General features: G+C 43.2%; 3 protein-coding genes across 25 annotated transcripts; 1 reads left to right on the top strand and 2 right to left on the bottom strand.

Annotated features, from left to right (window-relative positions):
- The first annotated feature begins 28,158 nt into the window (after positions 1–28,158).
- On the top strand, positions 28,159–30,499 carry LOC127296595 (probable E3 ubiquitin-protein ligase RHY1A). The gene is made up of 2 exons (XM_051326755.2): positions 28,159–28,714; positions 29,691–30,499. The coding sequence occupies exons 1-2, from the start codon at positions 28,484–28,486 to the stop codon at positions 30,273–30,275; spliced, it is 816 nt and encodes a 271-aa protein (XP_051182715.1). The 5' UTR covers positions 28,159–28,483; the 3' UTR covers positions 30,276–30,499.
- A 20,367-nt stretch (positions 30,500–50,866) lies between these two features.
- Positions 50,867–54,016, bottom strand: LOC127296594 (uncharacterized). Its single transcript, XM_051326754.2, has 5 exons — positions 53,660–54,016; positions 53,433–53,562; positions 52,183–52,827; positions 51,896–52,079; positions 50,867–51,493 (listed from the first exon to the last, which is right to left on the bottom strand). Exons 1-5 carry the CDS (start codon positions 53,734–53,736, stop codon positions 51,465–51,467), a joined length of 1,065 nt encoding a protein of 354 aa, XP_051182714.1. The 5' UTR covers positions 53,737–54,016; the 3' UTR covers positions 50,867–51,464.
- A 4,711-nt stretch (positions 54,017–58,727) lies between these two features.
- LOC127296591 (F-box/FBD/LRR-repeat protein At4g26340) lies at positions 58,728–70,444 on the bottom strand. 23 transcript variants are annotated; one of them, XM_051326751.2, is made up of 11 exons: positions 70,158–70,444; positions 67,509–67,578; positions 67,316–67,407; positions 64,872–65,789; positions 64,566–64,715; positions 62,677–64,413; positions 61,584–61,670; positions 61,348–61,404; positions 60,622–60,681; positions 59,811–59,870; positions 58,728–59,134 (listed from the first exon to the last, which is right to left on the bottom strand). In XM_051326751.2, exons 2-6 carry the CDS (start codon positions 67,525–67,527, stop codon positions 64,135–64,137), a joined length of 1,458 nt encoding a protein of 485 aa, XP_051182711.1. In that variant the 5' UTR covers positions 67,528–67,578; positions 70,158–70,444; the 3' UTR covers positions 58,728–59,134; positions 59,811–59,870; positions 60,622–60,681; positions 61,348–61,404; positions 61,584–61,670; positions 62,677–64,134. The 23 variants fall into 23 exon arrangements, with proteins under 23 accessions (XP_051182711.1, XP_071675509.1, XP_071675503.1 ...); XM_071819408.1 differs by lacking the exon at positions 60,622–60,681 and adding an exon at positions 61,502–61,525 and having other exon boundaries at positions 61,616–61,670; XM_071819402.1 differs by having other exon boundaries at positions 61,348–61,670.
- Positions 70,445–72,089: the final 1,645 nt, after the last annotated feature.

The following is a 72,089-nucleotide window of genomic DNA, read 5'->3' as shown; positions in this document are numbered from 1 at the left end:
CCAGGAAGAATCTGGACAAGGGATATATTCAATTATATCCAGTGAGATCACTACGGAGTTCTAGAAAAGTTTAAGTCTGCATAAGTCAGAACCACACTTCGGAAACGTGAGAGAGTTCAAACTTCGAGGACGAAGTTTAGTTTAAGGGGTAGAGACTGTAATATCCCAGGTGTTGGGGTTACAAAAATAGAGGAAACATATGTGTGCATTGCATTCATGCATAGAAAATCTGGGGAATTTTCGCGCTTTAAAGTAAAACAGTCACAGTAACTGAAGTTTCACTTGACCTTGGTGGAATTGAAGTAGCTCATCAAGTCAAGCGCTATAAACCTCAATGTGACTTTGCAAAAACCTTGTTTTGGGAAGAGATGATTTGATCTAAGGGGTTAGATCAAATGGAACTAATAATCAACACACCAACACTTTACTCAATGATCAACTACTTGATCTTATAAAAGATCACAATATGGCAATCCTTGTCATAGCATCTGAACATCAATTCAATTACAAACCAAGTAACAATAAAATGGGGAAACCATTCTTGACTTATCTTTTCCATGTCTTAAACTAATCCATGATCCTACCATGAACCTCATGGTATTTATTTCACTTCATTCTTGGAAACATGACATGGAGATTAACTCTAGAAATATATATTCTTCTCTATTCCAAATTATTTAGTATCAAACCTAGAGAGGTGAGCGTTATATTATAATTATTAGAGAAGCAATAACAAACCTTGAGCTAAACCTTGGATATACATCCAAGTATTCAAATCATCAGCTTTAAGAGGAACCCTAGGATATTATTCAAGACATTCCTAGAGAGAGAAACCATTTCTGTTAAACATAGATATTGAAGATCATATCAATCCCTATGGAGCCTAACCTTAAGTTAGTATTAAAGTCCTTTCTAAAATAAGAGAGACCAATCATACAAAACATAGTTTTATCTATTTAAGAATAAAGGACAACAATTGAACTAGAGTATTAGGAGTACACCATAACCTAGAATAATCCATTCTTATATAAGAGAGATCAATTATGGTGTTACACTCAAGTTAGTTGAGGCAACACTTGAGTTTGAGGGAGAGAACTACCCATATACCCAGATGATATTATCAACCTTATTTAAGTGGAACCCTAACAAAATATCTCAGGCAGTTTTCCTGGGATATAACATATAGAGACAACCATAGCCATGTCCACCCAAGAAACTATAAGGGAGATATTATGTTTAGTTAATCAAGACAACACTTGATCATGGAAGTGAAACCCTTCCATTAGAAATACTTTAGGAAGCCCAACCTTGAACATTATAAATTGAATGATGATCATAAAACCTAAGAACTTGAGGAAATGATGTCAAGAACAAGTTGAACATGTCTAACCATGATCATGCTCTTGAGATATGTGAGGATAAGATAAACCCTAATAGGATAAGTAGATATCATTCACCACATGAAATCATGGGGAAATCATTAGTAAGCAACCCTAGACTTATATCCCAACCTTTACTTGTGAACCACTTGGTGCTCACAATTAGAACCCCACCATATCTATATTTCCTAAATTAAGGAACCCAAGAGAACCTTAGAGTTAAACACTATACTTTATGTAGTGAGAAACCATACATCCATGTGACCAAAGTTAACTATAAAAAGAACTTAAATCAATGTAGTTACTTAAATGATAAGTTGGGAGTAATAAAAGAAGTTAATTGGTAGAAGATAAAACCACTTCCCAGATCCTTAGTAACTAAAGAAGCACAGGAAATATTAAGCAAGTAACCATTTATTATGCATTGGGGAGAGCAAACCTAGCCAATGCAACATGGTGTCATCTCATATCTACAACCTAGTATTATATCTCAACCCTAGTTTGTGCATCACATGGGGATTGCTAGTATAATCCTAAAACCATGCTTAAACTCAAATATGAGCAAGGGAACTATTTAACCAACTCTGAAATGAAACAAGATAGCAATTTAACATATCTCACAAGCCATGCCTATGTGGGTGCAACTAACTAGTGTTTCCATATAAATAAAAGTCTCATGAGAGAGATGAGATCCACCTTAACCATATTAAACTAAGGGTTTAAAGGATGACAATAATACTTTAAAATAACCTTAAACAATTCTCCAAATCAATAACCACCATGAGCACACGAAATAATGTTATGAGATCATATGCTCAAATAAGAAACTAGATATTAAGCTATGCCTTGTATATTGTTTAGTGCAATGTAACAAAAGATAAATATAAAAACTTAACTATCAATAGGTACTTAGAAGAACCTCTTGAGAAATAGTTTGGATCATCTAAATTGATGTTGGCAATTAGGACTATATAATTACCATTTTCAATCTCTATTAACATTTAATAAACAAGGGTGTCACTACACATATGAAATATTTTAAAGCTCTTATATTTACAATAGTATCTTTGTAAACTCCAAAGGGATTCACACATTTAAAATCCTGCAAAACAAAAGGGAAATGCAAACCAGAATTAAATAGAAAATACAAAACAGAAAATAAATAAACAGAAAATAAGAGAGAAAAGAGGCTTACCTGCCAGGCCACCGCAGCCCAGCACCACAGTCCACCAGAAGCCCACCTTCTCAGCCCAGCACGGCCCAACCAGCCCACCATACCCCTTCGGCAGAAAAATAAAACGGAGGAACTCGTCCTCATCCTCTTCACGTCTGGAGGCCAGCGAGACGCCGTGGCCAGCTTCTCCCTCGCGCTGGCGTCTTCTCCTCAACCGAAGCCATGACGAGGCACGCGTCTGGGCGCCATATAAAGCTCTGGACGAACCTAGTCGCCCTCTTCTTCCTCCCCTGTCCCAATTTCTCTCCACACCGCAACCTGGACCTCACCGGTGATCTCTATCGCCGGCGATGGAAGCCTCCCCGAGCACTGCCGTGGTCACCATCGTCACCAGCACCCTCCTCTTGCTCAACCCACGCAACGAATCGAGCCATAACCTTCTGCAGCATCCTCACCGAGCTCGCCCCTTCCGACGGTCGGAGCTCGCAATTCCGGCGATGCCGACCTCCTCTTGCCTCGCCACCAAGCTCATAGTGCTCCTGGTGAGTCACTGAACCTCTCAGCATCCGTAGTTTGCTCGATTCATCGCCGTAGTGTCGCCGCCTCATCTAGCCCGTACCGCCGCCGTCGCACCTCACCGCCGACCGAGTTCCGGTGACCAGTAAATGGCGGCGCCACCACCAAACTGTTCCTCTCGGTGCACTGAGTCTAGTGGTGCAAGCATATCATCCGCGCGAGCCCGGGATCGACGGCGATCGTCGAATTCCGCCGGCCACTGTGAGTCTCTGGACATGAATTTAATTTGGACCCAGTCAAGCCCACGTGGCAGCCAACGTGGCCATAGGCCCACCAGTCAGCCTCCCTGTATAGATTCAACTGTGTAGCTTTAGCAGTTTGTTCCATTTTAATTTCAATTCAATAAATTGCTGCAACTTTAGATAATTATAGGAAACTCATAAAAGCTCAGAAAAATACAAATGAGATATCAAAATTCCTATAAAAGAAAAATCTACCCAATAAAAATATAAAATGAAATTTTTATTTTTAATAAAAATTTAATTATTTAGTACTTATTAAATAAGCCTTTTCTTTAATTCTAAATTGAATTAAAATTCAATAATTAGGAAAACTATCCAGATTAAATAAAAACCAATAAATAAATAAAGAAAAACATGAAATCTAATTTTCTTTATTTATTATTTGTTAAACCTTTATTAGAAAGATTTAAACCCTAATTAATAATTACCAAATTATTAATTGTTTAAAAAGAATAAACTGCCAATTTCAATATTATTTTTATTTCCAAGTTACTAATAACTTCAACTTTACCATGAAGTTATTAATCATTGAACCATAGGGTAAATAGCAAACCCTAATTCATTATGAAATGATGTTACAACCTTATCATTTCATGTGAAACCTAAAACCCTAATTCAACTTGAAACCCTAGTTCCATTATTACATGTGAACCCTAAATTGCTTCTCAACCTAAAAACCAGGTTGGAGCATGTGATCATAATAGTCCCTTTCAATCATAGAACCATAATAGCTACTAAATGTTTACCATGATCACATAAAATGTAGAAGACCTATCACTAATATATGGGTATCCCATATGTCCATCTTCATCAGACCTAAATAATCAAGTGGGATCAACCAAGTGTAAACCCTAGATCCTATTACCCAAAGACCACCATCCTTAGTTATCCATAATTAGCATCACACCATTGTGATGAACCCTAATAGCAACTACACCTACTATTTTGTATTACATATCCTTGTTCCACTAAACCCTACTAGTGTTGGATACTTATGAACCATCCTATTTAGGAACCAACCAATCTTTACTTAGGGAACTAAATATCAAACCTAAACAACCCCAACCTAATTATTATTCTTCTTATTATTTAAGGAGTATGTTCTTCAAAAGTTATTCTTTTGAAGAAAATAGAGAGTAACCTCAACCCTAATTGATATACTTCTTATTACTTAAGAAGTATGTTCTTCAAAAGTTATTCTTTTGAAGAAAATAAGAAATTCTCATCAACCCTGCTTATAAGGACCTATAAACCCTAGCCAGCTATCACTAGCAAGATAAACCAACCTTGACAACAACCTGTATAATGAATTGCTTAGGATACCTAGGCTTATCTTAACCTTACAAGCCCTAGGTGTTGATGAATCCAACTTTGTTGGGATCCATCTAATATTTACTCCAAGACTACACCAAACCATAGTCAACCATAGAAACCCAACCTAATTATCATACTTGTTCTTTATTAAAGAACATGTTCTTCAAAAGTTATTCTTTTAAAGTATATGATAATTAAACATTAACCATGCCATATAGTATTAAAACTGACAACTGTTCTTTACATATTAACATAATGCCAACTATCATTCCTTGTGTGTGCTAAATTGATTACCATGCTTTATTATATGACTTGTACCTGATACCAAGTAATCCATCATTAATAAGAACCTTGTTTGTGAATCACTCTAAAAGTGCAACACACCCTGAATTAATCATCACAACTCACTAATCCTAAATCATCGGGGTTAGGCCACGCTTAGAGCGACTGCATCTCATAATTATGCATTATCGCATCATTGCCAATCTTTTAAACATCGTCCTTACCGGACGATGATGCTATTTCAGAATTTGGAGTTATTGCGTATCGAAGACCTTGCCTGCATAATCTTGCAGTCAAGAAAGGCAAGTTCATCACTTGCTCATGTCATTTGAGTATTTTTATCAAATTACTTGCAAAGTATTATGGTTATCACTATTGCATAAAAATCAAAACCACTACTTTCATAACTATGAATATGACTATGTGGTGGGCAATGGAACCATGGATTGTGTTGATATGGTGGAGGTTCCATTGCACGGGCTTATATCCATCTAGGATTAAACAACAAATGTCGCCAGTGATTCTTGTGCCGTAATACCCGTGTTAACCATAAGATCCGGAGTGGGACGGAGTAGTCAAAAGTGTTTCCACCTCTCGTTCATCAACGGATGCGCTTTACCGTAGACACTTGTATCTGTCAGGGCAAGCGGTTGGCTGGGGAAGCCTTAAGTCCCCACGGCATGGTCCGTAGACACTTGTCGCTCGAAGTGCAAGCGGTTGGCTGGGGAAGCCTTAAGTCCCCACGGTATTGCGGTCTATGATGGGTTGCAGCTACCGGCGAAGGAGTTTGGTTCGATCCCAAACTGTCGTCGTGGTCGGGGTCCACCCGTGAGTGGGAATAATGGGACCGGCGAGGACCCAGGGTCGGGGCATGCAACAAAGGGTGGGTGTTCGAGGTAGCGGAGGAACATGATTGGCTAGACCTTATACCGGGCCTCACACCAAAGGAAGTGTGGACGAGAACATGACTCGGTTGGCACCAAGGTTAAGATCTCTTATGGGTAAAGCAACACACCTCTGCAGAGTGTAAAGAACCGTGACCTGTCACTCCCTGTTCCGGGATATGGAACTGCGAACGCGGCCGGAAAGGAGCTCCATGAAGTTCTAGTAAACCGGTGAAGGCTGACGGACATAGTTCTTCTGAATAAAAGCAACCCTTTGAAGAAATGGTTATGAAAACTCGCATTGGTATTAGACTTTCTGGTCTAATGCTGTAGCTAGTGCATTAAACACCTCTTTCCTATAATGAACTTGTTGAGTACGCTTGTACTCATCCCACTCTTAAATCCCCTGCTTAGATATGGAGGCATCGAAGGAGGATCTACAGTGCAACTCGAAGGCCGAGGAGTCAACAACTACTTCAAGAGACAGGACCCTGTCAGAGGAGTCAGATACCACATCCAACAAGGAGAAAGCCTAGTTTAGCCATAGAAGGGAACTAGCTTCCTAAACTTAGCTCCTATTTAGCTACAATCTATTCATAGCCTCTATAGATAGTTAAATACTCTACAAATGGAGTTCGTGATAGGATTAGACTACGAGTCGTTCTTCTGGAGTTTATTTGCAGATTTACCTCATTGTAAAGTAGGAGGCTGTGATGATCTTATGTAACAGAGTCAATGTTGTAATTCTATAGACATGCCTTGGACCCGCATATGTTTCTGTTGTACCACTCTGAGCGATATAATACTAGTGGAACAGTGTTTCATTGGTGTTATATCAGACTTGCATACTACACCATGCAGTGGTATGCCGGGTCACCACAGGAAGTGTTCCATACCTTTCTTGAGAGGAAATTGATATTTAATATTACCTTCCTTCATATCAATGGTAGCACCAACAGTTCGAAGAAAAGGTCTTCCCAATATAATGGGACAAGATGCATTGCATTCAATATCCAAGACAACAAAATCAACGGGGACAAGGTTATTATTAACGGTAATGCGAACATTATCAACTTTACCCAAAGGTTTCTTTGTAGAATGATCAGCAAGATTAACATCCAAATAACAATTTTTCAGCGGTGGCAAGTCAAGCATATTATAAATTTTCTTAGGCATAACAGAAATACTTGCACCAAGATCACATAAAGCATTACAATCAAAATCTTTAACCTTCATCTTAATGATGGGCTCCCAACCATCCTCTAACTTTTTAGGAATAGAGGCTTCGCGCTCTAGTTTCTCTTCTCTAGCTTTTATGAGAGCATTTGTAATATGTTGTGTGAAAGCCAAATTTATAGCACTAGCATTAGGATTTTTAGCAAGTTTTTGCAAGAAATTTATAACTTCAGAGATGTGGCAATCATCAAAATTCAAACCATTATAATCTAAAGCAATGAGATCATCATCCCCAATGTTGGAAAAAAATTCAGCAGCTTTATCACAGGCAGTTTCAGCAGTTTTAGCAGTTTCAGGCAGTTTCTCGCGCTTTGCATTAGAAGTGGAAACATTGCTAACACCAATTCTTTTATTAGTATTAGTAGGAGGTGCAGCAACATGTGTAGCATTAGCATTACTAGTGGTGGTAATAGTCCAAACTTTAGCTACATTCTTCTCTTTAGCTAGTTTTTCATTTTCTTCTCTATCCCACCTAGCACGCAGTTCAGCCATTAATCTTATATTCTCATTAATTCTAACTTGAATGGAATTTGCTGTAGTAACAATTTTATTATGATGATTCTCATTAGGCATAACTTTCGATTTCAAAAGATCAACATCAGCAGCAAGACTATCGACTTTAGAAGCAAGTATATCAATTTTCCCAAGCTTTTCTTCAACAGATTTGTTAAAAGCAGTTTGTGTACTAATAAATTCTTTAAGCATGGCTTCAAGTCCAGGGGGTGAATTCCTATTATTGTTGTAAGAATTCCCATAAGAATTAGCATAGCCGTTGCCATTATTATAAGGATATGGCCTATAGTTGTTACTAGAATTGTTCCGGTAAGCATTGTTGTTGAAATTATTATTTTTAATGAAGTTTACATCAACATGTTCTTCTTGTGCAACCAATGAAGCTAACGGAACATTATTAGGATCAATATTAGTCCTATCATTCACAAGCATAGACATAATAGCATCAATCTTATCACTCAAGGAAGAGGTTTCTTCGACAGAATTTACCTTCTTACCTTGTGGAGCTCTTTCCGTGTGCCATTCAGAGTAGTTGATCATCATATTATCAAGAAACTTTGTTGCTTCACCAAGAGTGATGGACATAAAGGTACCTCCAGCAGCTGAATCCAATAAATTCCGCGAAGAAAAATTTAGTCCTGCATAGAAGGTTTGGATGATCATCCAAGTAGTCAGTCCATGGGTTGGGCAATTTTTAACCAGAGATTTCATTCTTTCCCAAGCTTGAGCAACATGTTCAGTATCTAATTGTTTAAAATTTATTATGCTACTCCTCAAAGATATAATTTTAGCAGGGGGATAATATCTACCAATAAAAGCATCCTTGCATTTAGTCCATGAATCAATACTATTCTTAGGCAGAGATAGCAACCAATCTTTAGCTCTTCCTCTTAATGAGAAAGGGAACAATTTTAGTTTAATAATATCACCATCTACATCTTTATACTTTTGCATTTCACAAAATTCAACAAAATTATTGAGATGGGCAGCAGCATCATCAGAACTAACACCAGAAAATTGCTCTCGCATAACAAGATTTAGTAAAGCAAGTTTAATTTCAAAGAATTCTGCTGTAGTAGCAGGTGGAGCAATAGGTGATTCATTATTATTTGTGGTTGTGAAGTCACACAACTTAGTATTTTCAGGGGTAGCCATTTTAGCAACAGTAAATAAAGCAAACTAGATAAAGTAAATGCAAGTAAACTAATTTTTTTTGTGTTTTTGATATAGCAAACAAGATAGCAAATAAAGTAAAACTAGCAACTAATTTTTTTGTATTTTGATTTAGTGCAGCAAACAAAGTAGTAAATAAAACTAAGCAAGACAAAAACAAAGTAAAGAGATTGAGAAGTGGAGACTCCCCTTGCAGCGTGTCTTGATCTCCCCGGCAACGGCGCCAGAAAAAGCTGCTTGATACGCGTTCAACACGCGTCCGTTGGGAACCCCAAGAGGAAGGTGTGATGCGTACAGCGGCAAGTTTCCCTCAGTATGAAACCAAGGTTATCGAACCAGTAGGAGCCAAGAAGCACGTTGAAGGTTGATGGCGGCGGGATGTAGTGCGGCGCAACACCAGGGATTCTGGCGCCAACGTGGAACCTGCACAACACAACCAAAGTACTTTGCCCCAACGAAACAGTGAGGTTGTCAATCTCACCGGCTTGCTGTAACAAAGGATTAACCGTATTGTGTGGAAGATGATTGTTTGCAGAAAACAGTAGAACAAGTATTGCAGTAGATTGTATTTCAGTAAAGAGAATTGGACCGGGGTCCACAGTTCACTAGAGGTGTCTCTCCCATAAGATAAACAGCATGTTGGGTGAACAAATTACAGTTGGGCAATTGACAAATAAAGAGGGCATGACCATGCACATACATATCATGATGAGTATAGTGAGATTTAATTGGGCATTACGACAAAGTACATAGACCGCCATCCAACTGCATCTATGCCTAAAAAGTCCACCTTCAGGTTATCATCCGAACCCCCTCCATTATTAAGTTGCAAAGCAACAGACAATTGCATTAAGTATGGTGCGTAATGTAATCAACAACTACATCCTTAGACATAGCATCAATGTTTTATCCCTAGTGGCAACAGCACAACACAACCTTAGAACTTTCTCACATCGTCCCTGTGTCAATGCAGGCATGAACCCACTATCGAGCATAAATACTCCCTCTTGGAGTTACAAGCATCTACTTGGCCAGAGCATCTACTAGTAACAGAGAGCATGCAAGATCATAAACAACACATAGATATAACTTTGATAATCAACATAACAAGTATTCTCTATTCATCGGATCCCAACAAACGCAACATATAGAATTACAGATAGATGATCTTGATCATGTTAGGCAGCTCACAAGATCCGACAATGAAGCACAATGGGGAGAAGACAACCATCTAGCTACTGCTATGGACCCATAGTCCAGGGGTAGACTACTCACACATCACTCCGGAGGCGACCATGGCGGCGTAGAGTCCTCCGGGAGATGATTCCCCTCTCCGGCAGGGTGCCGGAGGCGATCTCCTGGATCCCCCGAGATGGGATCGGCGGCGGCGGCGTCTCTGGAAGGTTTTCCGTATCGTGGCTCTCGGTACTGGGGTTTTCGCAACGGAGGCTATTTGTAGGCGGAAGGGCAGGTCAAGAGGCGGCACGGGGGCCCCACACCACAGGGCCGCGCGGCCAAGGGGGGGGCCGCGCCGCCCTAGGGTGTGGCCCCCTCGTGGCCCCTCTTCGTCTCCTCTTCGGACTTCTGGAAGCTTCGTGGCAAAATAGGACCCTGGGCGTTGATTTCGTCCAATTCCGAGAATATTTCGTTACTAGGATTTCTGAAACCAAAAACAGCAGAAAACAGCAACTGGCACTTCGGCATCTTGTTAATAGGTTAGTTCCAGAAAATGCACGAATATGACATAAAGTGTGCATAAAACATGTAGATAACATCAATAATGTGGCATGGAACATAAGAAATTATCGATACGTTGGAGACGTATCAATGCTCCACAAAACACTTGGCAATTCCTCTGGCCAAGTATGTCGAGCTTTTTCAAGCGGTCCTAGCAGGCGCTTTTTGAGGCCGTTGCAGATGATACCATTGGCTTTCTCGACTTGTCCGTTAGTTTGCGGGTGCCCAACTAACGCAAAGTGCAATTTAATGCCTACTTCTGCGCAGTATTCCTTAAATTCCTTGGATGTGAAGTTTGAACCATTATCTGTAACAATGCTATGAGGCACCCCAAACCGAAAAACGAGGCCTTTCACAAACTTTATTGCCGACGCTGCATCTGGTGAATTTATTGGCTTCGCTTCTACCCACTTGGTGAATTTGTCGACAGCGACCAGCAAGTACTCATATCCTCCTGGCGAAGCTTTGTGCAACTTGCCCACCATATCAAGTCCCCATTGGGCAAAGGGCCACGACAATGGTATTGGTGTTAATTCCGCCGCTGGGGAGTGAGGTTTTGCGGCAAATCTTTGACACGCGTCGCAAGTTCTTACTATTTCCTTGGCATCCTCGATTGCTGTCAACCAATAGAATCCTGCCCGAAAAACTTTGGCTGCAATAGCTCGACTACTTGCGTGGTGGCCACATATTCCTTCGTGTACATCCTTCAGAATTATTCTTCCTTCCTCGGGTGTGACACACCTTTGCAGAACGCCTGAAATACTTCGCTTGTATAACTCCCCTTTGATCACTGTGAAAGCTTTGGATCGTCGAATAATTCGCCTGGCCTCAACTAGATCGTCGGGTATTTCTTTCCTGAGGATATATGATATATACGCTTGCATCCAAGGAACTTCTACCATCATCACAAGTTCTTGGTCCTCTTCATCCTCCGTGGTTTCTTTGAGGGGCGCCGAAGTTTTTCCTTCCTTTGCTTTTTTCTGCACCTTTTTTGGCTTCGTGGATCTCTCCGCTATTTCTTCCCAAAATACTCCTGGTGGGATTGGGAGGCACTGCGACCCGATGTTTGCGAGAACGTCGGCTTCATCATTGCTCAATCTACTGATGTGATTTACCTCGCATCCATCAAACAGCTTCTCTAGCTCATTGTACACCTCCTTGTATACCATCATGCTATCGTTGACTGCATCACATTGGTTCATAACCTGCTGAGCCACCAATTGTGAGTCGCCAAAGATTTTTAGTCGAGTTGCACCGCAAGCTTTTGCCATCTTCATCCCGTGTATGAGGGCTTCATATTCTGCTTCATTGTTGGATGCGTTAGGGAATGTCATCCGAAGGACGTATTTCAATTTGTCGCCTTCAGGTGATATAAGTACTACTCCTGCGCCAGCTCCTTCTGCTCTCTTGGACCCATCGAAGTTCATGGTCCAAGTTCTCGACAAATCTGGGGGTCCCGTGTTTTGTAGCTCCATCCATTCTGCAATGAAATCTGGCAGAACTTGCGACTTGATTGCCTTTCTTTTTTCATACGTGATGTCCCGAGGGGAAAGTTCTATTCCCAAAGGGAGACACGCCCTGTAGCTTCTGGATTGTTTAGTATATTTGAAAGAGGTGCTTCGTTGACTACTATTATCGGGTGTGCCGAAAAATAGTGGCGCAACTTCCTTGCCGTTGCAATTACTCCATATGCTAATTTCTGGTACTGCGGGTACCGCTGTTTGGAAGGCGATAAAACTTCACTGATGAAATATACTGGCCTTTGCACTCCATGGAGTTTTCCTTCTTCTTCTCTTTCAACAACTAGCACCGTGCTAACCACTTGGGGCGTGGCTGCAATATACAGCAGGAGAGGTTCCTTTTCCTTCGGCGCCACCAAGATTGGTGGTGTCGAGATTGTGCGCTTCAAATCCTCGAAAGCTCTGTCGGCCTCTTCGTTCCACTGGAATTTCTCTCCTTGCTTTATCAGAGCGTAAAATGGTAACGCTTTTTCTCCCAGCCTGGCGATGAATCTGCTCAAAGCTGCGACTCGCCCAGTTAGCTGTTGTATTTCTTTCAACTTTGTTGGCTTCCTCATTGTTACGATAGCTTGTATTTTGTCGGGATTTGCTTCAATTCCTCTTGCTGAAACTAGAAACCCCAGAAGTTCTCCTGCTGGAACGCCAAAAGAACACTTCGTCGGGTTCAGCTTGAGACAGAATTTGTCGAGGTTGTCAAAGGTTTCCTTGAGATCCTCGATCAGCGTTGCCCCCTTTTTTGACGTTATGACGACATCGTCGATGTATACTTGCACGTTTTTCCCAATCTATGTCACCAAACACTTCTGCATCATCCTCTGATATGCTGCTCCCGCGTTTTTTAGACCAAAGGGCATTGTTCTGTAGCAAAACACGCCGTAAGGTGTTATGAACGCTGTTTTGGCCTCATCATCTTCTTTTAGTCTGATCTGGTTATAACCAGAGTATGCATCCAAGAAGGAAAGACGTTCACATCCTGCCGTGGAGTCGATGATTTGATCGATCCTTGGGAGGGGAAAGTGATCCTTAGGACAATGTTTATTGAGACACGTAAAGTCGACGCACATGCGAAGGACTTTCGTGTGTTTCTTCGGCACCATCACTGGGTTAGCTACCCATGTGGCTTCTGTAGATATCTCTTTGATAAAACCAGCATCCTTAAGTCGATCTATTTCTGATAGCATAGCTTTGCGGTTTGGTTCCGAAAAACGCCGCAAGGGTTGTTTGATTGGTCTCGCGAGAGGATCCAAGTTGAGGTGGTGCTCGGCAAGTTCCCTGGGTACTCCTGGCATGTCAGCTGGACACCATGCGAAGATTTTCCAGTGCTCACGGAGGAACTTGACGAGCGCGCTTTCCTATGCGAGATCCATATTTGTTGCAATGGACGTCGTCTTTTTCGGGTCTGTCGGGTGAATCTGTACCTCCTTAGAATTTTTCTCGGTATTGAAAGTTGATTCTTTATTTGGCCTTCCAACGTCTGGCAGCACGTCGTAGTCGGTCATACTTCTTGACGCCAAATACTCAGCTTGCATCCCGAAAGTTTCTGATATCCGATGAAAATCCTTATCGCACTTATCGGCTAAGGCGAAGCTTCCTTTTACTGTGATTGGTCCCTTCGGTCCAGGCATCCTCCACAACAGGTATGTATAGTGTGGCACCGCCATAAATCTAGCATATGCTGGTCGTCCCAACAGAGCGTGGTACTGCGATGGAAAATCCACAACTTCAAATTCCAGCCTCTCGATTCTATAATTCTCTCGGGTTCCAAACTGAACGTCGAGATTGATCTTCCCCAATGGATAACTTGGTTTCTCCGGTGTGATACCATGGAACCTCGTGTCTGTTGGCTTCAAGTTTGCTAGGGATATGTTCATCTTCCTCAATGTATCTGCATACATAAGGTTTAAGCTGCTGCCGCCGTCTATGAACACTCGAGAGACATCAAATCCCGCAATAACTGCTGGTAAGATAAGTGCTGACTGCCCTGGTCGAGGAACTAGCTGCGGATGATCTGCTATGGTGAAGCCAATATCTTGCCCTGACCAATTAAGATACTCGACTGTTGGTGGAGGCATTTTTTCTGCCATGAACACCTGTCGTGAGATTACTTTCTGAGCTCTGTTGGATGGCCTTCCCTTCTGAATCATCGACACCGCTCCGTTGGAGTTAGGATCAACGTAAGGTGGTGGTGGAGGTGCTGCCGCTATTCTGAGCTGATGTCGATTGTCTTCTGTAATCGCGGGGTGAGGTGGCAAGTGAATCTCGCTCCTGGGTTCTCGAGGGTTTCTCTGTGCTGCCCGAGCGTTAGCGTGCTCTGCCCACCTTAACATTGCCTGAAAATTGCGACAATCTTTCTGCAGATGTCCTGACTGTCTTTTTCCGTTGCTGTCGAGGAAAAAGTGCATCTGACACGGCCCATTCATCATTTCTTCAGGAGACACGAAAGGCCTCGGGAACCTAGGCCCGCTATTTTGCCTGTTGTTTCGAGAATCGTCTCTATTATCGCTTCGCTGCTCATTGCTTCTCTGATAATCATCTCTGTTGTTTCCTCCTGTATTTGCCCGAAAACCTGCCGAAATTTGTCCTGGAGCATCATAGTTCGGGTATTGCCGAGGAAATCGTCGTCTCGGTTGATAGTTTCGACCACGGTCCTCCTCTGGCGACCTGTGCCGTTTGTTGTGGACAGCATCTTCTCCATCTGCCCACCTGTTTGCTATTTCCATTAACGCGGATACTGTCTTTGGGTTGGTCCTTCCCAAGTCCTCGACGAAATCTCCACGCCTGATTCCTGCGACAAACGCATCTATCGCTCTCTCGTCAGATATATTTTCTGCCGAGTTTTTGATGATGTTCCACCTTTGGATATATTTTCTCATTGGCTCGTCTGGCTTTTGTCGACATGCTCTCAACTCCTCTAACGACGCAGGTTTTTTGCACGTGGACCTGAAGTTCTTGACGAACACGTCCTCGAAGCTTTCCCAACTGTCGATAGATCCTGGGAGTTTCTTTATCCAAGACCGTGCGGCTCCACTCAAATGCACCTGGATGCTTTGCATAGCTGTTGCTCTGGTTCCACCTGTGAGTTTCACCGTCTCGAGATAATCAACTAGCCAATCTTCTGGATCTTGAAGGCCGTCGAATTTTTTTAAATTATCAGGCAACTTGAATCCCGAAGGTACTCGAGTTTTCCGCACTCTCCTCGTGAAACACGGCAAACCGCACATATCCTCGTCTTTAACTCTGGGGACTGCCAATGTTCTCTTCTGCTTTGTCGCGCTCTGTCGACCCTTGCTTGTGCTGCCGTATCTCTTGCTCCACTTGGTCCTTCAGGAGCTGCTGCTGCTGCTGCCGCAGGTCGTGGACTATTTTGCCTTGCTGTTCCTTCGGGAGGTGTTGATACAAACGCCGTCCCCATGGCTCCAACTCCTGCTATCGCCATGTTGTACAATGTTTCCCTTGGATCTCCTGGAGGTGGCTTAGATGCGAGGATAAAAGCATGTGTCGCCATATACCCAGCCTCTGGTGTCTTAGGGATGATGTTTCCTCTTGTGTCTATTGACATAAAGGACATGTCGAGGTTTTGGACAAGGTGCTCTCTTTCTGCTTCGGGTATGTGTTGTAACCTTGATCTCGCTCTGTTCCGAGCCTCCCTGTGGCTATCACCCGAAGTTCTAGATTGTCGACTCAGCTCTGCTCTTCTCCTGCTGGATGCAGAAGCTGCCTCCTTTCTTCTGTTTAACTCAGCTGTCTGTTTTTCCAATTCCCTTGCCGCTCGTGCGAGGCTATATTGATATGCTTGTAATTCCTCTGGCGTGGCTGTGGTAGCCATTGGTTCTGAGCCGTCCATAGCTCTCGCGGCTCTATCCCATGCTGCTTGCGGGAGTTGAACTCTGTGTCGCGGCTGTGGCCCGACGTATTTATTGCCCAAGCCTCGTCGCAGATCGGAGGGATCGACGTATGGATTTCCCAGATCGTCGAAAGCTTCAGATGTTTCCTCTTGATCATTGCTTGGCTCTCCAATGGCATAAATCTGATGATATTTTGTATTCAGATCTATGTTGGGTTTGGTGACACCATCGTTGAGATTGGTGAAGACCTTGCCCACTGTAGTAGATTTGTCGATGAAGTCGTAACTGTCGACACTGCTTGAGCCATCGCTTATATATGAGTCCGCAGATGACTCAAACGACATGTCGCTGAAGATCTTGGCGAGTTTCTCTCTTGCCCTGATGCTGATGTAGCGCGACGACGAAGTTTCTTCTTCTCCTGATTCGGTTGACGGTGTATAGCTTGAAAAATTGGAATCGACCGCCGACGATCCCGACGAAATCGGAATTTCGACACGATACGATCCTTCCTTCTCGACGCAAAAGTGAAACCTTCCGAACGTCATCTCCATAGGCTCCGCCAGATACGCATATGCATCCAAACGGGAGGGTGGGTGAGGAACAAAATCGACAGGACCAGCAGCGATCTGTTTACCTCGATCCATTGCGTTGCTTGCAGTTGATGATGTCGAAGATCTTGAACGTGCCATCGAGATCAGATCCTTACGCCTCTAGTTCCCACAGACGGCGCCAATTGACAAGGTATCAACTTGTCAATGCCTATGGATTGTAGGCTAGGGTTTAGTTAGAAGTAGAGGGCAAGTAGATCTCGAAGGTTTCAGCCGAAAAGTACTCGACGATTATGAAAACTAGGGTTTGTAGACAATGATTCGATTATTTCTGCGTCCCTCGACTCCCCCTTATATAGGAGGCGGAGCCGAGGGATTCGTGCAGTACAAGTTACAGAATCCGGGAAGGTTTCTAATTCATCCCGCAAGATTACAAATAAGACTTTCTATTACAACTCTAGCTTTCCTTAATAATATCTTGGGCTTCCGAACCTTCTTATTCTTCGGGTAGTGGGCCTTCAGTAAACCCCGGGTACTATCTTCGGCAGGCCCATTTGGGATGCCTATGTCACTGTGTGGCGCCCATGCGAGCGGCGCCACACGTCCATCCTACGTGGCGTGGTCGATGATGACCAGCCGACTTGTGATGACCCACAAGTATAGGGGATCGCAACAGTCTTCGAGGGAAGTAAAACCCAAATTTATTGATTCGACACAAGGGGAGGTAAAGAATACTTATAAGCCTTAACAACTGAGTTGTCAATTCAGCTGCACCTGGAAAAGCACTAGTAACAGCGGTGATGTGAAAGCAGCAGTAATATGAGAGCAGTAGTAACAGTAACACAACAGCAGTAGCAGTAATATGAGAGCAATGGCACCAGAAAATATTTGATACTACTTCTAATGTCATGTAGAACGAGTATATGATGATAAGAGATGGACCGGGGTTCCCAGCTATCTACACTAGTGGTAACTCTCCAATAACAAGTGTTGGGTGAACAAATTACAGTTGGGTAATTGATAGGATTGAAATAGCATTAAGGCAGAATATCAAGATTATTAATCATGTAGGCATGTTTCCCATATATAGTCATACGTGCTCGCAATGAGAAACTTGTACAACATCTTTTGTCCTACCTGCCGGTGGCAGCCGGGCCTCTAGGTAATCTACTGGAAATTAAGGCACTCCTTTTAATAGAGCACCGGAGCAAAGCATTAACACTCCGTGAAAACATGTGATCCTCATATCTAAGCCTTTCCCTCCGGTTGTCCCAATTTCTGTCACTTTGGGGCCTTTGGTTCCGGACATAGACATGTGCATACAACTTGTAGATACAATCTAAGCAATAAGTATAGAGCTTAAATCTAAGATCATGCCACTCGGGCCCTAGTGATAAGCATTAAACACAACAAGATTGCAGCAACAATAACTTCACAAACTTATATAGATAGACTAATCATAATGTAGCAATCCATCGGATCCCAACAAACACAACACCAATTACATCAGATGAATCTCAATCATGTAAGGCAGCTCATGAGAGATCATTGTATTGAAGTACATGGGGGAGAGAATACCAACTAGCTACAGCTAGAACCCGTAGTCCATGGGGGAACTACTCACGGAGCATGATGGAGGCGATGGCGTCGATGGAGATGGCTTCCGGGGGCACTTCCCCGTCCCGGCAGGGTGCCGGAACAGAGACTTCTGTCCCCCGAATTGGAGTTTCGCGATGGTGGCGGCGCCCCTGGAGTCTTTCTGGAGTTTCGTCAATTGGTATCGCGTTTTTAGGTCTCCAGGGCTTAATTAGGCGAAGAGTCGGAGTCGGAGGGGCCACGGGGCCTCCCCCTCATAGGCTGGCGCGCCCAGGCCTGGGGCCGCACCGCCATGTTGTGTGGTGGCCCCCTGGCACCCCTCTGGTCCCCCTCTGACTTTCTGGAAGGTTCCGGGAAAAATAAGGTCCTGGGTCTTCGTTTCGTCGAATTCCGAGAATATGGCCCGAACAGCCTTTCTGGAACCAAAAACAACAGAAAACAGCAACTGGCCCTTCGGCATCTTGTTAATAGGTTAGTTCCGGAAAATGCATAAAAACATTATAAAGTGCAAGCAAAACATGTAAGTATTGTCATAAAACAAGCATGGAACATCAGAAATTATAGGTACGTTGGAGACGTATCAGCATCCCCAAGCTTAGTTCCTGCTCGCCCTCGAGTAGGTAAACGATAAAAAGAATAATTTCTGTAGTGACATGCTACTTACATAATCTTGATCATCCTATTATAAAGCATATGAGATGAATGCAGTGACTCAAGGCAATGATCTATAGTTGCTAACAAATAGATAACATATAGCAAAACTTTTCATGAATAGTACTTTCAAGACAAGCATCAAAAGTCTTGCATAAGAGTTAACTCATAAAGCAATAAATTCAAAGTAAAGACATTGAAGCAACACAAAGGAAGATTTAAGTTTCAGCAGTTGCTTTCAACTTTCAACATGCATATCTCATGGATAATTGTCAACACAAAGTAGTATAATGAATGCAAATAAGCAAGTATGAAAGAATCAATGCACAGTTGACACAAGTGTTTGCTTCTAAGATGGGAGGAAGTAGGTAAACTGACTCAACATAAAGTAAAAGAATGGCCCTTCGCAGAGGGAAGCAGGGATTAAATCATGTGCTAGAGCTTTTCAAGTTTTGAAATCATATAGAGAGCATAAAAGTAAAGTTTTGAGAGGTGTTTGTTGTTGTCAACGAATGGTAATGGGTACTCTAACTACCTCATCAACCAGACTTTCAAGAGCGGCTCCCATGAAGGACGTTATCTCTACCAGCAAGGTAGATCATCCCTCTTCTCTTTTGTTTACACATGTACTTTACTTTTATTTATGGTTGACACTCCTCCCAACGTTTTGCTTTCACAATCCATGGCTAACCGAATCCTTGGGTGCCTTCCAACATTCACATACCATGGAGGAGTGTCTATTTGCAAAATTAAGTTGCTTACTGATAGATCAGGGCAAAGCATGTGAAGAGAATTATTAATGCAAGTTAATTAATCGGGGCTGGGAACCCCATTGCCAGCTCTTTTTGCAAAATTATTGGATAAGAGGATGAAGCCACTAGTCCATTGTGAAAGTCTGTCTGAAGTAAATGACAAGGTTGAAAGATAAACACCACATACTTCCTCATGAGCTATAAAACATTAACACAAATAAGAGATAATAGCTTTTGAATTGTTTAAAGGTAGCACATGAAGTATTTGCTTGGAATGGCTGAAAATACCACATAGTAGGTAGATATGGTGGACACAAATGGCATAGGTTTTGGCTCAAGGTTTTGGATGCACGAGAAGCATTTCCTCTCAGTATAAGGCTTTGGCTAGAAAGGTTGTTTGAAGCAAACACAAGTATGAACCGGTACAGCAAAACTTACATAAGAACATATTGCAAGCATTATAAAACTCTACACTGTCTTCCTTGTTGCTCAAACACTTTTACCAGAAAATATCTAGACCTTAGCGAGACCAATCATGCAAACCAATTTCAACAAGCTCTACGGTATGTCTCCACTAATAGGTTTAAACTACATGATGCAAGAGCTTAATCATGATCTACTTGAGAGCTCAAAACAATTGCCAAGTATCAAATTATCCAAGATAATATGAGGCATTTTCTGTTTCCAACCAAATAACAATAAGTGCAATAGCTTCCAACTTTTGTCATTGAACATTAAAAGTAAGAGCGAAGAACACGAGTGTTCATATGAAAAAGCGGAGCGTGTCTCTCTCCCAAACAAGGATTGCTAGGATCCGAATTTATTCAAACATAAACAAAAATAAAAATAAAACACACAGACGCTCCAAGTAAAGCACATAAGATGTGACCGAATAAAAATATAGTTTCAATAGAAGAAACCTGATAAGTTGATGAAGAAGGGGATGCCTTGGGCATCCCCAAGCTTAGACGCTTGAGTCTTCTTGAAATATGCAGGGATGAACCACGGGGGCATCCCCAAGCTTAGACTTTTCACTCTTCTTGATCATATATCATCCTCCTCTCTTGACCCTTGAAAACTTCCTTCACACCAAACTTCTCATAAACTTCATTAGAGGGGTTAGTACTCAAAAAACTTTAATCCAATTTAGTCCTGTAGTGACACATTGCAAGAACTCAATAAAACATTAGCTACAGCTCTCCATGTCTAGAAAGCCTCACTTAAAGTCCACAAGAGACAATGCAAAAAACAGAGACAGAATCTGTCAAAACAGAACAGCCAGTAAACACGAATTTTTAAACGGTACTTCCGTTGCTCAAATCAGAAAACTCAAAACTAACGAAAGTTGCGTACATATCTGAGGAACGCGCACGTAAATTGGCAGATTTTTCTGAAGTACCTACAGAGAGCCCTGCCCAGATTCGTGACAGCAAGAAATCTGTTTCTGCGCAGTAATCCAAATCTAGTATCAATCTTCTATTAGAGACTTCACTTGGCACAACATTGCAATAAAATAAAGATAAGGAGAGGTTGCTACAGTAGTAACAACTTCCAAAACACAACAAAACAGTAGCGAAATAAAGACATGGGTTATCTCCCAAGAAGTTCTTTCTTTATGGCCATTAAGATGGGCTCAGCAATTTTAATGATGCACTCGCAAGAAATAAGAGTTGAAGCAAAGGAGAGCATCAAAAAGCAAGTTCAAAGCACATTTAAGTCTAACCCACTTCCTATGCATAGGAATCTTGTACACAAATAAATTCATGAAGAATAAAGTGACAAGCATAAAAAGATAAAACAAGAGTAACTTCAAAATTTTCAGCATATAGAGAGGTGTTTTAGTACCATGCAAGTTTCTACAACTACATTTTCCTCTCTCATAATAATTTTCAGTAGCTTCATGGATAAACTCAACAATATAACTATCACATAAAGCATATTTCTCATGATCCATAAACATATAATTTTTATCAAGCTCAAAAATAGTGGGATTAAAACTTTCAAACCCACTTTTATCAATAATATAACAAGACGATTGATAAATCTCAAGAGATATGGGACTCCTAGATAAAGTCAAGATCTCTCCAATCCCATTTTCATTAGTAGTACAATTAATATTATCAAGTAACATAGGACCATCATCTAGAGATTTATCATAAACATTTGCCAAGCAAAACTCTTTAGTACCATGCATTTCGACATCAGGCACAAACAAAGCATTATCATAAGATTTATCAAAATAGCATGGATTATCATAGATAACAGTAGCATAATCATTCTCACAAGTTTTACTCATAGGTAATATTTCAAGAGAATCCACAGGAACATAACATTCATCCTTCTTTGGTAAGCACGGAGGACAATCAAATAGTGTAAGAGATAAAGAGTTACTCTCATTAGAAGGTTGGCATGGGTAGCTAATCCATTCTTCCTCCTTTGTTCATCACTCTCCTCTTCTTTTTCATCCAATGAGCTTTCAGGTTCATCAATTTCCTCCTCTTTTTTATCCAATGAGCTTTCAGGTTCATCAATTTCTTCTTCCACAGGTTCCTGCAAATTGTGAGTGCATTCTTGTGCATTAATGAGTCTCTCTTTATAATCAATGATATAAGGATTATCACTGTAGCTTTCTATGCAAAAATTAAGAATAGAAGAGACATAATCTTTAAGGTCCTTACAAACAACACAAGTTTCATAATTTTTAACAATGAATGATTCTATCTCAGAGGCTCCCATAAATATGACAAATTGTTCTACCTCTTCAAACCCAAAATGAATATAGTTATTCCAATTATAGTTCTTAATTAAAACTTCCTCACTAAAGCCACATTGAAATTTCAGATGTTTAGTATCCTCTTTAGAGCAACAATTTATATCATGGCGTTTAAGCAAGATTTTAGCAATTGTATTTAATTTTTCTATCACAGCACTCATAACTTTCCCTTTCTTGATTCTCTATAATTATTATATAATACTATAAGCTCCATATAGGTTGTGGGTTCTCCCATAACAGCAGTTTTTAATTTTTTGGTTTTTCAAATTTTGATGGATTTTCGGGTATATAGGGAAAATAAAACAAAACAAAAAGAAACTAGGCAAAATAATACTAGACAGAAATAAACTAAGCACAAATAAACTAGACAAAAGCAAACTAAGCAAAACAAAATAAAATAAAACAGAGAGAGAGGTGAAGTGTACTCCCCAGGTGAACTTATGAGTAGAGCTATGCCTCCCCGGCAACGGCGCCAGAAAATAGTCTTGATGACCCACAAGTATAGGGGATCGCAACAGTCTTCGAGGGAAGTAAAATCCAAATTTATTGATTCGACACAAGGGGAGGTAAATAATACTTGTAAGCCTTAACAACTGAGTTGTCAATTCAGCTGCACCTGGAAAAGCACTAGTAACAGCGGTGATGTGAAAGCAGCAGTAATATGAGAGCAGTAGTAACAGTAACCCAGCAGCAGTAGCAGTAATATGAGAGCAATGGCACCAGAAAATAGTTGATACTACTTCTAATGTCATGTAGAACGAGTATATGATGATAAGAGATGGACCGGGGCTCCCAGCTATCTACACTACTGGTAACTCTCCAATAACAAGTGTTGGGTGAACAAATTACAGTTGGGCAATTGATAGGATTGAAATAGCATTAAGACAGAACATCAAGATTATTAATCATGTAGGCATGTTTCCCATATATAGTCATACGTGCTCGCAATGAGAAACTTGTACAACATCTTTTGTCCTACCAAATGGCAGCCGGGCCTCTAGGGAATCTACTGGAAATTAAGGCACTCCTTTTAATAGAGCACCGGAGCAAAGCATTAACACTCCGTGAAAACATGTGATCCTCATATCTAAGCCTTTCCCTCCGGTTGTCCCAATTTCTGTCACTTTGGGGCCTTTGGTTCCGGACATAGACATATGCATACAACTTGTAGATACAATCTAAACAATAAGTATAGAGCTTAAATCTAAGATCATGCCACTCGGGCCCTAGTGACAAGCATTAAACACAACAAGATTACAACAACAATAACTTCACAAACTTATATATATAGACTAATCATAATGTAACAATCCATCGGATCCCAACAAACACAACACCGATTACATCAGATGAATCTCAATCATGTAAGGCAGCTCATGAGAGATCATTGTATTGAAGTACATGGGGGAGAGAATACCAACTAGCTACAGCTAGAACCCGTAGTCCATGGGGGAACTACTCACGGAGCATGATGGAGGCGATGGCGTCGATGGAGATGGCTTCCGGGGGTACTTCCCCGTCCCGGCAGGGTGCCGGAACAGAGACTTCTATCCCCCGAATTGGAGTTTCGCGATGGTGGCGGCGCCCCTGGAGTCTTTCTGGAGTTTCGTCAATTGGTATCGCGTTTTTAGGTCTCCAGGGCTTAAATAGGCGAAGAGTCGGAGTCGGAGGGGCCACGGGGCCTCCCCCTCATAGGCTGGCGCGCCCAGGCCTGGGGCCGCGCCGCCATGTTGTGTGGTGGCCCCCTGGAACCCCCCTGGTCCCCCTCTGACTTTCTGGAAGGTTCCGGGAAAAATAAGGTCCTGGGTCTTCGTTTCGTCGAATTCCGAGAATATTGCCCGAACAGCCTTTCTGAAACCAAAAACAACAGAAAACAGCAACTGGCCATTCGGCATCTTGTTAATAGGTTAGTTCCGGAAAATGCATAAAAACATTATAAAGTGCAAGCAAAACATGTAAGTATTGTCATAAAACAAGCACGGAACATCAGAAATTATAGGTACGTTGGAGACGTATCAACGTGGAAGGATGTGTGGCGCCCTTCACATCGGCGCCACACATTGAGACTTATATGTCGAAAACATCCAGAGGCTCCGGACGCTTAGTCCTTAGCCATTTTGGCGAGCCTGCTTGTGTGGCGCCGACGCCATGGGCTCCGCACTTCATTGTGTGGCGCTGATGCCATGGGCGCCACACAAACAGCCTCGCCAAAACGGCTAAGGACCTGGAGATTTGTCTTACAGTATGTTTCGGGTCATTATGTTGTCATGTGTGGCGCCCATGGCATCGGCGCCACACTGTGAAGTGTGGAGCCCATGGCATCGGCGCCACACAGTGACTTGGGTGTAAAAATCAACAAAACTGACTTAGAGTAGCACATAGATTCAAACAACACGTAGCACATAGATTTAAACAACACGTAGCAATGACGACATGGTTCGAAATGACATAGAGTTCACAACACGTAGCAATGAAGATAGAGTTCACAACACGTAGCAATGAAGATAGAGCTCACAACACGTAGCAAATCCATCTAAGCTCGACGTCCCCTCCTCACGGGCTGCTTCCGAACGGCCATCCTTTTCGTCCGCTGCCGTGGCTCTTCTTCCTGCTGCACCTCCTGCTCCTCCTCCTCTGAAGATGACGTCTCATCGTTCATCATCCTCCTCAAAGCTGATCTCTGCGGCGGCTCCTCATCGGACTCAATCACAGCCTTCTTTCCCCGGTTCACATAATCTTCCGGAGTGTAACGGTTTGGAGCCTTGCCCCTTGGCTTTAACTGGTACGCAGACTGTGTGACTTGCTTCTTGCCTCGCCTAATGCGTTGACTCAGAATGGTGTCGTCAGGAATCTTCACAAACATGAACACATGAGATTAGCAAAGTTGAAATTAGTAAGCACATGTTTGACAACAACAAAATAGTCCATACCTCCGCCTCTTCAGAAGAGGATGTAGCCGCAATTTCACCTTCGCGGCAACCTAGCAAGTTGGCTAACCGCTGCAACTTCCGTCCAGTGTTCTGCGTCATGGAAGTCATGGTTACAAAGACACCAAACACAATAGCTTACATTGAAAGTTGGTGACCATACCTTAATGAAATGCCGCATCGGTCCGATAGGCTTTTCATCTCTATGGCTCTGATCCCAAACAACCTCACACTCCGTAGCTGTTTTTTGGATCTCGGACCACTATGACAAACATATTATACACAATTTGAGCGAGCACATGCCAATATAGATGATGTACTAGCTAATGAGAGAATACATTACCACGAAGTTCAGAGAGGAAGCAATAGAAGTCGATCTCCCTTGTCGAGCAGTCCTGTCGTACTGGCTTTGCGCAACCTCATCGAATGCGATGGGGTCATCCAAGATGTCGTCAACATACGCGTGGTTCACTAACTCGATACGCGTGCTTTCATGAAACCATTGGAGATAGTTGTTGAAAGCGGTCAAGTCGTGAGGGACAATCTCGACATGTCCGGCATTCCGTATTGCTTTCAAACAGTGTTGGAACGCTGTCACATGAATCCTATGATGGACATGCCAATTCTTGATCTTCCTCTGCCGCTGCCTGTCAAGCCTGCAAGATATTGAGCACAATGGATAAACTTATATTCTATCGCTTCCTATGATCAACAAGTTTCCATCGCATGATTCAAGAAGTTTACCTATGGAGCGCGGTGTCCGTGTCTTGCCACTGAGGTGGGGTCTCCTGAAACAACCCACACTGTCTCATCACTCTGTGCGGCTTGTGGTATTCAACAAGCCACATGCATATGAGTGGGAACCGCATACGCCAGAAACGCGCCTCCTCCAAGCACTTGGGGTTGAGTTCAGTCATCGCCGCGCCAATATGGTAAAAGGTACCATATGGCTCCCAATCCACCTGTAGCATACAAATATTTCAAAATTTACAACAAGGCAATGAAACTTACAATACGGCAACACCTGCAGTACTAACCAAAAGAGTGATGGCTTAAAATCGGTTACCTGCTCCGAGGTAAGAGTGTCCAACTCCTCAGTGTAGTGCATGTACATGACCATTGGATCGCTCGTCATCTCCGAGACATTGTCCCAAAGGTATGCCCAAGTGGGCTCCCGATCAGAGTTGTTCCGGTAATGAGGCCATGGCCTCTCGTTGAGTATCCTGGGCCGCCCAACTGATAGGCGGTCCCAGCTCCATACAGAAAGTAGGAGCAAGCATCCACCAATACCGCCTCTCCCAGTCCTGCGACAAGCTTCGTCCAACTGCGTACATAAGATATTTGGTTAGTACTTTGTCTAGCAGACTACTATAGAAGAATAGTACAGACAGCAAATCATCACCTGCCGATAGAGGTAGGCAAGTGCCGCTGTTCCCCAACTCCACGGGTGCTCCAACACCGTAAGCGCCTTGAGCCAACACCAATGGGCCAACTTCCCACCACTATCAGCAAAGAGAGTCCTCGAAAGCATATACCACAAGTACACTTGGGTGTATGTCCTGACAGTATCCTCGTTGGCCCCTAGCGAGCAAGTACCAAAGTGAGTCCTGATCCAAAGGAAATTTGCGCCGGCGGGAGTTCTATCCTTCAGATCTTCTGGCTCCGGAGGACCCATGCCAATAAGGTCCTCCATCTGTCCGCGCCACCCATCAGAAGCTGTGTTCATACACAGAGGCTCTCCCTGAATAGGAAGTCCAAGGATCATGGAAACATCTTGAAGAGTAGGGGTCATCTCGTCGGCCCTCAAGTGGAAGGTGTACGTCTCCGGCCTCCACCGATCGACAAGGGCGGTGAGTGCCGCGGTGTTCATGTTCACCCCCCCGGCTCCGGTAGGCTGGATGAACTCCGTGTATCTCTCGTCATACAGCATTTCACTTACTGTGTCGTGGTAACGAATCTTCAAGGGGTGAAGAACCCTTCTGTTCTCCGTCATATGAAAAGCCCGGTGATCCTTGTCATACTCATCATCTATGAGATACACCATCCTACATGTTTACATAAATACACTATATTATGAGCCATTCCTAACAAATATGAGTTATTCCTATGCAAATACTAGGCATATGTAACACATTTGAATGCATTTACTACGCAAAAAATTAGCCATTTAAACACATACATACATAGGGTTGCACACATACATGATTCAAAGTTGGATTTCAACACATAAATCTAGGGTTGGTTCCACACATACATGATGCTATAGATTTCAACACATAAATCCAGGGTTCCAACAAATTTCATATCTACATTCTAACAACCAAAATTTCCAATCTAGGTTCCATGTCTAAATCGAATTAAATCGGAGTAAATCTTGGATGAATCGAAGAGCAACGAAGGGGAATACCTTGAGGAACGGATGGGGATCGATTTGGACGGACAGATCTGACGAAATCCAAGAGATTTGAGTAGGGATTTGAAGGGGGAGAGAGAGTCGTCCGCCTTTCTTGAGGGAAGAAGAAACAGAGAGAGAAGAATGGCTGGGTCGGGCTGGGGCGGGCTCACGCACATAAGTGGATGTGTGGTGCCCTTGCCATCGGCGCCACACTTAGCGGCGCCACACATCCTGCCACGTCAGAGTCGAGCACACATCACCGTCGACCGCGCCACATCGGATGGGCGAGTGGCGCCGCTCGTATTGACGCCACACAGTGAGTTGTGGCGCCGATGGGAGGGCGCCACACAAAAGGGTTAGACGATTGAAATAGTTTGGACAGAGAGTCAGTCTGTGTTTTTCTTTTACAAATGGGTTATTTTTATCAAAATCGTCCGATGAAGATGCTTAAGCACTACATAGGAAAATATCTGGATCTTGACATTTCGGAGTTCCAAAGTGTACTCCATAGAGACTTGGAACAACTCGGTTTGACAGGAAGACTCATTCCTGATGCTGGACCACCATGAGTGACACTATCTTCGCCCCTGGTTTATCGTCTTCCCGGCGACTTCCGCAAAGCAAAATCTAGCAAGTGGCTTCCCCCGGGACCGGGATGCGTCCGTGCCCATGGAAATTTCCGATCCAACGCATCACCGTCCAGTCCACTGGTCAAGGTCCCTGTGTCCCGTCCCGTGCCTGGCATGGCAGCCCCGGCACCTTCCTCCGCTCCTTCCGCCGCCCTCTCCTACACGTACGTACCCTATCCACCCAACCGGATCACCGGCATAAAATAAGCACGGAGCCTAACCAAACCGGGCACAAGAAAAGGGATTCCATACCAATCCTGCCGCGAAATCCTTGTCTTTGTCGCGCGCCTAATCCAGTACGGCCGCTCTCGCTCACCGGGGGATCCGCCCGCCGGCCATGACGAGCGCCTCCGAGCTCTTCACCACCCGCCGCGCCCGCGCGCCGCGCCTCTCCGAGCCGGACCCGGGCCCGGATCCGCACGCCGACGGGCCGCACGACCCGCACGGCCTCGGCGGGCGCCGGCGCCGACGCGGCTGCCGCTCGCGCCGCCCGCTCGACGCCGCCGGGGACGTGCGCCAGCACCTCCACACCGGGGCCCCGCCCTCGCGCCGACGCGGCTCCTACACGGTCAGACCCTCTCCCCCTCCCCCTCCCTCCTTCCCCGCCCGTTCGGTCGTTGTAATTCTTGTGCTCTGCTTAGATCGAGACGCTTCATGTCTTAGCTCATTGAATTCTGAGAGGATTAGGAATACTACTGTAATTTGACGCCGTGCACGATGCTGCGGTGATCACGAAGCGACGGGTTCCGATCTGCAGCCTCGATCCTCGTAGCTCAGGAAATGGGCAACGAACACTCGCAAAAGTAAACTAAAATCATAGTGGGAAAGAAACTACAAGGGACCTCGCCGGCAGGACCGTGGGAGGTCAACCTCTGCTCGTTCCGTTCTGCCGAAACCATCGCTAGGCCGGCGCGGCCTGATCTGCGGACTGCAGTTTGCTCAAGCGGCGTACTGAAAAGCAGCGTGCAATGATTAACGACGACCTAGACAAACCATTTCATGATCACTATGGGGCAAAACAAAAGGTAGCTGCGTTCTCCATCTCCGTGAGCCATCGAAGAAGCTCGCCGCTGCTTCCATTTTCTAACACCCAATATTGTTTACTAGAAATCTAGAATAGATGGCCAGACATATAATTTGAGATACGGGTAAATTAACCTTCATGTCAGTGCCAAATTGATTCCGCAATCCAGGCTCAGCCTGTGGTTGTTGAATTGTGCCGTGTTGAACTTATTTTACAGTCTGCTGCATTATAGCCACGAAAGTAGGGAAACGGAGCTTCAGGTGTTACTGCCTTTTCGATAATTTAATTTCAGTTTACCGCTTTTTTCCTATCTTATAACTGAATAGCTGGCAGTATTCTTGCCCTGTTCCACTAAAAAGAGGGAATAAAAACTTAAAATGTACTCCCTCCGATCCATAATAAGTGCCGGGGATTTACTACAAAGTTGGATCGGAGGGAGTAGCTAATATGCATGTTTTCTTTCTTGTTTATGATTCATGTATCATGAAATGTAATCTTGGGTCATTTCTGCTGTTTACAGGACCGCATATTATCGTACATAGACAATAACAGCATCGGGGATTCTGCAGCTACGAGGAACCGACTTGATAGGCTGATGTTCAGGACGAATGAGCGGCTGCCTGGCGCGGTACTGCAAGCACAAGCACGTGTTCTAGAGAGGCTAAGAGGCGTTTCTATTGGCTCATCTGCCTCCAGGCCATCGATCACATTAGATGAATTTTCCGCTACGGATGTGTTCAGAATCATGGACTTCGGAAGCAGGGAAGCCCCATATGAGTCAAATTGGCCTACCTCATCATCCGTCCAGCTCAGCAGCGGCGAGGATGAAGAAAGCCCATCAGTCGCTTCTTCTACTTTGAATAGGACACGTGGACTAAGCAAGAGGTCCTTCCTTAGGCTACAGATAGAGATATTTGAGGCTAAGAAAGATGATAACAGGGAGGCATCGCCTGAATGCTCGATTTGCCTCGATGGTTTCTACGACGGAGATGAGCTGATAAGGCTGCGATGCGGGCACAGGTTCCACTCAACCTGCTTGGAGCCGTGGGTGCGGAAATGTGCAGATTGCCCATACTGTCGAACAAACATAAGGTCGCGCTCCTGACAACAAATCATAAGTTCGGAACCGCCACTTTGAGTAGGACTATAACTAGACAATGATGTGTTGTTGTAACTCGATGTTTTGTGCATGTCTATTGCACCGGGACTGCTATGTAGTATTACATTTAACTTGTATACGGATATCTTGTGTGGATGAGGGCTGATAGTTTATAGCAACCACGGTTGCCTGTACATCTGAGAACTTGAGAAAGATTGACTACAAATAAACACATCATTGTCATAAAAAAGAGCAAGAAGTAGTGATATTACACGTCTATCATTATGAAATTCGAGGCTAACACTTCATGTACTTCCTCTTTCTCAGTTTACTAGTCTTCTTCGTATCCCTAGATCAACAATTTGACCTATATAATTTAAATTATATAATATAAAAAGTATATCATTAGGAAATAGAACATCTAAATTTTCTAATGATATAATTTTTATAACATATAACTAATACTAACTTGATCAAATTTGCGACATAGGAGTACACTGAAAAGCTAGGTATTGGACCATAGATACACTTAAGCTTAAGGTTTAGAAGTAGGGCAAGAGATAGGGCTATATCCTATATTGATAGAACCTTCTGCCAATAATGTGGGAGGTACGAGAAGGATGCTCATAGATCTGTTGGGACTTGGGAGTCTTGCATACTTCCAATTTTGTTGTACTCCGTAGTAGATCTAAAGCCACAGATCATATATATATATAGTTAAGCTTAAGGTTGGTAGTAATATTTTCCTTTAGTGAAGAAAGGAACAGAGAGGGCTAGCTTTGCCCTCGTAGTTGTATTTACCATTGTGTGGTCTGAATGTGAATTCTTCTATTTTTTTATTGTATTAAGTCTAACTTTGTCTCCTAAATACTCCCCCAATCACCCTCCATAATTCTTGTTGTGACAAAAATTATGAAAGGGAGGGAGCAGACCCTAAACAGTTCCATGTGTTCATCGCAAACATGGTTGAAAGTATTCGATATTGGCAATTGACCATTAGTTTCTCTTATATTACAATTTTCAAACCTAATAATATTTTTCATACCTTACAATGAACAAATGAAATCATAATCACCAAAACGTACATATAAAAAGAACAACAATGAGTAAGACTACTCATAGTGGGAGTAATATAGGTAGTAACATCACACATTCAAGACACTTTGGTGACATGACATGATAATAAATAAAGAAAAATACTGAGTTGGTAACTAATTATATGTTACCATAACATCACACTTCCCAATACAAGATGAGTCTACAACCTAATAAATATGACTTTGCATGATACCACACATATGTTACTACCCACTATAGAGGTACTCCCTCCATACCGGATTAATGGGCAAATTTTGGATTTGAAGATCAACCATTATATTAGGCAAATTCGGCAATTAACTGCAGCAATTAAGTGGAGCGTGCGTGGTATGAGTCTCCAACTGGTTGCATGTGGTATGAGTCATGCATGCGATGTGAATTGACGAGTATTTTACCTCGATGGTTTAGTATGCAGGGATCGCGCGTGGGCCTCGTGGAGATGGTTCAGTTCCTGTATTTAATTTAATCAACGAAACGATTAGCGGAGTAATTTCGAGCCAATCACAACATGCCTTGTTCCCGCTGCTTCAGTTAATTTGCCCATTAATCCGGTTTGGAGAGAGTAATAACATAGCATGTAATATGTTTATGTTACTACTCTATTTTATTCCCCACTATGACTAGTCTTAACAGATTTAAGACTATCACCACTTAAGAGTAGGACATGTGAACTGGAGAATGACGGTTAATATGAAGACTGGAGAATTAAATACTTACACCGATCGAACTCCTAGAATTTTGCTAGCTATTGGTTGATTACTTGGGTTCTCCTTGTCTGGACCGATTACTTGGGTTCGACAGAAGGAAGACACTCGACATACATATGAATATGAACACAGAAGTTACCCAACTCTGGATCACATCCTAACTCAACTGGGCCAAATTTCTCAGTGCAATTTGCACTTACAAACGGACAGATTGGCTCGGAGTGTATGAACACCCACTTGTTGAGTAGGAGTAATTTGCATGCAGATTGGACGCCGATGCAAACAAAGTTTGGATCTTTCCGTTAGAGAAGTCAAGCGCCGTTGCCACATCAATGAAAAATTGAGGCGCAGTGAGTACAAATAAACACGTCCTTGCTATGAAAACATCTGGAAAAAAATCATGACATAATCACAGTCCACATCAACCATGCCATAAAATTCCAAACCATCCACAACTTGACGGACAAAAAACTAGGATGTACACAATATCATGCAAAGAGAATAATGAAGATATTCGATACGGAATTTGTCTTTTTCGTACTCTTCCCAGGTTTTGTGTTTTGAATTGAACATTTTTAACTAGATTATATCAGTGTAGCTATATAAGAATCCAAGGTAAGGTCGATATGCTTCTGTAGTTTTCTGAAACTCTGGAGGTTGCCAATCTAGGCGGTAAGCTGGAATGCATGTAAGTGCTCTTTCCGGTTAAGTGTGTCTAAGTGTGTGGCTGTGTGTATCCTAGTTATACAGAGTGCCAGGTGTAATATTAAACTAAAAAATAAAGCGTTCTTTATCGAAAAAATGCTCTTTCCCGTGCTTCGGTCGCCAAATATCGCGGGTAGCAACATGCTACAGAGCGAGTAGCAGCATCAATTGTACATGATTGATGATACCACACACAGAGTCTTGAGCATTATACAACAACATGATGTAGGAGTAACCCATTACCTTCTGGGTGGAATTGCCGCAACATGGGTATTCTTCTTAGGGAGAATTATTGGGGCGTTGAAAGGATATGGAGCCCTCTTGTGTGGTTTTGGTAATTGATGATAATTTCTATAGACTAATGGTTGTATTGAGGTTCTCTATTAGATTGTGTCCATAGGCAATGCTTGAGCCATATGTTGGTCTCAAGGTTTCAAGATGAAGAAGATCAAGTGCAATGTAGAAAACAGATGAAGACGGTGTAGAAGATGAAGAGGGATGAAAACGGTGTTGAAGAGGGATGAAAACAATGGCGTGTATGTTGAAGAAGTGGGATGAAGATAGTGGAATGTACAATATTGAAGAGGGATGAAAACGGAGCTTGCCGGCTCGAGCGGAACGCGCAAGGTCAAGGTTTGTGCTTGGTAGGATAGTTGGTCGCATCGTCGGAGAGAGCTCAAACATTGCATGCATTATATCGTGTTTCCTGGTTGTTAATTGGTTCTTATCTATGAGATATTTTAGAGCTTGTTTTCATTCTCATGACAAGTCCTAACTCATCAGAAACGGATACCGGATGCATCTCATGTTGCGTGTTCGAGTTGGATGATTTTCCCGGTTTATCGTATTGAGAGGTTGTACCTCTAAATTTATAGAAAATCATACTTCACTCATTTCCATGTTTTCACCTTGTGTGAAGGTAGCTCTTGTCGTCTTATTTCTAGCAAAATTGGTTTCGCTGCATTCCGAGTTTCCTAGCTCAAGATATCGCATTTCTCTTATCTTCTATCTATTATATACTAAAAGCAAAATAGGGGTGTTTTTCGAGGCGCCGGGTTAATCCACATAAGCTTAAAAATATATAAACCGATGATTTTAATCTTTACGTCTAAAAATTAAAGATAAGAAGTGTTACGTACAACAATACACGTGTGTAAAAGTAAATTTATAACACGTCTGTCACATCTTATAACTACAAGATTGTGTAATTTCTATACGTATCCGTATACTTCTTTTAAAACATAGACTCAGGAAAAGATTAGCTAAATGTGGAAGGAAGTCGTACAGGACTAGATGCAATTTCAATGCAATGCACGGTTTAGATAAAATATGGAAAACAAAAGTGAGAACAGTCCATGATGAACTCTTATTGTCATATGACTCTACTAGGGGCAGACCTTTTACCTTTATCACGGTAGCCAATCTATAATAATTTTTATGGCACGTACAAGATTAGGCCTGCTGAACAACCAATGCATGTGCATCTTAGCATGCAAATATAGTTTTTTACGTGAATTGAACAAACACAAATTTTAGCAATCAGGCTAATCCATGAACTTGATTAATATACATCATGTTATTTCTTTTATCTTGGCAGGTGTTTCCTAAAATTTTCCTCAAACCGGGGTTAGCAGCGAGAAAATTTGTGTCAAACAAAAATACTGGAATATATATAATTCGCTCACATTTATTTTCTACAAATCTCGAACGGTATTACAGCCGGTATTTACGAAAATCAGTAATAATGGTGACCACCGGTATTTTATCCACCCGAGATAGAAAAAACTATAATATACGCTAATACGTCAGCATAGAAAAATAGAAGAGGCAGTCGTGGTGCAACCTCTTTTTTAAAAAATAACGATGGATTTAAATATCGCTATTTCCGGAAACTGGTAACGTCGGTGAGCACTGATATTTCTTCATGCCCGGGATAAATAATTGCTGATAAATGCTAATACGTACCTGAGATAAAAGAAATGATTATAAACGCTATACGTCAACATAGAAAAATACAGAAGTCAACGATGGTGCAACCTCTTTTGAAAAAAATGATAGCGGATTTAAATATCGATATTTTCCGGAAACCGGTAATATCGGTGAGCACGATATTTTTTATACCCAAGGTAAATAATAGCTGATAAATGCTAATACGTCGATATAAAAGAAATTACGGAAGGCATTGGTGGTGTATCAACAACTACCTCTTTTCAAAAACTAACGACATAGATGAATATTATTACAGACATGAAAAAAATGGCAATAATTGCATGGCTTACGCTGATTACAAATATCTACTAATATATTTAATGTATGATAATCAACTTGGTTTTCGGCTCATGCATGATCTATGCTAACATATTTTTCTGAACAAGCTCATTACAAGTGCAGAGTTAGTGCAAGCATTTCATGGTCCAATCTTGAAGATTCTTGAGTCTTTCTAAGAAAAATGCTGATGTGCCACCATGTCTATGTATCTGTTATATGCTAACAAAAAACGAGATACACAAGTCGTCAAATAGAGACACAACATTAAGCTATATCACCCTAATTATATTGATAGTTAGATCTAAAATGAGTTCCCAACATTTTAAAAGCGGCTAATATAGTTACGTAACCGTATAATCTAGTTTGACACGGTCGATTATATAATTGATTGGAAAGAAAACTGATCGTACTCGATTCAATGTAGCGTATCAAGACATCCGGTTTGTATAGTCTGCTAGATGCACAATGGAAATTCTCAGCAGAGTAACTTCGTATTTGATACCTTGTATGACCTTATTAATGACATCAACAAGTGCAACAAACGGTTTGTACTTTTATCTTGCAACAGCCATGAAAATTGTTCCCGTAAACACTTTTCGCACATTAAGGATGATGCCCTCGCAATTATGAGGGACGCCCCGCTATTTTCAATTTAATAGTAAAGATATCCACAAAGTTCACATTGACTCGATTACGCTAAACACAGATGGATAAGTGGGACTGGATCACATAGTTCACACTACGTTAAACAGATGGATTGAATACGCTAAACACAAATGGACTAGATACGCTAAACAGATAGATCCAACTACTTCACGGACTAGTGGTCTTTACCTGCACGGCTAGTTATCAGTGGTGTAGCTATGTGCATGTCGGGGGGGGGGGGGGGGGAGTCAATAGATAGCTAGAAATGCTCACATGATCTCGATGAGGAAGGAGGGGTGGGGTTGAGCGCAGACCTAAAATTAGTTCTTGCCGGAGCCGAAGAAGAAAACTGATAGGAGGAGGACAACGAAAGAGGAGGAAGTGGCAGGTGATAGGGCCCGGCCATATATTGGGGACTGGGATCAATTCCACCCCAAAGGCATCTATGGGCGTCCAAGGTGTGCCTGCCCCTGCCCGTAGTGGGATGTCCGCTTGCGATTAGAATACGCGCTGGTCATCTCAATAATTAGCTGGACAAATTTTCAAAAAAAATATATGGCAGTACATGACTCATACAAAAAATGAAAATAAAGTTTTGTTATACTGTGAATAGTATAGTCTAATCATTATACTATGAACAGTACAGTTTGTTATTTTTGTGTAGGCTACATACTTTCATATTTTAGGTTTAAACTTGACATGCACATAGCTACATATGTACTTCACAAACATGATTTATGCCGAATTTTTAAAATCATTTTTAGTATATTATTTGATTTTATTGCTAAAATCGGGTGCTGGCGCACCCAAGAGCTAAAAATTCGCGTCCGGGATATAGCTAGCTAACTAGCTATCAAAATAGCATAAAAACATAGCGATGCGATTCATAAACTGACTAGAATTAGTTGAACAAAAACATCAAGTAACTTAGTTTCTCCAATTATAAACAACCTACACAAAGGGTCGCTCGGCGAACGCCCGTTGAGAGTCGATTTTGATGTGTGTTCTTCGATGCGGGTGTGCGCACAACACCCGTTCGATGATTTTCCTCGACAAAACAGGGACAGAAAAAGCCCAAACGCGTTGGGACACATCGGGCCGCATCGATACCATGGAGGCGAAGATGAATTCGTTGATGAAGATGATCAAGGACTCCGAGAACACGTCGACGACATCAAACCCGACATCGTCGTGTTGCAAGGATCGGTGTCCTCTCTCCAACCGGAGATGGAGCAGATCAAGGCCACATTCGAGGCTTGACGTCCTGAAATGGAAGCTAAAGTGGTTGGTCTTGGCGACTGTAAGGGTATTTTACCCTTATCCATTATTTTGGTAACAATGACACCGTGCTAGTGTATTTGGACTAATACATGGCTACAAGATGATTCCCAGGTATTAGCCAAAGAGGTATAAAGGTGTATCAATGGAAGAAGAAGGCAATGGAGACCCCCCCAATTCGACGAAAGAATCAACAGGATTTTCCTGTGTCTGGCCGGTCACTGGCCCGGTCGGACCGGCCCTGGCACCGGCCAGCCCGGTCAGGACCGGCTCCGGCGCTTGTGCCATCCGGGCAGGATCCAGTAAAGGGGGCAAGCCCTCCGGTCGCCGCCCGGTCTCCAGCCCGGTTAGGACCGGCGCATCCGGTCACGGGCCCGGTCGGACCGGGCTACCGACCGGCTGCCCCGGCGCCAACCGGATTTCGCGCTTGTGCCATCCGGGCGCATTCCAGTATGCCCAGAAGCTCCTCCGGTCAAGTTTCGGTCCCTGCTCCGGTTGAAACCGGCCGGCCTGGTCAAGAGCCCGGTTTGACCGGCCTGTGCGCCGGCCGGCCCGGCGCCAAACCCGGTCAACCGGATTCCTCGAAGAAAATCTGATGTGGCAAGTTGACCAACGGCCATTTTTCGAAGAACACTATAAATAGGCCTTCTCCTACCTCTGAACAGTTAGGCAACATACTACAAGCTGTTCTTGAGCTCTCTCTCTCTTACTCCATTGTTAGAAACACCAAAAGCCTCCGATCTCCCTCCTCCTCCACCCAAACTCAAATCCCTCCGGGGAATCACTAGAGGAGGACCCGATCTACTGTTCTACCAAGCCAAATCTCATTCCCCCTTGTATTCATCGAGAAGCTTGCTTCCTAGGGTTCCTTGGAAACCCTAGGTGGGCAAGAGGAGTCCGGAAGCATCCGGGCTGTGGATTTGCTCCGGGCAAGATTGTGAAGGTTTGGAGGCTACCACAAAGTCTACCACAAGTGAGTGAGCTATTCCTTCGTGGGATAGGCTCCGGAGAATAGGGTGAGCCTTCGTGGCGTGGGGAATCCTTCGTGGGACCTCCACCCCTCCAAACGTGACGTACCTTGTTGCAAAGCAAGGGAACACGGGAATACATCCTCGTCTCCGCGTGCTATCGGTTATCTCTAACCGAACTCCTTACTTGTGATTTAAACTGCCTGAGAGAGCCTTCGTGCTCGAGATAGTTGTATCTTCATATAGGTTGCTTCACCTAGTTTGCATTAGGCTCATCTTTATATTCCGCAAAGCCTAATATTGCAAAGAAAGAATTAAAATTTGTAGAAACCTATTCACCCCCCCTCTAGGTTTACCATCTCTATACTTTCAATTGGTATCAGAGCCTGGACTCTTATTAAGGGCTTCACCGCCTTAAGAGTGAGATGGATAAACTCATCGAGGGTCTAGATGACGACTCTAACCTTTCGGTTAAAGAGATGAAATCTAGATTCTTGGCATATGATGCCGAGAAGAAGAAAAAGGAGGATGAGCTACAAAACCAAATGGCAGAAATGACTGCCATGCTTAAGAACCTAACTGCGGGTGGAACTCCTAGTGGGGCTTCGGCCTCTAAGGAAACCTACCATGATGTTAACCATGACTATCCCAGAAACACTTCACCCATGCCTCATATAAACCATAGTGGGACCGTTCCCCATTACGATGGAACTCACTTTCCACATTGGAAATCTGCTATGGAATCTCATATTCGCAGCTGCAGTGTGGAGCTATGGGAGCTCATTGTTCATGGACATCGGGAGCCACAAGATCCTACTCGGTTGACCTCCACCGAGTTCTACAACCGTCAACTCAATGCATCCGCACGTGACAAGATTAGAAGTGGCATCAACCGCAAGCTTCTTGATCAAGTCGATGACATTGTCTCCGCTAAAGAGTTGTGGGATCGGATCGTAGTACTCCAAGAGGGAACCGATTTGATCCAATCAGCTCTTTATGAGACCGCAAAGCAAGAGGCCCACCAGTTCATGATTCGAGATGGAGAATCCGTATCCGATGCCTATGCTAGGCTTGGTGCTCTGAAAGTAAGGGTCAAGGGACTTGGTGCTGAGAAGTACAATGACGGCTTCGAGATGAACGAAGCCTTCATAAAATCCAAGGTCATTGCTATGATTGCCGTCAAACAAGAAGACACCAACCTTGCACTCAACTTGCAAATCATGACCAAGAGTGCCGATCTCAACTCCGATGATCTAGTCTCCTATGTGGCCGCCAATGAAAGCATGGCCAAAGCCGGAAAGAGGCTCAAGGCAATGAACCGTGTTGATGAAGCCTCACACAACCATGAAGCGTCACACAACCTTGCTCTCAAAGCTAGAGCCGACCATGAAAGCAAAGAAGACTATGAAATTGAAGAAGATGAAGAGATGACTTCAACTAGTGACATTGCTACCAACTTTGCTTTCTTTGCCAAGAAGTACAAGGCAAAGTTCCCTATGCTCCTCAATGACAAGAAGAAGAAGAGAACTTGCTACAATTGTGATGAAGATAGCCACTTTGCAAATGAGTGCCCTTATGAGAAAAGGGTGGACAAGCCAAGATTCATCAAAGGGGTCAAGCCAAGATTGAAGCCAAACCCAATCAATGACCGATACAAGAAGAACAAGGGAAGAGCCTTTGTTGGGGCCGAGTACTTGTCCGATGATGAAGAGGAAGATGAGGAGAAGGAGGCCGGGGTGGCCGGTTTGGCTTTCTCTAAGCCCGGGTCACTCTTTACATATGACTACTCCAAGGACTACTCCACGGAAAATGATGTTGGATCCTCCTTCATGGCAAGGATATCTCAAGATGATGACTCCGATGACTCTACCTCATCTACAACCATTGGCTCTTGTCTCATGGCAAGGGAAACCAAGGTAATGGAACCTCCACCTTCCCTATCTAGTGTTCTAGATGATGAGAACGAAAATCTAGATGAACTAATTGTGCTTAAGGAACTCTATGATGTTAGATGCACCCTTCGTGGTGAAGCTCTTGTCAAGTTTGATTTCTTGATGGACTCACTCAAAGAAAAGGATGAGTCCATTGAGGAATTAGAATATCAATTGAATGAGAAGGAACGGAGATTCAATCTCCTAAGGCAAGAGCTAAAAACCGAAAGGTGCATATCTCAAGGCCTTAAGCAACAAATTGAAACTTATGAACTTGATAAAGTTAAAGACCTAGAAACTATTGATAGGGCTCAATTATTGACCCAAGAGCTCAATGCCTCAAAGGAGGAGCTTGAAGTTGCTCATGCTTCTCTCACTAGGGATCTTGACCACCTTGAAAAAGCTAACAAGCTTGTCAAGGATGAGCTCAAGAAACTTGGAGAGAACCATGATCTACTTCAAGAATCCTACAAAAAGGCTCTTGGATCAATGAAGGATCCCATTGATGGTGAAAAGCTTGCTTGTTCCTCCATTTCCTTTACTAGTGAGCACGCTAAACTTGTTGAGGAACATATTCGTTTACAAGAGGAACTCTCTTTGCATGTTGAGACCAATGCATATCTTGAGTCCTTGGTGACCAAATATGGTCTTGACTATCATCCTAATGAATCTTCTTGTGAGCAAGCATCTATTCTTGAGGAAAATGTTAGGCTAACAAAGGAACTTGCAAAGTTCACCACCGCCAAGAACAAGATGGGATTGGATGACCTCTTGAGTAAGCAAAGGTCAAACAATCAAAAGTATGGACTTGGATATGTTCCCAAGTCCCACAAGAAGAACAACTACAAGAAGGAGAAACCTACTCAAGATAAGAACAAGAAGGTCACTAACAATGGCAAAGCCTCAAAGGGCAAAGCCACTAGTGGTGACCGCACGGGGCCAAATGATCACTATGCATTATTTGTTGATTATTATGGTGATGTCTATGCTAACTATGTTGGCCCTCCTAATGGCTATGCTTATAGAGAGTACTCAATTTGGGTACCAAAAGATATTGTTGCCATTGCAAAGGAACCCATTAATCGATGGGTTCCTAAATCCTCTACTTGATTTTGTAGGGGTATTCCTCCGGTGGTCCAAAATGGGTGTTTGATAGTGGATGCACCAATCATATGACCGGAGGAAAAGGTGTGCTTGATCAATTCATTGAAGATATCAACAAGAAGTCAAGCATTACCTTTGGTGACAACTCAAAGGGAAAGGTACTTGGGTATGGCAAGGTAGCAATCTCTAAGGACTTGTGCCTTGAGACGGTTATGCTTGTTGAACACCTTGGCTATAACTTACTTTCTATATATCATCTTGCCGATGCCGGTTACAATTCATATTTCACTAAATATTATGTGCAAGTCTTTAGGAGTGACAATCTCAAATTGGTCCTTGTTGGATATGTGGAGAACAACCTTTACGTGGTTGACCTCTCGAAAGAGAGCCCCTCCTTCTCCACATGTCTAATGGCGGCCAAGCATGACGAAGGATGGTTGTGGCATCGCCGCCTTGGTCATGTTAACATGAGGAATCTTAAACAACTCCTAAAGGGTGAGCATATTGTGGGACTAACCGGCGTTTCTTTTGAGAAAGATCGTGTTTGTAGTGCATGTGTAGCCGGAAAGTAACTCAAGAAGAAGCATCCCATCAAGAGTATTGTTACCACATCTAGGCCTTTGGAGCTCCTTCATTTGGACCTCTTTGGGCCATCACATTATGATACTCTTGGTGGGAGCAAGTATGGACTTGTCATTGTTGATGATTACTCAAGATACTCTTGGGTCTTTCTCCTTAAGTCTAAGGACGAGACCCATAGAGAGTTCATCACCTTCGCCAAGAAAGCTCAACGTATGTATGAATCCGAGATCAAGGCAATTAGGACCGACAATGGCACCGAGTTCAAGAACTACACTATGCAAGAGTTTGTTGATGATGAGGGCATCAAGCATGAGTTTTCGGCGCCATACACTCCTCAACAAAACGGTGTTGTTGAAAGGAAGAACCGGACTATCATTGAGATGGCAAGAACCATGTTGAGTGAATTCAACTCACCCCACAACTTTTGGGGAGAAGCCATCTCTACGGCCGTCCACTACTCCAACCGGCTCTTCCTCCGTCCCCTCCACAACAAAACCCCATACGAGCTCCTTACCAGTAACAAGCCTAATGTCATGTATATTCGTGTCTTTGGATGCAAATGCCTTGTTAAGAACAACAAAGGAAAGCTCGGTAAATTTGAAACTAGAACCATAGAGGGTATATTTGTTGGATATGCGGAGAACTCTCACGCCTATAGATACTACAACCGGTCCTCCGGGACCATTGAAGTATCTTGTGACGTGGTGTTTTTGGAGGATAATGGCTCCCAAGTGGAGCAAGTTGTTCCATGTGTTGCAGGTAATGATGATGATCCATCTAGTGCCATCAAGCATATGGGCATTGGACACATCCGGCCCATGGAGGTTCATAATGATGATCAAGATGATGGAGTAGATGTTTCAAGCACGCCACAAGTGGAGCCTAGCTCAACTCAAGCCGAACCATCAAGTGCAACTCAAGAACCATCCTCTACTCAAGATGAGTCTCAATCCGAAGAACAAGAAGAAGATCCTCATTCCTTGGAGCAAGATCATGATGACGATCACGAAACATCCTCAACTCATGATCAAGCTCAAGTGGTCCCTCATGATCAAGTACTAGCAAGAGATGAATTCATTGATCATGAAGGAACCGTTCGGAAGATCAAGGCCGCTACAAGGGCAAGTGACATGAAAGTGGATCAAGTCCTTGGGAGCATCTCAAGAGGAGTGGTAACTCGTAGACACCATGCATTACTTATCACTTATTGTCAACATCATGCTTTTGTGTCTAGTTTTGAACCACTTAAGGTACATGAAGCCTTGGTCGATCCGGATTGGGTAATTGCCATGCAAGAAGAATTGGAGTGTTTCACTCGTAATGAAGTATGGTCTCTAGTTGAGAGACCCAAGGATCATCGCATCAATGTCATTGGGACCAAATGGGTATTCAAGAACAAGCAAGATGAGAATGGCATTGTTATACGAAACAAAGCAAGGTTAGTGGCGCAAGGGTTTGCCCAAATAGAAGGTATGGATTTTGAGGATACCTTTGCGCCAGAGTCTGCCTTGAAGCTATTCGTCTTTTGCTTGCATTTGCATCTTTCCACAATTTCAAATTATATCAAATGGATGTGAAAAGTGCATTTTTGAATGGTCCCCTAAAAGAAACCGCATATGTGGCTCAACCCCCGGGTTTCGAAGACCCATGCCGACCCAACCACGTGTATTTACTCCATAAGGCACTCTACGGTCTCAAGCAAGCTCCACGTGCTTGGTATGAGTTCCTTAGGGATTTCTTACTACATGATGGGTTTTGCATGGGTACGGTCGATTCCACCCTTTTCACCAAGCGGGTTAAAGGGGGTGGCCTCTTTATATGTCAAATATATGTTGATGTATTATCTTTGGTGGAACTAACCCCAATCATAACAAAGCTTTTGAGCTATTGATGACTAGGAAATTTGAGATGTCCATGATGGGAGAGTTGAAGTTCTTTCTAGGCTTCCAAGTGAGGCAACTTGCAAAAGGCACCTTCATCTCTCAAGAAAAATATGTGAAGGACATGCTCAAGAAATTCAACATGACCAATGCGAGTCCAATGAAGACACCCATACCCGTAAAGGGGCAACTTGGTTCATGTGACGGTGAGAAGGATGTGGACATAAAGGTATACCACTCCATGATAGGATCCTTGCTCTACCTTTGTGCCTCTAGGCCGGATATCATGCTAAGTGTAGGGATGTGTGCTCGTTTTCAATCCGCTCCCAAGGAGAGCCATTTAGTGGCGGTCAAACGGATACTAAGATACCTTGTTCTCACTCCTACTCTCTGCTATGGTATCCAAAGGGGTCAACCTTTGAACTCATTGGCTATTCGGATTCCGATTGGGCCGGTGATAAGGTTGATCGGAAGTCTACCTCCGGGGCTTGCCAATTTATTGGCCGGTCATTGGTGAGTTGGTCATCCAAGAAACAAAACTCCACCGCCCTATCCACCGTCGAAGCCGAATACATATCCGCGGCATCTTGTTGCACTCAATTGTTATGGATGAAGCAAACCTTGAAAGACTATGGTGTGTCTCTTGGTATGGTGCCTCTTCTTTGTGACAATGAAAGTGCAATAAAGATCGCCAACAACCCGGTTCAACATTGTCGCACCAAACATATTGACATTCGCCATCACTTCCTACGTGATCATGTTGCCAATAAGGATATTGATCTCACTCATGTGGGAACAACCTACCAATTGGCGGATATTTTCACTAAGCCTTTGGATGAAGCCCGCTTTGTTAACTTGAGAGGAGAACTTGGTATTCTTGATCCTAAAAACTTGGATTGATTAACTTCTTGCACTATATTCTTGCATTTATCTTGCTATCTAGCTTAGAGGCATAGCACATATGGGGATAGTCATTCTACCATATCTTGGTATGATGCATACCTATGTGTGCAACATAAATAGACCCAATGTCATTATATGGACCCAAGCATGTCTCTTCGAGGTTTCATGACATTTGCGCTTTCACATAGGGGGAGTAATCCCCCGCCCCTCATTGAGCCTTCATTACAACTTGATTTGACTATATAAGGCCAAATGATCTTATTGCCAAAACTATTTCAAAATGCTTTTATGATTCTTGATATACTTCGAATCATGCCCATTGTAGCTATTTGTATCTTGTTTGCATTTTCACTCCAATGGGTATGCCTAGAGAACTTTGTGTTTTCCAACCCCATGTCTATGCTCATCTCATCATCGTCTATCTATCTATATGTACATGTCATCATCTGAGCATTCATACACATTTACACAAAGAATAGGGGCAAAAAGAGGCAAAACTAGACAAAACTGGGCAACAAATGCCCTGGCCGGTCTCTGGCCCGATTGGACCGGCCTTTGCGCCGGGCCAGCCGGCTCCAGGCCCGGTCGACCGGGCGCCCGACCGGCCGCGCGGCCTGATATGTGTTTGAGGGGGTTACCCCTTGGGGTCATCTTCCTCATTCTTCCCCAACTCCCACACCTCCATGGCCGGCGCCCTCAGCACCTCCACCAAGATCTAGGCACTTCCCACCACAAGAACTTCCCCAAACTCCACCACACCATAGATCGGGGCCCTTGGAACATCTCCACCGAAGGATTTGGTCCCTCTCCAACTAGTTTGGGAATTTTTGGAGTTCTTAGTTTTCAAGCCCTACCTCGTGTTCTTCTTGCTCCCTTGATCAAGAAGGACAATGTCTTCGGGTAATGTACTCTCCTTTCCTCCCTAATCTCTAGTCCTCCTCACACATTGCAAGTTCTTGCCAAAATTTGAGGAAATCTTAGGGTTAGGGTTAGGGTTTGCAAGTCCTCATGCCTTTAGAGTGTCTCTCAACACAAAGCACATACTCCACTCTATTGCTATAGCATGTACTCAAGTTTTTCGAGTTTTTGCATGAATTTGTGGTAGAAAATCTGGGCAAACATCACAAATCATCACCACCCGGTTCACAGCCCGGTCAACCGGCCATTCAACCGGCCGGTCCGGCGCGGCCCGGTCAACCGGATTTTCGACCGGCTCGCTCGCCTGCGTAGCCGGTCGGACCGGCCTGTGCGCTCGGCCTGCCCAGCTTTTCGCACAATCTCATCAATACACTTGGATATATGCTATGCTTTCTGGTTTCTCCCTCATTGATGACATGTACACTTACCTCTTTGCTATCCTCGCTCTATTTTGCCGATTCACGTATGCTGATTGGAGTGATGAGGACCGTGGCACCGTTGCCAAGCGAGGGAGGCACTCGGGGGTTCCACCACGGCGCTCACCGGTCGTGCTCCTCGGACTATCGGGTGGCAGCTCATCCTGGAGGCCGCACCAAGAACACTCGCCCGTAAGAGGAAAGATAAGCACGCCGTACAAGGAGATGATGAGGAATTGCCAGACTTCAATGTTGGCGATGTCCATATTGGTGCATGGAAAAGGCTTCGAGAAACCAATCACTATCGCTTTGAGGCTCCCACTTACACCGGGGGCGACAAGTTCTTCTGGACCCAGAGTCAGCAGAGGATGTGGCATGAGTACTATGACTCCCGAGAGCACATGAAGAATGGCTGCATTGTTATGCCCAAGGCTGTCAAGGATGTTATTGAGATGCATGCAGCCACCACACATCGGTTTGTGGTTGAGACTTTGAAGAACATGGGGCTGTATGAGCTTGTATGTCTGACGCCTTCTGATGGATGCTATTGCCCACTCTTGGTAAGGCAATTCCACTGCACTGTGTACTTCCATGATGATCCAGCCCGTACCATGACATGGATGACAGGCAAAGAGAAGTACTCCTGCAACTATCTTGACTTGTGTGATGCCCTTGGGTTTGGTGGAGGTCGTGCTCACGGTTTCAAGCTTTACTCTCAGCAGAAGTTCAACAAAGGAGACATTGCTTTCTGCTATCCTCGGGAGCCCACCGCTCGTCCTCCCACCATATCTGGCATGTTCTACTCCTATCTCCTGCTTGCCAAGTTATTCAGAGAGTCTCTCATCAAGAAGTCAGCGATACAAGTGAATGCCGAGGATATCACTTGAACTTGATGTACTACCGCAACCCCGAGCACCGGCGACGCATTGATGGATGTGATCTCATCTACTCTGAGCTGAGGAGATGTGTTCGCGACAGGATGACCCCGAACTATGCTCAATACATCCAGCTCCTCATCAACAAGGTTGTGCCTGCTCCTCTCAATACGCATGGTGAACGGGTCAAGATGGAAGCATTCAAGGTTCCTGTCCAAGGTGATAGACCGGATGTCCCCGACATGACACCTCCTGAGCGCCGGTCCAAGGAACGCCATGACCCTACTAGCTCCAGCTTCACTCGGCGCCCGCAGCATGGTATCTCTAGGTTCTTCTCCATGTGGCAGATGTGCAAGAATACTAATGATGTTGCACATCAAAGCCTTGCTATGACCCAAGAGACGAGAAGGCGCCAGAATGAGTACATGGCCACTCGGAATATCACTTTTCCTCCTCCTGGCCCTGAGTTGGAGCCTGTTCATGCACCTAACTGGGAGATGCCTCCTCTCACTGATCAGATGTTCCAGAACTTTGATCCTACATGGTACGGCTTTGGCGGTCCTCCTCCTCAGCCTGCTCGTGTCCCTACTGATGATGATGATGAAGAAGATGAAGGTGCTACTGATACGCGTGATGATGGCGAGAGCTCATACTCCGCTGGGCATGAGATCTTCTGATGGGTGCGCTAGCATCTCTCCTCTTTTTCTTCGCCTTTTTGGTGTTCCGATGCCAAAGGGGGAGAAGAGAGTAGAGTCTAGGATTCACGGGGTGTTGCCACAAGCCATGGGAGTTGCTTTATTTGGATTTTATATGGCTTGTGCTTGTTTACTTTGAGTTTTTCAAGAACCATTTGCTATTTCCAATAATTCGTGTATGGATGTGTATGGACGACTATTATGTGTGCTACTCTATGTTAGGATGATTATGTGTGCTATGCTTATATATCTTGATATGCACATCTCCATACCATGCTTGTTTCCTAAAGATATTGGGGGAGCTTCTCATATTTCACAAATGGTGCACTTTGCATTCAAACGCAAATTCTCCAAGTGCACACATTATGGGGGAGCTTTCGTAATATCTTATATGGAATCAAGGTTTAGAGCTTATCATAATATCTATTTGTGACTCTAGCTCGGTTTGTCATCGTATACCAAAAAGGGGGAGATTGTAAGGGTATTTTACCCTTATCCATTATTTTGGTAACAATGACACCGTGCTAGTGTATTTGGACTAATACATGGCTACAAGATGATTCCCAGGTATTAGCCAAAGAGGTATAAAGGTGTATCAATGGAAGAAGAAGGCAATGGAGACCCCCCCAATTCGACGAAAGAATCAACAGGATTTTCCTGTGTCTGCCGGCCATCAAGCCTTGGCCGGACCGGCCACGGCACCGGCCAGCCCGGTCAGACCGGCTCCGCGCTTGTGCCATCCGGCAGGATCCAGCAAGGGGCAAGCCCTCCGGTCGCCGCCCGTCTCCAGCTCCGGTTAGGGACCGGCGCATCCGGTCACGGGCCCGGTCGGACTGGGCTACTGACCGCTGCCCCTGCGCCAACCGGATTTCGCGCTTGTGCCATCCGGCGCATTCCGCATGCCCGAGCTCCTCCGGTCAAGTTCCGGTCCTGCTCCGGTTGAAACCGGCCGGCCGGTCGAGAGCCCGGTTTGACCGGCCTGTGCGCCGGCCCGGCGCCAAACCCGGTCAACCGGATTCCTCGAAGAAAATCTGATGTGGCAAGTTGACCAACGGCCATTTTTCGAAGAACACTATAAATAGGCCTTCTCCTACCTCTGAACAGTTAGGCAACATACTACAAGCTGTTCTTGAGCTCTCTCTCTCTTACTCCATTGTTAGAAACACCAAAAGCCTCCGATCTCCCTCCTCCTCCACCCAAACTCAATTCCCTCCGGGGAATCACTAGAGGAGGACCCGATCTACTGTTCTACCAAGCCAAATCTCATTCCCCCTTGTATTCATCGAGAAGCTTGCTTCCTAGGGTTCCTTGGAAACCCTAGGTGGGCAAGAGGAGTCCGGAAGCATCCGGGCTGTGGATTTGCTCCGGGCAAGATTGTGAAGGTTTGGAGGCTACCTCAAAGTCTACCACAAGTGAGTGAGCTATTCCTTCGTGGGATAGGCTCCGGAGAATAGGGTGAGCCTTCGTGGCGTGGGGAATCCTTCGTGGGACCTCCACCCCTCCAAACATGACGTACCTTGTTGCAAAGCAAGGGAACACGGGAATACATCCTCGTCTCCGCGTGCTATCGGTTATCTCTAACCGAACTCCTTACTTGTGATTTAAACTGCCTGAGAGAGCCTTCGTGCTCGAGATAGTTGTATCTTCATATAGGTTGCTTCACCTAGTTTGCATTAGGCTCATCTTTATATTCCGCAAAGCCTAATATTGCAAAGAAAGAATTAAAATTTGTAGAAACCTATTCACCCCCCCCCCCCTCTAGGTTTACCATCTCTATACTTTCAGCGACGTTTGTCGCCTTTGTGGTGTGGTCACCTTTGTGGCGTTGTTGCCTTTGGGGTGCGTTGTAGCCTTTGTGGTTTTGGAGCCGGTTGTGGCGGTTGGAGCCTTTGTGGCCTTGTTGCCGTGTGTGGCGTGTTGTGGCCTTTGTGGCCTTGTACTTGAGAGCCTCCAGTGTTGTGGAGTTTGCCTCAAGCTTGATACTTGGGTGTTTGTCCCAAGCTTGTACGGGTTCGGTGACCACCCTCAAGGGTCCCTTAGTGGATCGAGGTTTTCCCTTTGGTGGAAAGGCTCGAGGAGAATACGGTGGCCCTAGCGGCTCATTAAAGTGTATCGTGCCTCCACACCGCTCCAACGGAGACGTAGCACCCAAGGGTGTGAACTTCGGGATACATCGTCGTCTTCTCGTGCACCGGTTACTTCTCAACCCGAGCTCCTTTACCTATGTGTTTTACATTGTGATAGCCTTTATGCGTGATGTTCTATATCTAGTTTGCTATCACCTTGTTGCTCATCATGCTTAGCATAGGTTGTTGGTTCACATAGGCAAACCCTAGTTGATAGGCTTTGTGCTTAACAAGTAAATCTTAGTTTTATTCCGCCTTGTTAAGCCCTCAAGTAGAAGTTTTTACAACCCGCCTATTCACCCCTCCCCCCCCGCCCCCCTCTAGGTGACATCCTCGTACATTCAACTGGTTACTTCTCAACCCGAGCTCCTTTACCTATGTGATTTACATTGTGATAGCCTTCGTGCTTGATGTTCTATATCTAGTTTGCTATCACCTTGTTGCTTATCTTGTTTAGCATAGGTTATTGGTGCACATAGGCAAACCCTAGTTTGTAGGCTTTATGCTTAACAAGTAGAACATAGTTTTATTCCGCCTTGTGAAGTCCTCAAGTAGACATTTTATAGCTTGCCTATTCACCCCTGTAGGCGACATCCTTGCACATTCAGGCGTGAACCTGTTAGCTTTTACTACTTCTGTTTTGTTGTCTCACTTATGGGGTCTCATTTTTCATGTATCACATGACGAATGTATGATGCATGACACTGTACCGTTGAGTTATATCCCTTCCCCATTCTATCGAGAAAGAGAATTAATGAATCCAAAGGCAAAGGAGTAAGAAACTAAAAGCCCGAGGCACCCTTCTCCTGAGTCCTACCTAGCTCAAGTTTAAGAATGCCTGCAAAGCTATAGTCCAGGTGCACGGGATCTTACCATCTAGCCGTTGGTACTCCGGATCTTCACGGAGAATTCAATTTTGGCAGGTCCTGCGCAATGGCATCGCTGAATGAGATAGGTAAAAAGCTTTGAAGGGGAAAGACGAAAAACTTTCTCTACCCCAACCATATCATCCATGAGCAGACTCCGTAAGATCTCATAGAGTAGAAATGGAATAAGTCATGTGACATGATCCAGTATTACACTTGCCTTTTTTTATTGTAGTATGGAAATGCGTCGCCCAGTTGCCTCGGGATGGTGCTCCTTCACTGTTGTACGAGCAGCATTTGCGGCACAGTTGAAGCTCAAGCCCAGGTACTGTATTTCCTTTTTTCAGGATGTGCTTGGCTTCTCAAATTGTTTGACATCTGCTCCTGATTGTAGCATCTTAACAAAGTAGCAAGAGATGCTGACTTATGCAATTAACAGGGGCAAACTAATTTCTTAACAACAGCAGAACGGATGAGATGGGCTAAGCAAGAGCTAGATATACCAGTTACAACAGTATAAAATATATGTATGCGTGGTAAGATTTCTCAACTATGCAACGTTGTGAAATCGACAAAAGACTGATAGCACATGGAACAGCTAAATTTCAGGTTCTAAATTAAACAGCCGAACAAAAAGGACGAACGAGCTTCTTGCTCTGTTATCCATGCATTATTACAGTTCAAGAAGATTCCGGTAGAATTATTCTAGCATCTCACATATCACTTAACCGAACGCTACGGTATCAAGAACCAACTGGTTCAGTACAAAACCCACAGAGAAAACTAACATCCCTCTCAATTTCCTAACTAAGCCCCCATAGGCAATTGCGTAATCACAGCCCATGGTCGAATTTCCTGTTGCTAGCTGCACCTTCAATCCGGCATGATCACAGCGCATACCATTACGCAGAGGTCAACTGATACTAGGAACATCATAAAAAAACACCATTAGTGCATATCCCATGGTGAAGCCCAGTTGACCCAAAGACGTAGCGAGGTGAATTGCTCCGATTCAGCCATTCTTCATTCATTCGAACCTGGATTACCAGAAACGGTCTGCCATGTTTTCCATATGTGCACGCCTCAAGCTCCTGTTCACCAAGTCATAATGACATGACATGTATGGTCCCTTCTAAGCTGCTGGTCTGGTGAGCAATATATGGTCCCTTCTAAGTTGCTGGTCTGGTGAGCGGTGAGGCTCTAACCCAATCATCAGCTCATGAATAATTCTCACCATATTGTCTTGAATACACACACAACTGAAAATGAAGTAGAAGAAAACACAACGTATGAGTGTACAATATTGAATATTAAGTGGCAACCCTACTCAAGATTCATCTACTACTGGATCAAGTCATCACAATATGAACTGCAAGTTTCCTACTCATCACAACTCTGGTTGAACACGGAAGAAAAAACTCCATAACCAACCTTGAACAAAGTAAACATTATACTGCTATTGTGATGTGTGGTGGAATGTTGAATAGTAAACAAACTTAGGTTGTAATAGTTAAGTTTCATGATTTTGCATAGCACGCCTATTGCCTAATATATATAGATTTATGCTATAACTGACATTTTTAGCCATTCTTTCTTTTTGCTTGAGTAGACAATAAAACAAACCAAATAAGTAAAAGAACAGACAAAATGAGAGAACTTACATATTATGAGAACAGCAAGTATGAACACAATCAATTGAACAGGACGCCCATATCGAACTTGATACTGTGATCCGCGAAGTTTCCTGCGCAGTGCTCCCAGCCAACCATAAAGTTTCTTATTGCATGTAACCACAATGCTGGTATTTAAGCAACTCTTGCTTCTTTCAGAGTACCCATCTAAGCCCTACAACGAAGAATGGTAACATAAGGATATATAATAAAGCTTCCAGCTGAATCATATTCAAGAAATGGATCATCATTCAAGTAAAAATGTAAGATCCCTTTACCTGATCAAACTGAGAGCTTCTGAGAGGGATTGCCTCTTCAACATCCTGTTTGTCAGCGCGTGCCCACCTGACAGCTCCTTTCTTGTACTTAATTGCAGGATTAGGTTTCAGGGCACTCGTCAATGCACACTTCTTCACAATATTCAGCAATTGTGGGCCATTAGACGATTGTTGAGCAGCGCCCTCTCGTTCATTTGGAAATGACATAGTTGACAATCCAATATCAGCATTGGCACTTACTGACCTTCTGTGCCCACGGTGTGCATCTTCTATTGCTCTCGCTGAGCTTAACTCCGCAGAGCCAGATGAATCATTGGAGCTGTCGGCTGAAATATTTTTTCTCACCCTTGCTGAATTGTTGCCCACTTGAATATCGCCAGCAGATGGGATTGTGACAACTTTATCCCGCTGCTGAAGAGGGCTTGCAAGCAAGAAAGCCGCAAGGTCGTCCCGTTCACTGTCATCCAGCTGAATCCAGCTTAGTCTGCCCTTCCCATCTGCCACATTGGACTCTTTCAAGTTGTTCTCAACCTCTAATATGCGATAGCCGATTGCCGAAACAAAGTTACTATGCCGCGCTCGTGTATCCTTTCCAGCCGAGACAACCTCGTCGTTTGATCTGATTGCACGCTCTAACTCATCAAGCTACAAGCACAAATAACCACATCAGTTAGGTTTCAAGTTGAAGATGGTTCTACCAGCAGTCTATAAGTTTTTGTTCTGAAACTAGAAGTAGCTTATCTTGGGGACAATTTTTCACGGCATACACGAGATGGCCCACAGATGGGTACTAAATCCAACACCCTACTCATATCGTCTTAATCACACTCACATATACACGAATGCAACTCTTAGCAGTATTTCTGTATAATGACTCGTAAGCAGAAAAAATGGATTAAGGTTTATGTTTCAGACCACGTGTAACGAATAAATGGTTTATCAATAGTCAAAGAAATATGCAATGCCAAGCAGTACTCTATTTCATAGTACCACACACACACAAAAAAACTCGTTCCTAAGCAAGGGAACCGTTCTTGCTGTTATCATAGTATACTACATCTAACTATCCATGCAATACACCGATTTAGACAGCATTGGACCAATTCACCCTGATGATAAAACGCTGTACAGAACAGCAAATCCAACACCCCAGAATAAGAGCAATAGAGGTGCTGGAGCAATCCACGGCTGGGGAAAAGACGATACGATACAACAGGAGAGAGAGAGAGACAGAGGAAACACAATTTTACCTGCCACTTGGCGGTGCCGAGCGCGGTGTGCAGCTCGCGGCGCAGCTCGACGGCGCTGACCTCTCCGCCGAGGGCCGCCTCCGGGTCGCCGCTCCTCTCCTGCACCCATATCTTGTACACCGATTCCATCCTGCGGGAATGCGCCCCAACAAAAACGAGATCCATAAGAACCGGAACGGGAACGGAGCGCAGATCAATCAAGGGAAATGAAACGGTAAAGTGCGTACCGGTCGGCGGATTCCTGGACCTCCTCGGCGGCGAGGAAGAATGGGTCTTTCTCCCAGCGGTCGAACGTCGTCGCCATTGGCGATCTTGGGGTCTGGTCGAAACGGGAAACCTCGGATTGCGAGAGAAAACCTTTGCCTGGGATTGGAAAAAGAGAGAGGAAAGTGGGGAAATGGCGAGCCCCTCTTTCTTTTCCTTTGGGTTTGCCTCGGCTTGCCGCTCCTATTTCCCGGTGGTGGCAGCCTGGCCTGGCCGCTATTATTGATTAACTCGGGGAACGGCGCTCGCTGCTCGCGCGCGCGCGCTTGGAAACGCCGCTACGACTAAACTACTTCCTCCTGAAATGAATCTGGTGCGATAGCTTAGGTTACTGCGCGTGTTCCTTCATATACGTCGTCCAATTCGTTTTATTAGCCTGCAGCTTAGCTACATGCTGGCAGGGTTCCTCGGCTCGGCTGGCCATGGCTGGTCTCGTCGCCTGCTCGCCTCACCGACGGAGGCTGGCGCCTGGCTGGTCGCTCGGCTGCACGCCTATTGGCGACTCAGTAGTGCTTACCGTGTCGTCTGCTTAGTATCTCTTGCCCCAGCTAGTCATGCCCAAGATAATCTGAAGTGTACTATTGTACGATGGCTCTCACTTCGTGATACTACCGGGGCATGTACAATTACAATATGAGGTGCTTACGGCATCTCTAACCCAAGTACAAGAGTAAAAACCGGTAAGAAACGCACCTAACCGAAGTACAAAATGGTTAGAAGAGAAAAAAATTAGGAGTTGGAGGAGTAAACTTGGCCGCGGAGGATTATTTTTAGGGAGTCGGGCGTCACTTCAGAGGAAAACTTCCACCTCCATCCTGTCGCTTCCTGCCCTCCGCCGTTCTTGCCGGCCCACCTCCCCGCTCGAAATCAACATGCAGCTCTCGGGTGCACCTTCGACGGCCATCCCCGGCGTCTACGACGCCCCGACGCCGCCGCAATCAAACAACTCCGCAGCGACCGCGAGGAGGAAGAGGGTTGGGGGCCAACGGCGTGGTCCGGCCCTTCCCCACGGTCGTGAAGCACTCCGGCAAGGCCGGTGGCAAGAGTGTGGAGGCTCCAGAGGTGGCGCCTCATCCTCCGCTAGCTCCGGTGGCCGGCCAGCGGCAGAGCAGGCCAACTCAGGCGAAAATGGCGCTCGTCGAAGCGGCGGCAAACAAGAAGAGGAAGAAGGCCGCGACAACGCTTCCGAAGGCTGCACCGACCCCTCCGTCTCGCAAGGCCTCGCCGGCGAACCCTCCCCGAGGCCGGACCGCCCGTTCGACCGTCGTCACCAGGTTTTCGTTGAAACGCCGACAAGGTAAACTTTTTCATTTTTCTCTTCACATCTCATTCGGTGATGGTTGTAGACATGCGGTGGTCTTGTTGTGATGAATCGTAGTGCCGTGCATAGGAGGTGGCCAACTTCATGGTACAATTGGATGGGATCCATGCCGCGCGGGATAGATGATATCCTCTTCGACGTTGAAGAGGTCGAGGCAACCGAGAAAGTGGTGGAGGAGACACAAGGGAGCACAAATAAGCCAATATCCACCAACTATAACCAACAAGAGGACGTTGCATTGTGCTATCCTTGGATTAATGTGTCACTCAACTCATCGGTTGGCACCGACCAATCCAAAGAGAAGTTTTGGGCTCGTATCAAGGAGGAGGTGGTGATGCAATCATGCAAGTGATAGTGGTGGTGATGGTCTTGGCCTAGGAGGAGGTGGATATGTGATCCACAACATATGAGGTGATATGTTGGTGGTTTTTCCGATCGAACAAGGTCAATGAGCTTCATTTTGGGTGACCTTGATGTGATGGAGTCAACTTTTAGTTGAACTATATGCATGTTTTATTTCGCATTGTTTGTATGTTTCAATTGTTTGTATGAACTCTATTTGAGATGTAGGAATGCATATGTGGATTGCTAGAAAGAAATGGGGCAAAAAGAAGTTTTACTCCTCTAAATATAAGGGTTCGGTTAGGAATAAACAAGCTTTAGAGGAGTATTTTTACTCCTCTAAGTTTTACTCATTCGTTTACTCCTCTAAAGTTTTGTACTTCCGTTAGAGATGCCGTTAGAGAAGTGCTTAGAAAAATAAATCGTTTTTTATCTAATTACCGGTGCTTATTTGTACTAGAAAAATGCCTAACTAAGCACATCTCATGTACAAATAAGCACCAATGCTTAACAAAAAGATTATTTATTTTCCTAAACACCCCTCTAATCACCTTCTAGCAATGCATGAGATTGTGCTCTTTAATCGAGTCATGGAGGGCACACGAATCTGTTAGACTTTTTCTCTCTTCCAGGAGGTCAAGAATATTAATAAGGATCTGTTAGACTTTTTCTCTCTGGGGATTTTTTCTAGGTTCTATAAGAAAAACAATAGTTCCCAAAACAATTGATGAAAATTCGAAAAATTTATATGGTTCAACCAAGTGAAACACCAATCGCGGAGGGGCGGCTCAAAGAGGCATACCTCCTTGATGTCATCATTGAAGAGATTAGCTTGTGAGGCATTAGTTGGATTTGTTGCGATTAGATGTGTCACGCGAAAGGTTAAAAGTGCTAGCGACAAGCCACAATTTGCCATCGCCCGGCTAGTGATTCTGGGAGATGCTGAAATCGAAGAAACAACTATAAACGCCTTGAACGATATGCTGCCTGAGATCATGGCACTTATGAGAAACAAATCACTTTATGGAGCTGAAGGTGGCTGGGATCAGGTATTCATTGTCATGCTGTTCTGACTTGGGTCTTTGTGTTCTTCATTACAATAACTGGATGCAAGTGATGTGTGCTCCTCTTAAAGTTCTTCTCTACCTTTAGGTTGAATGTAATATGTGTGTATGTGTTGACCATATCCAGCTCTTGATAAGGTGTGTCAGCTGAGGAAAGACACCTGTATCATCACTTGTTTTACTTAATGTAGTCATATATCTTTTACTAAACATACTGGATAGTTGGATTTGAATTGAAGATTCTACAGTTCTCTTGAAAACGGAAACCAAAATGCTCCAGTCCTGATCAGGGTCTTAGGTGCCAAGTAATGCTAGAAAGTAGATTTAATAACAACATGATTTATGTTTTGATCATTTGGCAAGGGATTCATGTATATGTTGTATTTCTGTCATATTTGCTGGCTATTTAATTTTTTTGCTGGAACCTTTTTCTGTTATTTTCTTTGGTGTAATGTTGTTGCGCCACATGGCTGATATAGTTTCATTTTGCAGGAAGGAATATCTTGGGGCCAAGCTCCTCCGCCTGGTTGTGTTGTTGTGGGCACTTCTGATGTTGATGGTGCTGGTGGCACAGGTGGTTTTGATAGTGTAGGTGGCCAATCAGTTTATGGAGTTGAAGGTTTGGATGAGGTATTTCATTGTATTTGTGATCGCCGTTACACTAACTGGCGGCAAGTGAAATGTGTTCTTCTTTTCAATTTCTTCGCTACCTTTATATTGAAGTAACCTGTGTCTCTGGCTGCAAGTGATGAAGTGTCTCAGATGAGGAAAGAAACCTGTATCATTGCTTGTTTTACTTTACGTAGTTAGATATCATTGACTTAACATATTGTATAGCTAGGACTTGAATTGAAGATTCTACATGGCTGGTTCCACGTTTCACTGTCGAGACTTTGGTGACATGCTAGAATGTTGTAATTCCACCACATGGCTGGTTCCACGTTTCACTGTAATCAGATTTTGCAGTCAGAGCTATCTTTTCGCTATCTCATTGCATTCACTCTTGAATCATTACTGATAAAACCAATATATGCTTAGGTACCAAGTAATGCCAGAAAGTAAATTCAATAACAACATGATCTAGAGATCCATGTATAAGCTGTATTTTTGTCACATTTGTTGGTTATATAATTCTTTTGCTGGAACCTTTTTTCTGTGATTTTCTTCCGTCTGGTGTAATGTTGTTGCGCCATATGACTGACATAGTTCCATTTTGCAGGTGGGGACTGGGGGTCAAGCTCTTCCTCCTGATCCTGCTACTGGTGGACTTGGGGGTGCAGGTGGCGGTGCTGCTAGTGGTGCAAGCACCTGACATGTTTCTCTGAGTGCTCTCCTTGTAACAAGTCTAGCCGTTTCGTAGAATTACGTAGAATGATCCATCCTTATGATCTATCTTGTCTACATGGCTGTACGGTTTCTTACTCATTGTACTCTTATGAGTTTAGGTTTGCCTATGCGTGCTGTTACAAGTATCGAAACATAAGTACTAGAAATGCGTGGACAAGATTCCAACAAAAGTTGGATTGGGCACTTTTGTATAGTACATGTGCTTGTTCTTACTAGTTGCACTCTCATGAATTTAGGTTTGCCTATATGTGCTGTTACAAGTATCGGAACATAATATACTCCGTACTAGAAATGAGTGGACAAGATTCCAACAAATTTTGGATTGGGCACTTCTGTAGAGTATATGTGCTGGTTCGCCTGGAGAGAGTTAGATATTCTATATGCAATTTTGGTACAGTAGATGTCTTAATGCTGAACTCACATTTATGCAAAGTTCGTTTAGTGTAATCTGCTTTTTTGTTTGCTGCTTGTTGCACGTACCTGAATCTGTGATGGGATACTGATGTGCATGCATGCTGGTTGGCATTGCGTGAATTAATGTTATCTTTAAAGTATGTTTGTTTTCTGTTTTTGTTTACTTTTGTCACCATTTTTCAACTGTTATCTTTAAAGTATGTAAGCACAAGGCAACACAAAGTCTAATCCACAACAGGGTCCAAACATGAATCTACAAATCAACAAATCAAAACTTCAGCAAAAAGTATAATCCTGCAAGTAGTATACTCCTTACAGGAACACATAAATACGAGGTAACTTGACAGAATGCTGGCTATGACAACTAATTGGGAACGAGAGGAGTAATACTGCCTACTGCCTGTTACAAAGGCCTACTGCCTGTTACAAAATACTAGGAAGCATTGGCGCGGCGCCACACCATGCCCGTCAAGTGATTTTTATTGACAGAGGGACCCCATATAATGTTATAGCTTAAAGATTTTGTTTACATGGCAAAACAAATTTTGCAGAAATAGAAAAATCAGTTTTTAAAGAAAGAAATATATAAATCAGTTACAAATTAAGTCTTGGTTGTTCCAAATCAAAGTGTCAGAGCAGACTCGCTACCGATCGTTAGTTCTTCCCCACAGTTGCATTATATTAGCTGAATCTATCTTATATATGACGTACACGTGTAGCTCATCATACCCCATGACTCCTCTTATGATTACTTATGATCCTGAGTTCATGAACCCCTGCACAAATTGCATTGTAGCTTGCTTTCGATCTCACATGCCAGATTGTCCTAAGGACAACACATCGGAGGTGCTCATGCGTTAGTAATACAAACATGGAGATTATTTCGCTGGTCCATCTCGGGACATGGGACAGCAACACAACACATGTGCTATATGTTGAAGGTTGAAAACCTGAAACACACAGACATCACACGGGAAAACATGTAAATAAAGGGCGGTGACCTCATCCTTAGCAGCAAAGCAGACACAGCCTCTATTAACCTCACATGCTCCATCAGAGAACTCATAAAATATTAGACAATCCTCATTATAATTTATGATAGTGCACCACCTCTAAACAAATACATAAATGTCGCAAACTACAGTGCACAATATTGCAGAGCATCTAAGAGAACAATGGTGGGTAACCTGAACGATGTTTGGTTCAGGAGATTGTCCATGATTTGTCCATAACGAAAATCAAGTTTTTCTAAACAACAAATAACTTAGGAGCATATTCATAACAGATTGCGAGCAAATGCTCATTGGTTAGTAAATTGAAAACAAAACCATGCTAATTTTTATTGAATTGTCAAAAACTCAAGATTCTATATGTCGGTCAAACAGAAAAATACTTGTCCATTATTAAAAGAAACTAAAAGAAAAATAACATTTAAACCTTAAATTTAGATAGGCTGTGCATCTTAATTTAATTTTGTTTCATTCAAAAGGATAATTATACATATAAACGTGTAGGTTTTCTTTTTTGAACGGCAATCAGTATATACAGAAACAATTCAGAATCTATTTCTGTCATTCATTATCATTGCAAAGAAGATTCAAGGAAAGGAACTACTTAACTACTAACCTGAATGGTAGAACCAATATCTCAACATGTGGTCAATCGGTCGACATTATCATTTGAATACTGAGGCCATGTACAAACAGTTAGAAACGTCAGAATGTGTGATATATAGTCAATGTGAGGATCTACGTCACCTATCTAAAAGGCTTTTATTAGCAACAATGAAATCAGTGAAAATAGAATAGAATATTTCTTTAAGACAACCTAAGGAGTGATACTTCAAATATAAAGTATTACACAATTTTTCATAAAGAATATATGAACAATACATATCAAGAAGATAAGCATGTACAAAAAAAATAACTTGCAAATGTACAGCTATCCGAGTGATGTTGAGGCACCATGGATGTGAATCCAATTACACAGTATCCCTTTAAAATAATGTAATATTGTCCACTATGAAAAATAAATATACAGCATGCCAAATATTAGAGCAGATCACCAACAATGTTTGTCGTTAAATTAGTAGATAAAGGTAGATTTTTGTTACTGAAACGGTTAGGCATAATGCATCAATATTGGAATTGCTCGATACGGAACACCATACATATTTCCAATTATATTGATAAGTGGGTAGTAGAAAATAATCACTAAGCAGTATGAAGAATAAATTACAAAATAAATTGTGACAACTGATAATTAACGGAGACATGAGATATAAATTTATGACAAATATACTTTACACAGTATAGTCATACAGTTCAGCTAAACAAACAGAACACACAAATATTACGCAATGCATAGGTGTTCCAGTGGTTTGTGTAAGTATTCTGGAAGGCAGCTTCCGCGCTTTCTATAAACAGTGCTTCACTACCTTCCAAGTATCACTGGCTTTCTAGCCTTAGTCACGGCGACTGATGCAAGACCGCCACAACTGTAGAAATGTGCAGAAGGAACAAATGAGATAGATTAATATGAATTTATTCATTATAAAACTTTAACTTGCTAGAAAATTATATGCAATGAAAAGTAATATAACTGCTGAAAAGCTTCAGTTGAAGCGTTACTTGGACCAGCACAAGTAACAACGAAAACCTAAGAAGCTGATGGTAGAAATTTCCTGATTCTGAATGGTGAAACCTCATCCCAATATTGTATGTTTAATCAGGACATCAGTAAGTCTGAAACTCCTATGGTCTGAATGTACTTCTACAAAATTAACAACCGAGTTTCCAGTGGGGAGCATTCAATCAGAGTTTTTCTTCAAGCTTTTATGTGAAAATTCTGAGAGCACATGACAGATAAAATTCCAAAAAAATACAGCCTATGTTTAATCTCTTCGCTGTTTGCCTCAATAAGACACGTGCATACTAAAAGTAGATTGCATAGCTTGAATTTCTGGCAATAATCAATGCAACTTCAATCAGGAAACTCTTAAAGTTTATATCTCTGGGACTCCTGTTCAGTAACATTATTAGGTTAGGTAGTTCTGAACTTATAGGTTACAGTTTTGTTCTCACATCTACCATAGTTGGACTACATTATATTCCTTCAGAAAGTACAGGCACTCCCCGAGTTGAAGATGATATGACCAACTTACCAAGCTGTGGCCTTTTTCCAAACATATAATTAATCACCTCGACTTCCATTGCCAACTCTGTTATTAAATATGCAGGTAAGAAACCCATGATATTTAGATTTAACATGGCAGAGCCTTGTTCTAATCATGCAACAGTAGCCTGCTGAAAACTCACTTTTGAGCTTGTTGTGTTTACATTCTACACAGATTTAAAAAAGATCACTGTCATGGAGTGCGAGATGCAAGAAAGAAAGTACCAAAACAACATTTTTATCCGTCCTAGGTAGACCTGATGGAAGCAAGCTCCTCATCACCCATCCGTGGGTGCTGAACACCACAAGGCGCTGCATCTCAATGTTATTCAAAAGGACGTTATCAGTGGAAAAACAAGGAATACACTGATATCAGCTGCAGTTTGTTAACAATCAATTTTCTACAGATAATACAGTGACTTAAGACGGTATATAACAAACTGCAGGATACATGAAAGCTAGGTGCTAGCTTGATTTGATTAACAGCAAATTGTATAGGTAATACACATACATCAAGATAAACCTTTCCATCAAAAAACACGGAAAGTTGTGTATATGCTGGAAGCAAACATTACACCAGTGCAAGTATCTAAACTGAAAGTTGAGAGCACTTTGACATTCCATAGGTTGGCCCCATACACAATAAGACCTATCCATAACACAAAAAAATTTAGTCGCGGTTTAAACATGTCGTATTAAATGAGACCAACAAGATGTGAATGTGCAAGCCAGGAAAACTACTACTCCAGAAATGACTAATGTGTAATGCTAGATATTTTTGTTTAACATTCCTGATTCTTATCCATTCCCAGATTATAATCATTATTTTCCAATTTATTTATTATACTGGCGTCTTGATTCTTGGGAATTGCATGGTGGTACTGTTTGAAGATTTTTCATTCAAAATCGACAAAAACTGAATTACCACGCAACGGTACTATGTAAATAGGCCTTTATATTAACTATAAAGGTATTGTGAAAATGCAGGAAAGAAAGCGATATGCAGGCGATTCGTAGATAACCTTCACGTAATATCTAAACTCATACATCTCTTTAGAAAAGTACCTGAACTTATATATTAACCTTTATGCTATACATCAATTATTACTTTACTTGGAACATTATAATATATAACAATCACACGTCCATATAGGACTCCCAAGAAGTTAACATTGTAATGATAGTATTAAGGACCTTTGACACGACTCGAAGGTGATTTCATTTGTTTTTTATTTCATTATACCAGTTTTCATAAGTCTCAACAATTTGATCATAAAAATCAACCATACAATACATAGATGTACTATTTGCACGTTACCTCAAACATATCTAGATGTTGGAAGTTTGGATTTTGCAACTGCGTATAGGAAAGTAGCATGTTGCAAGCGATGTTGTTGCCCTGGAAGGGATTAGTTCAGCAGATGGCCAATTCCTTCATCGCTGAAGTGAAGCTGCTGCTTCTTGCAGGGTCCATGTATATTGGGCCTGGCAACATGGGAGCAGCCATGGTAGTCTTCCCAACGGCTCAGAAACATAGTAGCAAGAAGACAGGAGAACATAACCCCAACTGGCTTGCCTCCCCTCTCTACAGGTTACAACAGATAATCGATGAACACATGTGACATGTATAAAATCGTTTCTTTCCTTGATTATATTAAACAATAGTGGTCAGACTAAACCGATTAGGTGGTTCTGCGATGAAAATGACAGGTGGAGAATAGGTTCTGAACCACCCGCTTCCAGGTTCCAGCCTCCTAGTGACAGCGGCAGACTGATCTACTTCAAGAATCACCTCAGTTACTCAGTACACCATCTCCTCTCCTGCATCAACAATCATGAGGTTGGTTACAATTCAACGCAGCGTGGTTTGGACATTAAATTGTCAGAGTTATTAGGTCGAAAAAAAAGGATTGGTGAGAGGCTAGATTGAATTGTATCACTTCCCTAAGTCGATTGCAGTGTGCCAGTGTCAAGAAATATCTGCACTTCATAAGGGGACAACAAAAGGACAGCGATGCAAAAGGATGAAAAGTATCGGTCGATGATGATGGACCAGGTGGAGTGACCGCGCGTGGGACTTACGTGGCACGCGTGCTCTCTAGTGGTGTAAGCAGGAGGGCGGAAGCGCATCTACGCCAGACATCAACAACTAAACCGGAGAGAAACAAAGGGCGGAGATCTTACCAGTGCCGACGCTGGCCTTCCTGCGCTCCTTCTTGGCGCTGAAGAGGCTTGCCGGGAGGGGCTTGTCGGCGTCGATCCAGGCCTCGTCTGCTGGCCTTATCGTTGAGACCCAGACTATACAGCGATGAAACCATTGAAGGGGATGGCGGGAAGAAGTAGCTCACCGCCTCACCGGCACGTTGGGGCATGGTGAAGGGCAGGATGCCAGGGCCACATCTTGAGGAAGGATCCAACTCACCTTGTTGTGGGGGTGAATTGGCGGAGAGGAGGAGGACGTGGGGAAAAGAGATGAGGGCAGCCAAGATGGAGACTCAAGAGGACACGATTTTTCTGGATGCAACCGAAAGTGGTGTAAAGTGGGGTCGATGACACAAATACTTATGTGCAATCGAGGGTGACCGGCAACCTAAAGCAAGAATAGAGTGCAGGTAAACCAGGGGCAACCGGTAACCGGGAAATGTGGAGGTGAAAAAAAATACCTAACAGAAACTAATCTATCTGGCCCCTCAAAAAAGGGGCACGCGTTGCCTAATGACTGGAGCGCTGGAGAGGAAATTAAGGCATCTACAGTACCCAAACTACTATGGAATCGCTAAACTGAATGAAAATTATATAGTGTATAATTCAGCACATTGCGCAGGTCCTCTCTGCGAAGAAGCTCTTCTGTGACCATCCAGTGGCATTCATGTGTTGTTTGTACGCTCATGAGCTGGAGTGATTCAGCATTCTTCAGAATATATGTGGCCAGCGCGATCAAGTCCTTGTTGGCTACAAACCCTTGGAATGAAGCAGTCTTGAGGTGATCATGTGGCCATCTAGGAAAGGATGGTATCAAATCTTCGTCATACAGAGGCAACAAAAGTTGATCGATCTGAAATAATGACAACAGCAAAAGTTATCTCTAACTCTCCTAGGGGAAAGAATGGTATAGGCACAAGACAATAAGCATATATACGGAGGAACTACGGATGTGGTTAACAAGACAAATCATAGCAGGGCAATATGCAACACCATAAAACTTACATTTAGCTCAAAATGTTCGAGAAATGGTGCAGCTTGTAGCAAATGAATAAGACGGAGGATATCAAATTTCCAATGGAAATCGAGGTACATGCTCAAGGTCAGATGCCTCAGGTGCATGAATCTGCTCGCACAATTTGGTACCTCCAATGTCTGCTCAAAATCAAAATGAGCATGTGGTTAGTCAAAAAATGAACTGCAATATGAAATCATTGGTTGCAACAAGGCATGCAGCTTGCCAAATTAAAATGCAATACCACCCTACAACGGCAGAAAAGAAAAAAAAAACATTACATCGCTTGGACAAACCTGTATGTCCTCCCAGATATTCAAGGAGACCTTCTGTACACAGGGCAAGGTACTGGGAAGGCCGGTGAACATGTATTGCAGTGTGTCTTTATAACCATTGCCTACTTGGGTCCTTGGTGGGATATACATGTCAGCTGTGACCTCGCTGATTTGAGAATCTTTTCTAATGACTATTTCTCCGACATTGTAACTGTGCGAAATTGTCCTCAGGTTCATGGCCTCAATCTGTAATTTCTCCACCAGGGTACCATCGCCAAGACACAAATGCTCTAGCCTGCTTAGTTCATGGCCAATCCGCAAGGACATGAAAGGTCCGCATGTGTTAAGTGCTAATCGCTCAAGAGCAGGGCATTTGCAAAGCAATGATTCGAGATCAACCTCCGTAACATCCACAAGTTGCAGCTCAAGCATTGTAAGGTTCACAAACCCTCTGAAATCACCCATCGGCTTCAAAGAGAGATTACTTAGTTGAAGATTGCGGAGACGCTTTATTGTGCCGATGTCATCTAGGAGCTGCAAAGGCAAGGCATATTTCTCTGGGACAATCTTGCATTCCAGTGACGGCCCACTCAAATTGATGACAAGCCGTTTCATTCTCATGGAGGCAGCAAGGGTAACCCAGTTATCAATATGATGTGCATCCCTGTCACTGAGTCCGAACTCCAACAGAAACTCATCCACTCCAAAACCCTGGTGTTGTCGCATGACAACATGAACATTCTCGATAAATTTCATCTTGTATTTGTTTTGTTCCTCCTCGCTAACATAGTTAACCTTCCCAGTGATGCCAAGCATTGTTTCGGAGTTTAGTGTTAACCTGGGGTAGCTTGCCCATCCTTGTCTCCATTTACTCGACAGTACACTAGTTCTTGCGGCATCCTTCATTGGCAAAAATGAGACCACCATCGCCACTAATTCCTGAAATTTGGTTATTTTATAACAACAAATCAGTTGATATTATGATAGAAAAATTTAAAGCAATAAGACTAAGCATTCCAAAATTAAGAGTTTAAAGCAAAAAAAAAAAAATAGACCACTGCAAGAAAATTATTTTCTCCTTCCCATGTCCATGCTAGTAGATTCAGATTCGCATCAAACTGACATAGACTCTTTGCTTGGCTCACGCTTCAGGATATTTGCTGGACTACTAAGAGACTGTTGATCACCACCTTCTGTGCTGTCTTGAGATGGGCCACAAGCTCCTCTTTTGTTCTAAAGCAGAGGAGGAAAAGATCACTTTTAAAGAGAAAAGATCAAGATGGTAGACTAGGGTCGATGTTGTCCAAAATCTTCACATCCCTCTGCTACCAGATGTTTCCAAGTGACAACAATGAAGGTGACCATAAGGAAAGGTTAACTGAAACTCGATCCAGCCTGAAGAAACAGATTAACCACCACTGGATTAGTGAAAAGGACCATAGCAAACTCGATCCAGCCTGAAGAAACAGATTAACCACCGTTGGATACTGAGAAGAACCATACCAATGGTAGCCCGACAAACTGGGCTGAAATTGCAACTCCAGAATAGAAGATCGGAAGTGTTAAGCTCATCAGAGTTGCATAGTATGCAGTTCGTCGAATTAATCTGCATGTTATGCCTTTGGAGTATGCCTTTTGGGTTAAGCCTATCATCCAAAAGGAGCCAACCAAATGCATTAAGCTGGGCTGTGTATTTAGATTTAAAAATCAGAGATGAGTGGGTTGGACTTTTAACGTGGTGAGGGAAATTTTGTAGATTTTGGTGGCAGAGAAATAGGGGCCCCGTCAGTAGTCCAGAAATCAATGCCTGCATTGTTTGGATGCTGCTGACGAAGCAGCTGTCTGAGCTCATGGAACTCATAATAGAACCTGAGACAGGAAGGTGGTAGAGGTCCAAGGGCTGGTGAATTTGATTCCCACATTCGTCCATCTGTTGTCGCCCCAGAAGAGCAATCAGACAGAAAGCTAATTGTCTGAATCTGCCGCACGGCTTGAAGACGCCGCACCACCAGAAGGAACCCAAAAGGTGGAGGCACCGTGAAAGTATAGTAACTCCAGACAAGATGAACCCACGGGTTGTCATGTTTGTTGAAGGATTTGTGCAGATATTTGAGAAGATCATCGTTCTGAACCGACAAGACAAACCATCAACCATCTAGCGCCACCATCTACTGGTAGAATATTACCTCGTATGGCAGGTTCCGTATCAGATCTTAGTGCTATAATTCTGACGCTCTTTCAGAGCAGCATGCGAACAGAGCACAGGAAATGCTATAACTCTAATAATCTTCACCAGTGCATAACAACAGCAATTTAATTTAGTCTAATCAGTTGTTGCAGGCATATTCTTCATTCCCCTTACTAAATAAGTTATAGTAATCGGGGATATACCTTGTTCTCTTTCAGAGCAGCATGTGTGCAGAGCATTTGAAATGTTATAATTCTACAATAAACTGTGTGTGCACCTGAGGTAGGTGGTCAATCTGGACCTTGGCCTTCTGCTTCCTCTTGAAAACACTCGGGCAGCGGCGCCGCCGCCTACTGCAAATCTTCCGACCTGTAGATGCAAAGGGTACCCAAAATCAGGTGGTCAGATAGCAACAGAGCAAAGGAAATGAGATCGTGCCTTGAATTGATTTGAAGTTCTTCAGTACTTACGGAAGAAGAATGACGACATATCTGCAATGATTTATCTGACGGATGGGGGTGGATGCAAATAAACTGATACCTATAGATACAAATACTCATTAACCCAGTGTAAAAAAATTACTTTGCAGAACAAAAAAACATCAATCACTGAAGTGTATATTGCTACCAGAGAGCAGATCACATGTAATGGAAGGAACTCGGCCGTTTTCATTAGCTGCAAACGGTTATCAAACTACATATCCACCGGTTATTTTGGTTGAAACACTAACATGACATCACAGGAATTAATACTCTTTCCACCAAGAGAACTCAACCTCACTCACAATCATGTGCAGGGATTTGTCACCAACACTGCCAATAGATATGCCTAGTTACCTATGCAGCATTATATCGCAATCTTATCCTTTTATTGTTTTAAATTTTCAATCACTTAAAAATTATTCCAACTCAACCAAGTACAATGACCCTACAAAGTTCAACATCAACATAACCACGCAAGGAAAAATACCAACAGGAAAAATGATCCTACAAAAGAATAGCAACATTCTGCCATTTACTCCTATGTGTACGGAGCATCACAAAGTTAATACCAGAGTCCACGGCCACCTGTGATAAGTTTTCTTCTATCCAACTATTTTGCATGCTAAGCACTAACCTATAGCTTAACTTTTTGATCTATAAAAGCTATAAATACTCCTCCATGTACATATACAAAGCCACTAATCTTGTCGAGATGTTCTGAAACATAGAGGCTGGGAGGGTAGTGGTAATTTATTATTCTGTAGTGAGAATGGAAGTATAGATCATCTCTTTATACAGTGTCCTATGGCTCAATATGCGTGGAGTGTTGTTCAATGTGCCTTCGATATTAAGACAAATTTTACTTCAGTTTCAGACATAACTGATTGGGTGTTTAAATTCCCAACTAGTATGAGCAAATTAGTATCAGTAGTGGTTACAGCAGTTATTTGGGCTTAGAAACGCAGCTTGTTTCGATAATGTGTTTCCTTATGATCCCACTAGTGTAATTGCTTAAACTGCTCACTTGATTGAACTGATGGACTAATCTTCAGATACGAGGTTGACAAGGCTTGCAACACAGAGGGGCAGGAATGCTACCGCTAGTTGCAGCTGAAATCTTCAGTAGAAAGAAAGGAAGAAAGGATGGGCACCCATGGTTTTGAGACTTGCAGGTTGAGAAGAAAACGTATAAAGAAGGAAAAGACAGTAGAGGTAGAAGCAACAGAAAGGGAATAATGAAAAGAGTAATAAGGAGCTGATGTTTTTCTGTTTGGTGTCTTGATGTTTTAGGTTTTGGTTTCGGTGTTTTGTTTCAAGATATGGAGTTTGTATTGCTAGCTCGCTATCTGGGTAGTTGGTAATCTGTGGAGTTGTATGGTTGGCGATGTTGGACTCCTGGAACAATGGAGACCTGGGCACACCTTGTTTATCTGGTTTCATTTTTAATGAAATCGGGGGCTTTGCCCCTCAATTCAAAAAAAAAAGACCCAATTAAGTTTGACCAGTTTATCAGCATCTACAATACCGGGTATTGTAGATGTTGATATCATTTTCATAAACTTGTTCAAACTTAAACAGGTTTGACTTAGGACAACTGAACAAGGTTAAGTGTCCTTGTACATTTAGATAGAGGGAGTAACAACTAATTTCACTAGTCCTTAATCCTTATTAACCATATAAATAACTACTTCTGTTTTGGAGATGAATCTAATAACTACTCTACATGAGCATCTGCATAATAAGGAAGTCATACCCCCTGACCCTCATAACCATACGAAGTACTATAAGCAACCATCGATATCTGGAAACCGTTGAACAACCATGGACAAATTCCTGCCAATTAAACTCCTTAGTAACCAACCGAACTCACAACCTTCTCACAAGTTCACCGCAATTTTAATAGCCTACTGACATAAAAAAGACGACTTTTTTAATAGGCTATGAGACAGAACATTGTGAAGGAAGTCTATCTCTGGGAATTCATATTCAATTTGCAAACAGAGGACCAGATCTAGGCATTCATAATCAATTACCCTCACGTCGAAATTCGGCCTCACCTTCTCTTTAGATGTAGTACCAGAGGGTGAACTTGTGAAGGAAGTCGGCGAGGTGAACCTCCGGGCGGCCGCGGCTTAGTGGCAGCAAATGGGAGGGGGGCGGCGTCGCTTGCTGCCACAAGGAGCGTCGCCGCTACCTCTCACTATTCGGCGCCGTACTCTTGCGCTTGCTGCTACGGGCGCCGTTGCCCTCTTATTAGGCGGTAGTACCAGTGCTAATCGATGTCAGGTAGTATTGCTTGATTTGGCAAGACAGAAGGCAGAGAGGGCGTCGGACGGGGAGACAACTTCGTACACGACTATGCCACACCTGACACGCCAGAATACCGCCGAGGATGGTTCGGTTTTGGCAGCAGCAGAGTAATATGCGGATCCGGGCGGTAATGAAATTTAAGCGAGATGCAGCACAGCAAGGGAATGAGAGACCGGAGGAGTTGCGATGGAATTGTTGTGGCGGCGGCGAAGCCGTGTTCGGGGCCTCAGCTGCGGCTTTGGATTATGCGGTGAAGAATCAGATGGGTGTAAACAGATAACGAGAGTTGTGAGAACCTTTGTTTTGCGGGTAATTTGTGAGACAAACCTTGAATTTTGCAGCTCCTCTTCCCTGCTTCTTCTTCCCTTCCGTGCACGGTGCCGCTACTGCCGCCGCTCCTCTTCCATGCCACTGCTGCTCCTCTGCTTCAGTTCCTGCAGCCGCCGCCTGCTGCTCGCCTCCCTCGGCCGCCTGCTAGCCTCTTCCGCTTCCGCCGCCGGTCAGCCTCCCTCCGCTGCCTTCTTCGGATTTTGGTGCGGCGCCAGCTCAGATCGAGAAACGCGAGGGGACTGAGCTTCAGTGACGTATTGGTCGTAAGTCACCGTGAGACTTAGGCTACTCATAGTGAAGAGTAACATAAGGTGATAGTCATGCATAAGTTACTAGTCTATGTTACTATCTTCATAGTGGAAAGTAACTTAGAGGTAGTATCATGCAAAGTCTCATTTATTAATTTGTAGACTCATTTTGTCTTGGGGTGTGTGATGTTACGGTAACATAGCTAGTTACCACCTCCCTCTCTTTCTTCATTTATTGTTATGCCATGTCACCAAAATACATTGGAGTGTGTGATATTACTAGCTAAGTTACTCCCACTATGAGCAGTCTTAGGGCGCGTTTGGTTCACGTTCCTGGGCAGCTAGGTCCCGAAACAAGTCACTGTGAGACTTAGGGTGCGTTTGGTTCACGTTTCTGCGCAGCCAGGTCCTGAAACAATGCACGTTTTTAGCTTAGTAGAGTTTGATCCGTTGGAAATGGTGCAAAAAACGTAGTTTTCACTTCATTTGCTCAGGACGCACATAAATTAGACTTTATTGCTGAGTTAGTAAGAATGTGTGAGCATCAAGATCTCCCTATGATGGTAGGTGTTGATTTAACATTATTAGAAAAAAAAAGAATAAGGATAATTTCAATGTAAGACGGCCTTTTATTTTCAACACAATAATCCAAACACTCAACTTAAGGGAAATTGCCCTTTCGGGGAGACAATATACATGGGCTAGTCGACGAGATAATCCCACGTATGAAAAGTTGGGTAGAATTTGGCTACGGTGGATTGGAACAAAAAAATACATTAGTCTCTGTGAGAGCCTTACCAAGGACAGGTTCTGGTTCTGATCATACACATCTCCTTATTGATTCAAACATTAAGTCACATAATGGAAACCATCCAAGATTCTCTTTTGAATTATTTAGGTTCAGATAAGAGGGTTTCTATGAGATGGTAGCAAAAGAATAGAATTATGTTAATACAGGTCGAAATCCTATTGAGCGATGGCAAAATAAGATTCGACATCTAAGAAGATTTTTTAAAGGATGGGCTAAAAGTATGAGCGGCAACTATAAAAAAGAAAAAGAGAGATTAATAGCTATTATTGATGAACTAGATCTAAAAGCGGAGAATATACCTCTAAATCAGGCTAAAAGGCTATCTCTAAAAGAAGCTAATGAGAAAATATCTAAGTTGAGGAGGGATGAAGAGACCAAATGGGCTCAACGAGCTAAAGTAACAAATATTCAAGAAGGGAGGAGTAATACTAGATACTTTCATTTGGTTGCTAATGGAAAAAATGAAGAAGAAAATTCACCAACTTGAGCAAGAGGAAGGATCAAGGAACAATTACTGGTGATGAAAATTTAAAGGTGTATATTTTGGAATTTTATAAAAAAATTATTTGGTGATCCTATTCAATCTAATGTTCATCTAAATGAAAATAAAAATCAAGACATTCCGCAGTTATCAATTGAGGAAAATACTCTTCTTACTTCTCCTTTCACTAAGAAGGAGGTGCATGAAGCTATTTCTCAAATGAAGCATAACAAGACCCCTGGTGCCGATGGGTTTCCAGCCGAATTTTATCAAAAAAATTGGGAAGTAATTAAGAAGGATCTAATGGCGCTTTTTAGTGAGTTACATAATGGGAATTTGTCCCTATATAAACTAAACTATGGCATCATTACTTTACTACCCAAAAAAGA

This window comes from Lolium perenne, chromosome 4 (assembly GCF_019359855.2).
Source record: "Lolium perenne isolate Kyuss_39 chromosome 4, Kyuss_2.0, whole genome shotgun sequence".
NCBI lineage: Eukaryota > Viridiplantae > Streptophyta > Magnoliopsida > Poales > Poaceae > Lolium > Lolium perenne.
This window is presented reverse-complemented; position numbering and strand designations above follow the sequence as displayed.

Bases quoted from the DNA above. Each gene is read 5' to 3' on its own strand.
- LOC127296591 (XM_071819401.1), bottom strand. The intron at 64,716-64,871 runs GTTTGTCCAAGC...GATTTTGAGCAG, and splicing joins ATATCTGGGAGGACATACAG to ACATTGGAGGTACCAAATTG. The intron at 64,414-64,565 runs GTAAGTTTTATG...TCATTATTTCAG, and splicing joins TCGAACATTTTGAGCTAAAT to ATCGATCAACTTTTGTTGCC.
- LOC127296594 (XM_051326754.2), bottom strand. From the start codon at position 53,736: ATGGCGACGACGTTCGACCGCTGGGAGAAAGACCCATTCTTCCTCGCC. The intron at 53,563-53,659 runs GTACGCACTTTA...GCATTCCCGCAG, and splicing joins GTCCAGGAATCCGCCGACCG to GATGGAATCGGTGTACAAGA. The intron at 51,494-51,895 runs GTAAGTTCTCTC...CTTCATTTTCAG, and splicing joins ACTTGCTGTTCTCATAATAT to TTGTGTGTGTATTCAAGACA.
- LOC127296595 (XM_051326755.2), top strand. From the start codon at position 28,484: ATGACGAGCGCCTCCGAGCTCTTCACCACCCGCCGCGCCCGCGCGCCG. The intron at 28,715-29,690 runs GTCAGACCCTCT...TGCTGTTTACAG, and splicing joins GCCGACGCGGCTCCTACACG to GACCGCATATTATCGTACAT.